Source organism: Hypanus sabinus, chromosome X2 (genome assembly GCF_030144855.1).
Source record: "Hypanus sabinus isolate sHypSab1 chromosome X2, sHypSab1.hap1, whole genome shotgun sequence".
NCBI lineage: Eukaryota > Metazoa > Chordata > Chondrichthyes > Myliobatiformes > Dasyatidae > Hypanus > Hypanus sabinus.
Genome location: NC_082739.1, coordinates 34994466 through 35066554, shown reverse-complemented (window position 1 = coordinate 35066554; position 72089 = coordinate 34994466). Strand labels below are relative to the sequence as shown.

General features: G+C 42.3%; 1 protein-coding gene across 1 annotated transcript; it reads right to left on the bottom strand.

Annotated features, from left to right (window-relative positions):
• Nucleotides 1–35482: 35482 nt before the first annotated feature.
• On the bottom strand, nt 35483–70262 carry LOC132385312 (protein ITPRID2-like). Its single transcript, XM_059957331.1, has 6 exons — nt 69958–70262; nt 59955–60098; nt 45782–45838; nt 40542–40581; nt 39187–39395; nt 35483–37449 (listed from the first exon to the last, which is right to left on the bottom strand). Exons 2-6 carry the CDS (start codon nt 60085–60087, stop codon nt 36770–36772), a joined length of 1119 nt encoding a protein of 372 aa, XP_059813314.1. The 5' UTR covers nt 60088–60098; nt 69958–70262; the 3' UTR covers nt 35483–36769.
• Between the last annotated feature and the right edge of the window lie 1827 nt (nt 70263–72089).

Below are 72089 nucleotides of genomic sequence, written 5' to 3'. Positions count from 1 at the left end.
TTGGTTATCTGTAAAAGTTCATAAATAGCAGACATCATCACGCCACCACGTGATATGGGCGCCCCTCACTTAAAGTACAAATGAAGTACATGCATTTATCTCCCGGCTCCTTGTTTTGCTTTCAATTAGTTTTAATGTTTTGGAGTCACAAAACATAACAGTGGTGATGAGGAAGTTTTAAACAAACCTGAGACAACAACCTACATGTTGAAGCATAGTGAGATGTTTGAGTTTAAAAAAACGCAGCAAGAAATGGTGAAGTAAAAAGAAAACAACACAGCACGGGCTTCTTCAGAAAAAGAGACAGACATGGTCAAGTTAGCAAAAAGCCAGAAAATGGACAAATTCATGCATTCATAAATAGTGAGTACTGGGTGATAATAATCATAAACTTTTTTAAAAAAGGAGAAATGGCTGGCTACATCAGAAAGATAGAGTCCATTTCAGCATGCATGGCTGAACTGAAGAGATTGTCTGAGCATTCTCAGTTTTGTAATGGTCTTAAGGATGCACTGAGAGATCATTTAGTTAGTGCAATCTCACAAGAAATTATTCAAAAATGGCTCCTAACTGAAGCAGTTGAAATAGCTGTATCAATGGAAACAGCAGACACACACAATTGAGTTACAGTCAGGAATTAAAGTGAACATGAACAAAATTGCAATGACTAAACAGAAACCGGCCAGGTCAAACAAACTGTGTTATCATTGTAACACACACAAAATGCTGGTGGAATGCAGCAGGCCAGGCAGCATCTATAGGAAGGAGCACTGTCGATGTTTTGGGCCAAAACCCTTCATCAGGACTAACTGGAAAGAAAGGACTAACTATCGTAAGAGATTTAAAGTAGGGGGGGGGGGAATGCGAAATGATAGGAGAAGACTGGAGAGGGTGGGGTGAAGCTGAGAGCCGGAAAGGTGATTGACAAAAGGGATACAGAGCTGGAAAAGTGAAAGGATCATGTTGTTATCATTGTGGCAAAGGCTGGCATACATCAGACCAATGCAGATGAAGGTGAAAGTGAAATTTGCAGAAAATGCAACAAAGCCAACACATACAAATGGCATGTTGCGTATACAAAATTAAATGGTCTGCACAAGGAGGAGAAAAAGAAAAAGAGTCAAGATGCAGTTTTAAAAAGAGCTCTAATCTGCATGCTGTTGATGAAAAATCTGACAATGATGAGGGTGACACAGGACTAGATAGCCTTAAGATTTACAATACGAAAACTAACAATAGACAAGCAATATGGCTTACACCAGAAGTGAATAGCAAATTAATAAAATGAAATTGGACACTGACTCAGCTGTTCCAGTCATTTGACAAAATGAGTTTGAATGGCATTTCAAAGATACTGAATTGAAGCCTGCAGATATCCAACTAAAAACTTATACTGGAGAAAAGATGACTCCTGTGGGAATGACATCTGTAACGGTGAAATACAACAACCAACAAGCCATACTGGACTTCTATGTGGTAAAAACAGGAGGGCTAGCATTGTGGGGACATGATTGGCTGAGACAATTACAATTTGATTGGAGATCCATCCATTATTTGCATGCCGATCACTTGTCAACTGAAAGCAAATTAAGAAAGGTACTGGATGATGTGTCCATGCTGTACACCATGAACTGTTGCCCAACAGAGAGCAAACAGGTGTTGGTGCCAATCTCTGTGCCTCTGGTTGGAAAGCATATTGGACCATGGGAGGACCGTGCTACTCAAAGAGATCATGACAGTGATGAAAGCAGTGGCCTAACTACAACAGTTGTTATAGGCAACATATCTGAAAAAGCTTCTGATATGTTAATCAGACAATTACATGTGAGATGTGGCATGGTTTTAATCTGGAAGAGAGTTCATGGAGCTTCAGGGAAGTTGCAAGCATTCAGCTTTATTGAGCATAAAGAACCAGACTCTACTCTGTGTGCATTAAGTTTTTGCATGAGCTTCAAGTGGAAGACAAAAAACTGCCTGTGGAAGTAGATGCAAAGACCAAAGACCCGCTGGATGAATGGAATCCCAAAAAGAAAGGAGTCAATGGGGATATGAAAACAGATGATTCATCAGATAATGTAGTGGATGAGGAGAGCAAGGGGAGAGATCAAATTGTAAAGGGATAATAAGAGAATACTCCAGTAAAGTTAAGGAACCTTCACAAGATCAAGATGCACAAACTAGAAGAAGAAAAAGAATGATAGAAGCTGGGCCTGGGTGAGAATTAAGATTCAGAGATCCAGAGAGAAAAACTGAAAAAGGGAGAAGAAAGGTGTCCGGATCTGTGGGAACCACTTCCTGCAGTACCAGAGTCAACTACCAATGGAGAAAGCCCCAGAATCTGAGATTGCTTCACATCCCCTTGTCAGAAAAGGCATTATCCCACAAGAGCAGGAAAGCCTCCTCAGTGATTAAATCTTTAGACCTGAATGAGCCCGCCGACCTCGATCATTAACCATGGGAATCACTGGTCTTCGTCCTCAGTGCCTGCCAACCCGACATCTGTCCACGGGGATCTCTGGCCTTCGAATAAGAATCAGAATAAGGTTTACTTTCACTGACATCATTCATGAAATTTGTTGTTTTGTGGTAGCAGCACAGTGCAAGACATAAAAAAGACTCTAAGTTACAATATATAAAAATATAAATATATAGTACAATAGAGAAATAGCGAAGTAGGGTTCATGGACCATTCAGATATCTGATGTCAGAGAGTAAAAGCTGTTCCTGAAACATCAAGTGTTGGTCTTCAGACTCCTATATCTCCTCCATCTAGGATCCTCATTAGTTTTATATACTATTAAGTCTCCTATAACCTCCATTTTTCCAAATAAACAGTCTCAACCTACCAAATCTCTCTCATTGCTTCAATTTTCCAGTCCTGGCAACATTTTCATACATCTTCCCTTTATTCTCTCCAAAGCAATTAAAGCTTTCCTGTTATGCAATGACATAAACTTCCAATAAATTGTCCAAATTAATTTAAGGTGGTGTAGCTGCTGCCTGACAGCTTCAAAGACCTGAGTTCAATGCTAAGCTTGGGTGCTGTCTGCATGGAGTTCGTGCTGACTGTGTAGGTTTTTTCCCAGTGCTCCAGTTTCCTCCCACATTTGAAGATGTGTGGGTTGCTAGGTTAATCTGCCACTGTAGATTGGAGAAGTGGTGGAAATATGGGGAGAATTAAACATGTAGGATTAGTGTCAGATTGTACTCGTTCCCTTCCCTTCCACCATCTTATTCTGGGGCCTGTCCCTTTCTTGTCCTAATGAAATATCTCAGACTGAAACTTTGATGATTTATGCCTCTCCATTGGTGCTGCCTAGTCTGTTGAGTTCCCTTGGCATTTTATGTGTGTTGGTCACAAAAAAGAATATCAAAGCAAATAAAGTCTTAGTACTCAACAAACTACCTATATCTTTCAGCAAGCAGCCATTTTGCCTTATAAATAGTGGAATCTATATCTGCTTCAATTCTTGCTGACTCATACGAGGCTTTATCCAGCTGACACCTCTGAACAACTGCATGATGTGAATCTGCCTTTGTGGAGCAGTGGGCACAATTAATTGCATTGAGCAAAATCGCAGCATTCAAAACCAAAGTCCCTATGGACCAGCAGTCATTAGACACTAAAAGATTGGAAAGATTACCATTGCTCAGAAGCACTGAAGAAAACAATCAATAATTGTGTAACAAAATTATACACAAAATTCTGTGATTACATTCCAAATGAGCAAATTAAGGGTGAGATGTAGACATGGGATCTATTTGGATTGTGTTGGAAAGTTGTCAAGTTAATTTAGAATCAGTCTACAGAAATATTAAGTTGCAATAAAACTTCCCTGGTTTGGTTCCAGTGCTGGTGAATATGCTGCCTTCATTCAAGTTATTCTGTTTGTCAGTAAAGTCTTCTGTGTAAGATTGGATTCCATGCTTCAGACTAAAAATAGGGACCAGGCTGGTTATTGGACAGTGCTGGCGACAATTACTCCAAACTTTAATAAGTTCATCAGCAAACGGAATTTACCCTGTTTGTAATTTTCGATTTTTACTATGCTATTTAACCCTCACATTACCAATTTAATTTGGAATTTGCAAAATGGATGCTGTTGCTTTCTGTCTTGCTTTACAAATATCAAGCTGATTTACTGTGCAGTGTCTATTAAGTATTTTTGAAGTCATGTTTTCTATTTAGACTACTTACCATGATGCATTTGGTGATTTATATTTCCATATGATTCTTTGAATGAGGAAGTGTGAGAATCCTTGTTCTCTGTTGATTGAGGCACAACAGGGAGTGTTGCAGGGTAGATCTGTATTTGTAGAAAATGGACAGGAATCTCAGATTGGGTCTATTTAGAAAAAAAGAAGCCCTGGGATATCCACAGAGTGACTGTATACTTTCAACATCCACAGAGACCCAGAGTAGTCGGTAACTATGGAGATGCCACAAAGGAGTTACCAATTGTCTCTGCAATTAAAGACTCCAAAGGAGTATTTATCTGAAGGTAATGTACAATCAGAGAATACACTGGAGGAGTTACAGAATTGGTCTCCATAACAGATTCTACCCAAGGGGATTCAGATGAGTCTAGAGTTACAGAAACTCTGTGGATGGAATCACAGACGAGCTCTGCGTTAGAGTATAATTCACAACTAGACTGGGTCTGCAGTGGTGGTGGCTGCATTATGGGAACAAAGAGAGGGTTTGTATTACAGTGGATTCCACTTAATTAGGCCATCGGTTAATCAGGGCAGCTGTTTATTTGGAACAACTCTTAAAGAACAAAAAATGAATCAAGAAAATAGCCAAGATCTCTTTTGTTTATTTGGGACATTATGCTGTTTAATTGGGACATGAGACTGTTGCTGAGCAGTTTCTAACTAGTGCCAGATATAGCTGTTAGACTCTACAGTACGCTTGGAGCAAATAGTTTTTAAATAGTGTCAGTTGTGTGCCCTTGTGTTCAAAAAGCAGTGATTTTTGTCAGTGGTAGTTGGAGAGAAATAAGCAGTAAGACAATCAAGAACTGTTTTGCCCACTGCGGTTTCAAGTATTCAGGCTTGGAGATGCCAGAAACAGCTGGGAGTGCAATTGGAACGATTTCACTGCTTCAGCAAGTTAGGTTCTATGAGGAATTTGAAGGTATCGAAGATCATCTTGAATGTTACGATGAAAATGAAGATTTGGAGGATGCAATCATCAATAACATTGTATGAAGGCAGTCCATTAATACTAATATGCAGTTTTATAGCACTGTAGTATTATTGATAATGTTCTGATTTATTCTGTTTTTCACTTAAATAGATAATTTTTACCCAGTTAAATGGTAGTTTATCTTTTTTATACTTTTTTTAAACTATTTCCATGAAACTTCAGCTAATCGGGGCAGCCACTTAATTGGGCCAAAGTGTACTGGTCCCAATGTGTAACTGAAATCCACTGCATATGGAAATACATGTATTATGCCATAGAATGCAGTTGTACTTAAAGGCTGCACAGTACTTGTTACAAACCCACTCTGCATTTAGAGGCCTGAGGGCAAGAAATCACTGAGATTCATGGATTGAGTTGGTTCTTCTGTGGAAGAACCATTGTGACGGGAGTGGGGACAGCTCTGAAAAACTGTCAGTGCCATTATCTGAGTGTTGAAGCAGCCTGACCTGTTCTGACTCTTTCAATCTCCAAAAGGGTTGTAGTAGCACACAGCGCTTTTGTAAAAGTGGAGTCAGTCTTCCTTATGTGACACCATGTGACAGTGGACACCATTGAAATACACTGACTAAACTTCGCACCCTTGCTGGAACAGAAGCACTGCTGTGACGTCAACCAGCCCTTAAAGGCACCTACAAAGAGAACCACCAGCACTCTTCCAGTTCCTTACTGTAAACTCACAACGGGCCACAACACGGATTTTTGAGGATAGGCCATGTTCAGTCAGAGAGACGTTGAGGGACTGGTAAAGTGTGTTGCCTACAAAGAGGTTGTATTATATGCAAAGAAGCCACAAAGAGACAGGCTTTGCCTTCATCCTCACCGTCATTCACAGTCTGACTCAGAGACGCACACAATTGCTTCTGCCTTCCTGCTCCCTTCTTTCCCTTTTACTTTCCCTCTTTTGCTTCTCATAATTTTGTTGCTCAGTCTGAGAATCAGAATCAGGATCAGGTTTATTATCACTGACATATGTTGTGAAATTTGTTGCATGCTCTCCTTTTCCCCACTCTCCTCCCCCCCCCCACTCTCTTTCCCCCTACTCTCCTTCTCCCCGCTATCCTCCCCACTGTTCTCTGTTGTTGTGAGAATGAAGTCACCAGAGGAAAATAGTGGTAGATATGAAAAAAACCTCTTTATTCAATATAACAAGATACAATAGGCATCACATTAAGACCCTTTCAGTCGAACGGTCTGACTGGTCCAACATGTGGCTCAATATTTTATGTGCTAAATATCAAAGGACAATTCCATATTTACAATGCATCCACAATGCTTTCTTTGAAACCACACACAATCTTTGCAGCCCCCGATTCGCACCTACACCACAGACATCGAAATGATGCATTGTCTGGTCTATGATTCAAGGCTATTAGGATTCTATTGTTTAGAGCTGCATTTTAAATTAAATTTACAATCTCTATTCAGATCTGAAGATTGGTGGCTGAAGTCATTTGCTAAATGTAAATGTGCTAAACCCAAAAAATAATTTAACATTCTCCACTTGCTTGTATCTATCCCTCCATTTTCTTTCTGCTCTGTAGTTGCTATTCTTTCCCTCTTGTCTGACTTCTCCTTATCAATCCCCTCCCTCTCCATGTTTCCCTGTCAGTTCAGCACCAATGCACCCGACAATTGATGGGGTAGTCATGAGGTCTCACAAACAGGGGGTTGAGCACCTGGAGCTAGAGTGGTGAGGATGGGCGAAGGGTGCCGGTGGGAATCAGTGGCTGATCGTACAGGGCTGAGATGGAACTGGGTTGTGAAGGGGTCAGGAGGAAGACCAGTTCTCACAAAAGCAGAGCTGCACTACAGAAGTGAAGATTCCACAGTGTCCTCAGTGACACAGTTACTCTCTCACTCACAATAACACATTTGTCCCACCCCCTACCCTGGTTCCTATCAAACAGCTTCAAACAGAGACATTTACAATGATTCCACCACTACAGCAACACACTCGCCCACCCACAGACTCAGCAGCACAGTTTGTCCCCCACCATTACCAATCCATCCAAGAAGCCATCAATTCCACATTGCTCAACCTCAAGGCAGATCAGTTCCAGTCTCTTGGTGAAGTAGGATGTGTCCAAGAATTAGCAGTGTACTATTTTTTTGCACTTTACCGCAATCTCACTTATCAACACAGGGAGTGCATCTATTCCTAATAGAGAGAATTTTCAAACGCTCTCAGTGAATGTAGTGAAGATCAGAATCAGATTTAATATCACCGGCATATGTTATGAAACTTGTTAACTTAGCAGCCAGTACAATGCAATACAAATGATAATATAGAAAATAAATAAGTTATAGTAAATATATATATTAAATAGTTAAATTAAAAATAGTACAAAAACAGAAATTTTAATAAAATGAGGTGGTGTTCATGGGTTCAATGTCCATTTAAAAATCAGATGGCAGACGGGAAGAAGCTGTTCCTGAATCGCTGAGTGTGTGCCTTCAGACTTCTGTATCTCCTTCTTGATGGTAACATTGAGAAGAGGGTGTGTCTTGGGTAATAGGGATCCTTAATAATAGAAGCCAACTTTCTGAGGCACCACTCCTTGGAGGTGTGTTGGAATCTACAGAGGCTAGTACCCAAGATGGAGCTGATTAATTTTACAACCTTCTGTAGCTTCTTTCAATCCTGTGCAGTAGCCCCCCCCCACCCCCCATACCAGACGGTGATGCAGCCTGTCAGAATACTCTCCACATCTGTAATAGTTTTTGAGTGTTTTCAGAAACAAACAAAATCTCCTCAAACTCCTAATGAAATATATCTGCTGTCTTGCCTTCTTTATAGCTGCATTGATCTGTTGGGACCAGGTTAGATCCTCAGAGATATTGATACCCAGGAACTTGAAATTGCTCACTCTCTCCATTTCTGGATACATCTTTGACACATCCTACTTCACCTAGAGAATGGAACTGACCTGTTTTAGCAGCCAGCACACCCTGTAAACTTTCCCTCAAAAGCATCAACCTGATCTCTTCAGAAGTGGACATTCACCAGTCTGCTGTGCAGACTGCCAGTCACTGACAATCTCTGCCTCCAACAAAGATTACCACTGATGTGTCTCCACAAAATCTACTAAATCCTATAGATTAACAAATAAATTGTCATCCTCCCCTCTCCTAGAATAATATCTGCAATACTATATTACAGAGGGGAGAAAGTATTCAAGGAATAAAGGTTTGAGAAAAGCCAACTGCAACCTCATAATGTATCAGTTACAGTTGTACCATACACTCAGTGGCCACTTTATTAGGTACCTCCTGTACCTAATTAAGTACCACTGAGTGTATGTCCATCGTCCTCTGCTACTGTAGCCCATTCACTTCAAGTTCAACATTGTTGTGTATTTAATATTTCAGTAATATTTGAGTAATCTTGCATATATATTGTTTGATTAAACATTCTTGTTTGTTTAAATAATTCATTACAGGTTATATGTAAAAGTAGGTGAATTGCATATGTCATCACCCTACCATGTGATACGTGCATGGCTCACTTGAAAATAACCCCAAAGTTAGATCTGCATTTTTGAACTGCTGTGTCTTCCTTTGAGTTCGTTTAGTGCTTTGACGTTAGAAAACATGACATTGACGACAAGGTATTTTTAAAATGAACCAGAGACCTGGCTACCAACCTGCTAAATTGCAGCAAGATGTTCAAAATTTTAAAAAGCGCAGTGAGAGCAGTTACCAGTAAAAAAAAATGCATTACAGTACATGCAAAGACAGTTGATTTTATTTTTATATAGCAATGCAGCTCATGTCCTTCAGAAGGGCAGAAACAATGAAGTTTAAAAAAAAAGTCAGAAAATGAAAGAAGTCACGGGATCGTACAGAGATAGCACCTGGTGATAATAATCATAAAAAAGAGCAGGAATGGTTGGCTACATCAGAAAGATTAGAAACTTTCAGATAACTAGATTTTATACACTGAACAGATAGAATAGTATTTTGAAGCAAGTGAAATAGCCAATTAGAGATAAGTACCAATTTTGCTTCATGCACTAGGTTTAAAAGCATATAGTTTACTTCGATGTTTGACTGCTCCAACCAAACCTGCTGAAATGAGCTTTGCTGGTATTGTCAGAGTAATGCAGGAACATTTAGAATCAAAGCCATTGTTGATTGCAGAATGCTTTAGGCTTCATAAGCAGAATCAATAAAAGTGGAGTCCATTTCAGCAAACATGACTGAATTGAAGCGATTGTCTCAGCATTGTCAGTTTGGTAATGGTCTTAATGATGCCCTGAGAGATGGTTTGGTTTGTGGAAACTTACAAGAAGGCATTCAAAAATGGCTCCTTACTGAAATGCAACTTGCATTCAAAAGAGCAGTTGAAATCACTGTTTCAATGGAAACCGCAGATAGAGATGCAATTGAGTTGCAGTCAGGAATGAAAGTGAGTGTGAAAAAAATTGCAGCGTCTAAACAGAAGCCAGCCTGCCCAAACAGATTGTGTTACCATTGTGGCAGCTCAGATACACTAGACTAATGCAGATTTAAAGGCAAAACTTGCAGAAAAATACAACAAATTAGGAAAAATACAAAGAGTATGTTGGGCAGATAAAAATAAATGGACTGCACAAAGAGGAGAAAAAGATAAAAAGGCAAGTTGCAGTTTCAATAAGAGCACTAATCTGTATGTTGATGTTGAAAATTCTGATACCGATGTGAGTAACATGAGACTGTGCAGCCTTGTGAAAATTAACAATAGACAAACAAAATGGCTTACACCAAAAGTGAACAGCAAATGAATTAAAATGAAATTGAACACTTGCTCGGCTGTTTCAGTCATTCCACAAAATGAATTTGAACAGTATTTCAAAGACACTAAACTGAAACCTGCAGATATGTATCTGGAGAAAAGTTAACTCCTGTGGGAATGACGTTCACAACAGTAAAAAACAACGACCAACAAACCAGTTTGAGCTTGCATGTGGTAAGCACTGAACAAACAGCATTTGGGAGTGTGATTGGCTGAGACAACTACAATTTGATTGGAGAGTCATCCACAATTTTCATGTTACTTCCCCTGCAATAACGTCAAATGAAAGCGAATTAAGAAAGATACTGGATGATGCCACAAATGTCTCCATGCCAAACACCATAAACTGTTGCCCAACAGAGGACAAACAGGCATTTATGCCAACCTCTGTCCCTTTGTTGGAAAGCATATTGGACCAGGGAAGGTCTAGGCTGCTCAGAGGAATCGTGAAAATGACAAAAGCAGTACAGCAGTTTTTATAGGCAACATATCTGAGAGAACTTCTGATATGTTAATCAGGCAGTTACTTGTGAAATGTGGCTCGGTTAATCTGGAAGAGAGTTCATGGAGCTTCAGGAAAGTTGCAGGCATTTGGTTTTTGTGAGTATAAAGAACCAGAATCTAATCTGTGTGCATTAAGGGTTGTTGAGTGAATTTCAAGTGGGAGACAAAAAGCTGCTTGTAAAAGTAGATACAAAGACCGAAATCCAGCTGGAGGAATGGAAGGTCAAAAAGAAAGGAGTCAATGGAGATACAAAAACAGAGGATTCATCAGATGATGCTGTGGATGAAGACACCAAGAGGAGAGATCAGATTTTAAAGGGAGCAATAGAAGGATTAATAAGAGAATACCCCAGTGAACTAAATGCACCTTCCCAAGACCAAGATGCAGAAACTGGAAGAAGAAAAAGGAGGGAAGAGATGGAGAGAAGGCATGTGAATGAGATAAAGAAAAGGAATGTGAGAAAGAAAAAGAAAGGGATCCAAGTAGTGGAAAAGGAGAAGAAAGTTGTCCAGAGCTGTCAGAACCACTTCCTGTAGTCTCAGAGTCAAATCCTAGAACTGCCATGGAATAATGGTCCCAGAACCAGAGATTGTTTTACAGCCACAAGTTTCACCTGTCAAGCAGAGTGATTCCCCTTGTCTGGAAAGACATTATCCCACAAGAGTAAGAAATCCTTCATGGCATTTAAATCTGTAGACATGAATGGAACAACTTAAAATTTACTATGTGGATGCCTATATAGCTGTTCCAATACATCTCTATTGTGTATATAGTTGAAATGCATTCTCTATTGAGTTTCAGTTAATAGCAAGAGGGTTGTGCATTTAATATTTCAGTAATCTCTTTTTTACCTTGTTTGCTTAAGTATCCTTGGTCATTTAAATCATTCACTATGGGTTATATGCATAAATACCATATGATACACTTAACAGTAAAACCCAAAATTCAACCTGCAATTACAGACTCCTGTGTCTTCCTTTGAATTAGTTTAATGTTTTTAAGTTACAAAACATAACAAATGTGTTGTGTGTTCAGAGATGCTCCTCTGCTCACTACTGTTGTAACACGTGGTTATTTGAGTTACTGTCGCCTTCCTATCAGCTTGAACCAGTCTGGCCGTTCTCCCCTGACCTCTCTCATCAACAAGGTGTTTTTGTCCACAGAACTGCCACTCACTGGATTTTTTTTTGTTTTTCACACCATTCTCTGTAAACACTGGAGACTGTTGTGTGTGAAAATCCCAGGAGATCAGCAGTTTCTGAGATACTCAAACCACTCCATCTGGCACCAGCAATCATTCCACAGTCAAGGTCACTTAATCACATTTCTTTGCCATTCTGATGCTTGGTCCCAGCAACAACTGAACCTCTTGACCGTGTCTGTATGTTTTTATGCATTGAGTTGCTGTCACATGATTGGCTGGTTAGATATTTGCATCAATGAGCAGGTGTACAGGTGTACCTAATAAAGTTTGAAGTTCAGAGTAAATTTATTATCAAATTATATATATATGTCACCATATACAACCCTGAGGTTCATTTTCTTGTGGGCACTCACAGTAAATACAAGAAACACAATAGAATCAATGAAAGACTACAGAATGGACAATAAACCAATGTGCAAAAGGGAGCAAACTGCGTTCATCTGTCATCCACCTACCCATTCCACTAACCTGTCTTCTTGTAGTTTATCACAGTCCTCTTCACAGTTTGCTACAAATCATCTGCAAATTTAGAAATTGACATTATAAACCTATGTCATTTAAGTAGAAAAACAGTGGACCTAGTATTGACTCCTAGGGATCATCACTTCAAACCTCCTTGAAGTCTGAAGAAACAACCTTTGATTGTGAACAAGGTGGGAGAGCGGAAACCTGACTGGATGAGGACTGGCCAATCAGGAGGGACGAACTATGAGGGTATAAATACCACCGGTCTAGGCATGCCCAGGCATCATCCCTGTAGGAGATGGCAGTTTGTCATTAAAATATCGGTTATAATTGATATGTGTACCCAGCTGGAAGCCGAGAAGAGCTTATACATAAACAACTTCCTGTTTCCAGTCACTTAACTGGTTATCTATCCATGTTGCTACCATCCTTTTTTAATTCCAAGAATAAGCCAGAAGAAGATGGCGCCAGCGAACAATGATACAACAGATGACATTCTCCCGATGATCCACAAAACTGATTCTTTCACTTGTTTTATGTCATCTTTTTCTTTGAAATGGGGTTCTGGTACTATTGGAGCCTGGGAGCTACAGTTTGATGGTGTGCTTTCCGGTTGACTGAGTGATCGGATGCTTTGTTGTTTCTGAGAAGGTTCCGGGAAGTGAGCAGCCTCGAGGCCCCGAAGCTTAGAGATGGGGCATGAACCCATTATCGATCCCATTTCTCACCGATCTTGCCGATTAAATCATCAAGGAGGATTGAAAAGATCGAGGTGAGGGCTGAAGGCGAGTGGGTGTTCAGTGCTGTCTACCAGCCTCTCACTTAGAAAGATGCCTGCGTGTGACGATCTCTCTCTCTCGCCCTCTCACTTGCTGCTCCCAAGGGAAGGCCCCTGCGTTCGAATGATCCTCTCTTTCCTCGATGCTGTTGGAGCGCGGATTTTTTCTTCTTGCCATCTGTGTGTGCGGGGGTGGGGGGGATTGATGGCTTTTCTTTGAACAGATTCCATGGTTTTTTGTTTCGTGACTGTCTGTGGGAAGACGTATCTCAAGGTTGTATACTGTATAGATACTTTGACAATAAATGTACTTTGAATCCTTCATCAAAAGTCCATCTGCATCACATTTACCCCTTTCCTTATCTGAAAACTCTATTTAGTAAGTTGGACACAATTTACCATAATGAATTCACACTGGTTTCTCTTACAGGCTATTAATCCAATCCCTTATTATCATTTATATCAAAAAATCCCCCAGCATTGAATTGAAGAGATCTTTAGTTGCTGGATTCATTCCTGAAATGCCATTTATGAAAAGGTATAACATTTGTAGTTTACCAATTCTTTGGAAAATCACAGCCAGAAACTCAACACTTCTTTCTCTTGTTTCCTTAGTAACCTGGTATATATCCCATCTGAACCAGATGGCTTATCCACTTTGTGGATATATTAGCCTATCTAGTATAGCTTTAATGTAAACCTTTAGCCTGTCCAGGATGTTATGGGTAAAAGTGAAGCCCATTGCTTCTGGTAGAGTTTATGTCCAAGTATCAAATTCAGATTTCTTTGCCAATTGGCTATGGGCCTGCACATTATCTTATTTGGAAGGAAAATGCAAATTGGTGGTCACATCTGTAACAGACAATATTTGTTGGTAATTAGATAATGTCATTTGATACATATTCACTGCCAGGCAAAACACCAGACATCCTCAGGTGAATCACACCTGGGCCCATTTCCCAATGAATGTAATTCAACTTGAGACTGATTGGGTGGGTGATCTAATGAACACAGAATGCTAATTGTCCATGAAGAATATGCCAAACTCATCCCAGTTCTTAGCCAGGTAGTACAATAGAAAAGCAGTAATCGAATGCAAAATATATTTATAGCTACAGAAAAAGTGCAGTGCAGGTAGACAATAAGATGCAAGGGCCATAAAGACATAGATTGAGGTCACATTCATTTTTACTGTACAAGAGGTCCATTCGTAATCTTATAGCAACAGGAAACATGTTCCCGATGTTGGGGGAGTCCAGAACCAGAGGCCACTGTTTAAGAATAAGGAGTAGGCCATTTGGAATGGAGTTGAGGAAAATCTTTTTCACCCAGAGAGTTGTGGATCTGTGGAATGTTCTGCCTCAGAAGGGAGTGGAAGCCAATTCTCTGGATGCTTTCAAGAAAGAGTTAGATAGAGCTCTTAAAGATAGCAGAGTCAAAGGATATGGGGAGAAGGCAGGAATGGGGTACTGATTGTGGATGATCAGCCATGATCACATTGAATGGCAGTGCTGGCTTCGAGGGCCGAATGGCCTATTCCTGCACCTATTGTCTATTGATATAAGCTGTCCTTGAGCCTGGTTGGTATGTGTTTTCAAGCTTTTGCATCTTCTGCCTGATGGGAGGGGGAAAACAGAGAGAGCCATAGGAGGGGTCTTTGATTGTGCTGCCTGATTTACTGAGACAGCAAGAAGTATAGACCATCTATGAAGAGCAGACTGGTTTTCATGTTGGACTGAGCTGTGTCTACAACTCTCTGCAATTTCTTGCAGCTTTGGACAGAGCAGTTGCCATACCAGGTTGTGGTGCATCCAGATAAGATACTGCTATGTTCCATCTATAAAAATTGGTGAAGGACAGTGGTGTCATGACAAATTTCTTCAGTGTTCTAAAGCAGAATAGATGCTGGTGTACTTTCTTGGCCATGGTATTTATGTGGTTGGACCAAGACAAGCTATTGGTGATGTTTGCACCTAGGAACTCATCTCAACCATCTCCAACTTAGGGCCATTGATATAGTCATGGATATGTACACCACACTACTTCCTGAAGTCAATAACCAGCTCTTTGGTTTTCTTGACATTGAGGGAAAGGTTGTTGTCATGGCACCATGTGACTAGGTTCTATATTTCCTTTCTGCCCTCTGCCTTATCATTATTTGAAATCTGGCCCATTATGACGGTGTCATCTGCGAAATTAGATAGAGCAGAATGCAGCTTCACATTCATGAGTAGAGTAGGGGGCTATGACACTGCCTTGTGGAGCACCTGTATTGAGGATAATTGTAGTAGAGGTGTTGCTTTCTAACCTTATTGATTGTGGCCTGTTATTCAGAAAGTCAAAGATCCAGTTGTCGAGGGAGGTCTGGGAGTTTCAAGATGAAAGTATGTGTAGCTATGGTACTGAAGGAGGAGCTGTAGTCAATAAACAAGAATCTGACAGTATCATTATTATACATAGAACATTACAGCAGAGTACAGATCCTTCAGCCCACAATTCTGTGCCAATCCTTAAACCTGTTCTAATATCAATGTGCTGTCTTTACGACAGTTATTTAGTTTATAGTATTTTCGCTTAGTAATTCATTCGATAGTGTTTTCTAGTTAGAATTAGAAGTGTTTAAAGTATATTCATTGCATGTAAAATATATCGGCATGTGATGACGTCACATCCGGTTTCGCCGCGTCTTGTGGGAAAGTACCGGTTTGAAATTAACGCGAGGGTGGGGGCTCACCACGAGGCACACCTGAGCAGAAGTTGTTTTGCAGGCATGAGAAATCACAGTGAGAGCAACGCTGTAAGTTAGTAGATAATCGATATATTGAACTAAGATGTTAATGCCGATCCTGTTAGAAGTAACGACGGTCGATAATGTTTATGCTTTCGTTAGTTAAAGAGTTGCGGATAGTTTGCATGGAAGTGTATTTAAAGTAGTCAATGGAGCAGGTAAACTCTGCCTGTATACTGCACCTTAGTGTAATGTAGTTATAGTCACCTTTGCAAGTATTTACAATTGAAATGTGATATTAAGGAAGGAACAAATACTGTATCAATCTTGTATTGTTTTATCAACAGTTTTCACCATATGTTAATGTGAAGAGTGAACAGTAAATGGTTATTCTTACTGCAATCTGGTCTCATTGACTGTGGTTTATCTCGACGTTGAATTCGGCGTTATTAGTACATGCGAAGGAGAACGTTACAGTGAAAAAGCGGCATTATCAGGTGTTTCAAGTGCTGCAATGTCAGCTCGATCCAGCATCAAGTCGACGCCGCCCAGCGACAAGGGCGGTAAACCGACATCAAGTAAGCCCACCCAGGCGTTATCAGGTGTTCCAAGTGCTGCAATGTCAGCTCGATCCAGCATCAAGTCGATGGCGCCCAGCGACAAGGGCAGTAGAGCGACATCAAGTAAGTCCACCCAGGCAAGAGCCAAGGCAGAAGCTGCCAAGGTGCGACTGCGTTACGCCAGACAAGAAGCAGTTTTGAAAATGGAACAGGCCACCAGAGAAGCCAAAATCCAGAAGGAAAGGGCCGCCAGACAAAGAGAAGAGGCCGCCAGAGAAGCCGAAACCCAGAAGGAACAGGCCGCCAGACAAGCCGAAATCCAGAAGGAAAGGGCCGCCAGACAAAGAGAAGCGGCCGCCCGAGAAGCCGAAACCCAGAAGGAACAGGCCGCCAGACAAGCCGAAATCCAGAAGGAAAGGGCCGCCAGACAAAGAGAAGCGGCCGCCCGAGAAGCCGAAACCCAGTTGGAAATGGCAAAAATATCGACAGAGTTGCAAGTGCTGCAGCTAGAAAGAGAAGAAGAAGCTGCCAAGGCGGAAGCAGAGTACATAGAAGAAGCTGAAGGGTCGCGTGATCTGACCGAAGTAAGATCTACTTTAGAAAGGACCAAACTGGAACGCACAAGCGACTATGTACAATCTCAAATAGACAGGCAGGCTCGTCTCTCCTCTCCATACGTATTCGATAACTTCCCCAGCTACGAGGAACCTCAGAGAGTCACGATTGCATCACATCCATACGAGGAAGAAAATTTACCCTCGCGACTCCGTGATGAAGTCAAGAATGAAAGAGCTGACAACCGATACTTCTCGACACCAAACTTACAAAGTTTGATGCGAAGAGATGCAGAGGTCGAATCCAGGACAGCAAATTCCATAAGAAATGTACGCTCTCAGTCATATAGGCACCAACGTACTTCTCCAGCCCGCATGCCGCTTGCAAGTGATCCCGTGATGCAGTATTTAGCACGACGGGATCTTGTCACTTCGGGACTGTACCAGTTTGACGATAAACCTGAAAATTACTGTGCATGGTACTCGACATTCACCAACGTGATCGACGGAGTCCAGCTTAGTGCAACCCAAAAGTTGGACCTTCTGGCGAAATGGCTGGGAAAAGAATCACGCGAGCAGGTGAGACGCATGCGTTCAGTGTACATCAACAAACCCGAGCTAGCTTTAAGCAAAGTGTGGGAGAGACTTCGGGAGGGCTATGGGTCCCCCGAAGTTATTGAAGCGGCGCTATATCGACGTCTGGAAAACTTTCCTAAGGTGTCAGCCAAAGATCACATTAAGTTAAGAGAATTCGGAGATTTACTCATGGAGATCCAAGGCGCCAAAGAAGATGGCTACTCAGTTGGTCTAGTATACCTAGATAGTCCATCCGGGATTAGACAAGTCGTGGACAAACTTCCTTTTGGGCTGCAGGACAGGTGGCTGTCTGTTGCTTTAGATTACAAGGAAGAGCACGATGATCGATTTCCTCCCTTTGAGCTCTTCACTAGGTTTGTGTGCAGGGAGGCGAAGAAGCGAAACGACCCTAGCCTCGTGGGTCCAGGAAGCAGTACGATTTACACCAAGCCAAGTAGATCCTCTTCGAATGTTTTCAACATTGATAAACCCGCCTCAGTGCTCAAGACTGAAGCCCTTACAACTAACAACGACCCTAGCAAGGATTGTCCACCGCAAACCGACAACGCTCCTTCACCCCCACAACAGGACGGCGGGGAGGGAGAGGCTCACTCCAGGACAACAATTGTCAACTCGAACTGTACAGAAGTTTGCGGTCAAGCTCAGTCAAGCCGTTCTTGTTCCAAGATCTGCCTCACTAAGGTGTACCCTAAAGGAGCCAAAGACAAGGCCATCAAAGCCTATGTGATTCTGGACGATCAGAGCAATCGCTCACTAGTCAGTCCAGAGTTCTTTAAATTGTTCAACATTGAGAGTGAGCAGTTCCCATACTACCTCAAAACTTGCTCAGGCAACATGGAAACCCAAGGAAGGAAGGCCGAAGGCATCCAGATCGAGTCCCTGGATGGTAAAGTCGTCATCTGTCTCCCTCCGCTCTTAGAATGCGATGGAATCATGAATAACCGCACTGAGATCCCGACACCAAGTGCGGCGCTACACCAGCCACATTTCCACCACATCGCCAAACACATCCCAGAACTGGATCCAAAAGCGGAAATACTCCTGCTATTAGGAAGAGATGTAATCCGGGTACACAAGGTTAGGCAGCAGGTCAATGGACCACACGACGCCCCCTTTGCGCAACGCTTGGATCTAGACTGGGTGGTGATAGGAGGGGTGTGCCCTGAAGACGTACACAAACCGATGGTTAACACACTCAAGACCAATGTGCTAGAGAGTGGCCGCCATTCAATCTTTCAACCCTGCCCGAGTGTCCCGTGCATTAAGGAAGCACAACAAGACGTTAACAAGCGTAAAGTAACTGACGAGACGCCAGGTCAGTCAGTTTTCGTTCAAACCAAGCACGGAAATAAACTTGCACAATCAGCTCAAGATGCCATTTCTTTAAAAACAAAGGACACCAAGGTCTTCAGAGACGAAGCAAATAATGGGGTTGCCCCATTGCCTTTCAGAGAACCACGCCAGCGCTCACCAGATAACAAAGAGCAGGCAGTCAAACGGTTCATGTCCTTACGGAAAACTCGGAAAAGGAAACCTGAGATGCAGCAACGCACCCGATTGACCCACGAGGTACTGTGCACCCTAATGGCAGAGGTCACAGCCATTATAAACGCACAACCACTCCTACCTGTGTCTTCTGACCCGGAAAACCCCTTCATACTTTCGCCATCAATGCTCCTTACGCAGAAGGCAGGAGCTCCCCCTCCACCAGGAGGCTTCTCAGACGAGGATTTGTACACAAAGCAATGGAGACAAGTCCAGGCTCTGGCAAATCAGCTCTGGTCTCGCTGGAGACAAAAATATCTACCCTTGTTGCAACAGAGACAAAAGTGGACAGAACCCCGCAGGAATCTTCAAGTTGGAGACTTAGTCCTGCTCAGGGACAAGCAAATCGCCCGTAACAGCTGGCCAATGGCCAGAATCACTGCTACATTCCCTAGTGGGGATGGACATGTCAGGAAGATCGAATTGAAGACTACCGACCAAGGCGATGTGAAAATTTACCAAAGGCCAGTTACAGAAGTTATTCTACTTCTACCTAATGACTGATTAAGAGACTAAGTTTTGTACTCTGTTCATTATGACCTTACGAAGGTCAAACGGGGAGTGTGCTGTCTTTACGACAGTTATTTAGTTTATAGTATTTTCGCTTAGTAATTCATTCGATAGTGTTTTCTAGTTAGAATTAGAAGTGTTTAAAGTATATTCATTGCATGTAAAATATATCGGCATGTGATGACGTCACATCCGGTTTCGCCGCGTCTTGTGGGAAAGTACCGGTTTGAAATTAACGCGAGGGTGGGGGCTCACCACGAGGTACACCTGAGCAGAAGTTGTTTTGCAGGCATGAGAAATCACAGTGAGAGCAACGCTGTAAGTTAGTAGATAATCGATATATTGAACTAAGATGTTAATGCCGATCCTGTTAGAAGTAACGACGGTCAATAATGTTTATGCTTTCGTTAGTTAAAGAGTTGCGGATAGTTTGCATGGAAGTGTATTTAAAGTAGTCAATGGAGCAGGTAAACTCTGCCTGTATACTGCACCTTAGTGTAATGTAGTTATAGTCACCTTTGCAAGTATTTACAATTGAAATGTGATATTAAGGAAGGAACAAATACTGTATCAATCTTGTATTGTTTTATCAACAGTTTTCACCATATGTTAATGTGAAGAGTGAACAGTAAATGGTTATTCTTACTGCGATCTGGTCTCATTGACTGTGGTTTATCTCGACGTTGAATTCGGCGTTATTAGTACACACAAAGGAGAACGTTACAATCAATCTAACCCTTCCATCCTGCATAACTCTCCATTTTTCTATTATCCATGTGCTTATCTAAGAGTTTCTTATCTGCCTCTACCATCACCTTTGGAAGGATCCACGCACCCACCACTCTCAGTATAAAGAACTTACCTCTGACATCCCCCCCCCCATACTTTCCTCCAGTCGTAGTAAGATTATGCCCTTTTGTGTTCTGCTCTGGGAATTCTTTGGCTGTCCACTCTATCTATGCATCTTATCCTCTTGTACACTTCTATCTAGTCACCTCTCATCCCCCTTCACTCCAAAGAGAACAGCCCTAGTTTTTTCAACCTATTTTCATAAAACGTGTCTTCATGTCTAGGTAACATCATGGTAAATCTCCTCTGCACCCTCTCTAAAGTTTCCACCTCTTTCCTACGATGATGCGACTAGAACTGAACACAATATTCCACATGTGGTCTAACCAGGGTTTTATAGAGCTGAAACATTACCTCCGATTAATGAAGGCTAACACACCATACATCTTCTTAACAACTCTATCAATTTGCATGGCAACTTTGAAGGATTTATGGACAAGGACCCTATGATTCCTTTGTTCCTCCACACCACTAAGAATCCCGACATTAACCCTGTATTCTGCTTTCAAATTCAAGATACCAAAATGAATTGCTTTACACTTTTCCAGACTGATCTCCATCTGTCTTTTCTCATCCCAGTTCTGCATTCGGTCAATGTCCATTGCAGCCGACAATAACCCTCCATGCTATCCACAATCCACCAACTGTCATGTCATCTGCAAACTTACACCCTTCCAGTTCCGCATCCAAGTCATTTATAGAAATCACAAAAAGCAGGGGTCCCAGAACAGAGCTCTGCAGATCACCACTGGTCACAGCAGGTTTCTCTGGATCCCATGTCTCCTGACTTTCTGAATGAGCTTACCATTGGGAACCTTATCAAACATCATACTAAAATCCCATTACACCACATCTACTGCTCTACCTTCATCAATGTGCTTTGTGACATGCTCAAAGAATTCATTCAGGCTCATGAGGCACAACCTGCCCCTCACAGGTGCTTCAGAGATGAGTGGAGGGCCAGGGGAGTAGAGTCTGCTGTGGACCTGCTTCAGTGGTAGTCAAATTGCAGTGTTGTCACAGTTTGGCTCTTTGATCACTGAACCACAGAGTTTGCTGCAAAGTTGCACTGAGTGTATGGACTACAGTAGTTCTGTATTACGTAGTATTTATAAAGAAAGCCAGCTAGGTTGTTGCCGTCAGAATGTCCACACACGCAGAATTAGTGTGCACTTAAAAGACTTTACAGACAGTTGGCCTGTACTCGCAGAGGCTCCATTGGAATGACGGAGTGGACGGAATGTGTTTATGAATATGAAAACGTAAGATCAACATTGGGATTCACACTGCACATAAAGCCTCCATTAGGAATCATAGTTATCTTGGGAGGTCACACAAATTGTATCACTTTGCCTCTGTACTATATGTTTGTGGGAGTCTGTGCGGGAATGAGAAATTATGATATCATAAGATTGGTGGAACATGGAGGATTCATCACAAACTCCCACAGCCCCTGATGACCCTGTGATTTCGGTCTCTGAGGCCGAGGTTAGAGCATCTTTCAGGAGGGTGAGCCTACAAAAAGCATCTGGCCCAGATGGAGTCCCTGGCCAAGTACTAAAGACCTGTGCTAATCAGTGGGCTGCTGTAATCACCAATATCTTTAATCCCTCGCTTCAGCAGTCAAAGGTATTCACCTGCTTCAAGCAGGCTACAATTATACCGGTGCTCAAGAAGACCGTGATAACCTGCCTCAATAACTATCGTTGAGTGCCACTGATATCCACTGTGATGAAGTGATTTGAGAGGTTGGTGATGAAACATATCAACTCCCGACTGAGAAGCGACTTGTATCCATTCCAATATGCCTACTGTCACAAAGGTCAAAAGAAGATGCTCTTCACTCAACCCTGGACAGTGAAGATGCATACATCAGGATGCTCTTCGTTGGCTACAGCTCTGCATCCAACACTATCATCCCCTCAAAACTAATCAATAAGCTCCAAGTCTTGGGCCTCAAAACCCCCTTGTGCAATTGGATCCTCACTTTCCTCACTTGCAGACCCCAGATAGCAACAACATCTCCTCCACGACATCCTTCAGCCCAGGTGCACCACAAGGCTGTGTGCTTAGCCCCCTGCTCTACTCACTTTGTACTTCTGACTGAGGCTAAGCACAGCTCCAATGCCAGATTTAAGTTTGCTGATGACACCACTGTCATAGGCCTGTTGGCCAGAGGAAACTACAGTCTGATCAAGGACAGGGGAAGCAGACAAACCATGTGTCTTTATTCACCCCCCCCCCCCCCACTTTGTGGACTCTGAGCTGACTCTTGCTCTTGGATAATCTAATCGGAGCAACTGAATGTGGACACAGGAGGCTTCAGGTAATGATCTGCTAAACCTGAGACCATTCTCAGAGGAGTAGCTACTTGTTACGTAAAATGCCAGACCTGCAATCGGTAATCTCGTTAGACTCCGTCTAGGTTGCCTCATTTAACTGGTTTGGACCATTCAGAGTGTAAAGGCACAAGTTCACGAGGGGTGAGCAGGACCATAAAATAATGGTGGTTGTATCCCTGTACAATGACCAGTAGGAAGGTGACCCAGGTAGGTCTGGTGACCTTGAGCCAATGGGACGGAGATCCAATGGTTCATTGATGAGGAACAGTACAAGACTCAGGAACTCCAAATATGCAGGAGTGATAACTCTCCAGCAGCGAGTTGTCACTGTTCCAGGCTCTGTGACGATCACTCTGTTACGTATTGACCTGTTACAGTCTGTGGGTCTGTTATAATTTGAATCTTTTTCTTACTAGTTTATTCTCATTTTACTTTATCAATTCTTTTGTTTTTTTGGTTGTAATCTAAAATTCTCCTACATACACAAAATGCTGGTGGAGCACAGTAGGCCAGGCAGCATCTATAGGGAGAAGCACAGTCGACGTTTCGGGCCAAGACCCTTCGTCAGGACTAACTGAAAGAAGAGATAGTAAGAGATTTGAAAGTGGGAGGGGAAGGGTGAGACCTGAAATGATAGGAGAAGACAGGAGAGGGAGGGATGAAGCTAAGAGCTAGTAAGTTGATTGACAAAAAGGATACAGAGTTGGAGAAGGGAGAGGATCATGAGATGGGAGGCCGAGGGAGAAAGGGGGAGGGGAGCACCAGAGGGAGGTGGAGAGCAGGTAAGGAGTGATTGTGACAGGGACAGAGAGAGAAAAAAAGGGGAAAAATAATAAATAAATACACACACACATACATACTTACATAAATAAATAAGGGATGGGGTAAGAAGGGGAGGAGGGGCATTAACGGAAGTTAGAAAAATCAATGTTCATGCCATCAGGTTGGAGGCTACCCAGCCGGTATATAAGGTGTTGTTCCTCCAACCTGAGTGTGGCTTCATCTTGACAGTAGAGGAGGCCATGGATAGACATATCAGAATGGGAATGGGACATGGAATTAAAATGTGTGGCCACTGGGAGATCCTGCTTTCTCAGAGCGTCAGCGAAATAGTCTCCCAGTCTGCGTCGGGTCTCACTAATATATAGAAGACAGCACCGGGAGCACCGGACACAGTATACCACACTAGCCAACTCACAGGTGAAGTGTCACCTCACCTGGAAGGACTGTCTGGGGCTCTGAATGGTGGTGAGGGAGGAAGTGTAAGGGCAGGTGTAGCACTTGTTCCGTTTACAAGGATAAGTGCCAGGAGGGAGATCGGTGGGAAGAGATGAGGGGGACAAGTAGACAAGGGAGTCGCGTAGGGAGTGATCCCTGTGAAAAGCAGAAAGGTGGGGAGGGAAAAATGTGTTTGGTAGTGGGATCCCGTTGGAGGTGGCAGAAGTTACGGAGAATTATACGCTGGACCTGGAGGCTGGTGGGGTGGTTTGCAACATACACTTTTTCTTTAAATCAAATATCATCACTAACCTCTTTAGTTAGATGTGTATAGACCCATAGGCTCAATGTCATGTCAGTTGTAAATCTAAAATCATTTATTTTAATCAAATTTCTCAACTCATGTTAGTCAACCCTCTCTTCATACCTGTGTAATTAACTTTAAGTTTAAGGCCTAAACAGTGAACCTAAATTTCTTAATTTCAAACCAAATATGAAATGTTGGCTTTGCTGTCCCAAAGGTGTCTTTTTGATGAGATCATTAATTAATCTTGTCTCATTACAGATGTCTGGAACTAAAATAGCTTGGTTCCATGATCCACTGTGATGAAGTGCTTTGAGAGGTTGGTGATGAAACATATGAACTCCTGCCTGAGAAACAACTTGGATCCACTCCAGTTTGCCTACTGGAGCAACAAGTCCAGAGCAGATGCTATCTCATTGGCTCTTCACTCAATCCTGGAACATCTGGACAGTAAAGATGCATGCATCAGGATGCTCTTCATTGACTACATCTCAGCATTCAACACTATCATCTCTCAAAACTAATCAATAAGCTCCATTACCGAGGCTTCAATACCTCCTTGTGCAACTGGATCCTCGAATTTCTCACTTGCAGACCCCAGTCAGTTTGTATTGGCAACAACATCTCCTCCACAATCTGCATCAGTACTGGTGCACCACAAGGCTGTGTGCTTAGCCCTTGTGTTACAGTTAATGTTGTGAGGCTAAGTATAACTCCAATGCAATATTTAAGTTTCCTGACGTCTCACTGTTATTGGCCGAATCAAAGGTGGTGATGAATTAGCATAAAAGAGGGAGATTAAAAATCTTACTGAATGGTGCCACAACAACCACAACCTCTCACTCAATGTCAGCAAAGCCAAAGAGCTGATTATTGACCACAGAGGTCCATGAACCAGTGCTCATCAGAGGATCAGCAAAATTAAATTCCTCAGTATTATCATTTCGGAAGATCTGTCCTGGGTCCAGCACTTAAGTGCCATTAAAATGAAAGTACGCTTTGTTGCCCAGAAGAAATTACAGTCTACAATTAGTGGATTTGATAAATCAAAGACAGGGAAGCAGACAAGCCAATTGTCTTTGTCCCCCCCCCCCACCCCACCCACCTCACCAATTGTGAACTCTGACCTGATTCTTGCTCTGGGATAATCTAATCAGAGCAATTGATTAGACGCAAGGAGCTTCAGGTAATAGATGGCCTGTTAAACTTGAGACCATTCTCAGATGAGTAGCTACTTATTATGTAAAATGCCAGACCTGCCAAAGAATTATCTCATTAGACTCTGAGTCACCTCATTCAACTGGTTTGCACCAGTCAGAGTTGTAAGACACAAGTACAGAAGGCTGAGGTGGGCAGAACCATGAAGCAATGGTGGTTGGAGCCCTGGACTAGAACCAGTAAGAAGGTGACCCAGGCAGGTCAGGTGACCTTGAGCCAATGGGATAGAGATCCACCGATGAGGAACACTGTATGAGTCAGGAGCTCCAAATACATGGAAGCAATAACTCTCCAGCAACCAGAGACCAACTATTGTGGTTAAGGAGGACCCCACGGACACATAGCAATCCGGACCATGAGGAATGCCTGGCCAGTGTAGATACTTTTCTCAGGTAATATATTTTCTCGTCATTGTCTGTTCATGGAGGGTCGGGGATTCTAGTAGGGTGCACGCAGGTAGTTAGTTTATGAACCCACGTGCTTTTTAGTTGAGACAATTAAAAATACTAGTTGATAAATACAGATTCGCTAAGCCTCACTGATCATTATGACAAAGGGTAATTTTTTTAGCAGTCTACTTTTTTAGAAGTTTGCAAAGATTTGGCATGTCATCTAAAACTTCTATAGATGTGTGGTGAAGAGTATACTGACTGGTTGCATCATGGCCTGGTATGAAAACACCAATGCCCTTGAATGGAAAACCTACAGTAAGTAGTGGATACAGCCCAGTCCATCACAGGAAAAGTCCTCCCCACCATTGCGCACCTACAAGGTTCTTTGTTGCAGGAAAGAGCATCCATCATCAAGGATGTCCACCATCCAGGTCATGCTCCCTTCTCACTGCTGCCATCTGGAAGGAGGTACAGAAGCCTCAGGACTCACACCACCAGATTCAGGAACAGTTACTGCCCCTCAACCATCAGGCTCTTGAACCAGCAGTGATAACTTCATTCAACTTCACACTGAGCTGTTCCCACAACCTATGGATTCACTTTCATGGTCTCTTCATCTCCTGTTCTCAATATATATTGCTTTTTTATTTATTATTATTATTTAGCTTGTTTTCTCTCTTATTTGCATTTGCACAGTTTGTTGTCTTTTACACATCATTTTTATTTTGTCCATCAGTGTTACCTCAATCCTTTTCCTCTCTTTTTGCACTACCTGATTGGAGTACTGCACAGATGCAACAGAAGCATTCCCACGTAGGTCCGGCGAAGAGCTTTAAAAAGCAGGAAGTTTTTCGACAAGAGTTGTTGATTGGAGTACAGTGCAGGTCCACCATAGAGCCTTAAAAACCCAGTCTCTATAAAAGAGAGGTACTGCCTAGCAGAGCAGTCATCATGGGAGCGGTTGTCATCAGAGTAGTCTGAGGCATAGTAGTAAGGCTTTGCCTTAACAGGGCTTCAGCGGGAACAGGTGGAGGCAAGGTAAGAAGGTAAGTTAATTCCTTATTTCTTATTCCTTTTTTCTGAATTAACTCTTGAGGGAGTAGGGGATATGTCTGCAGAGCCAGTGTTCTGTTCTAGGTGTCAGATGTGGGATTTCCAGGAGGCTCCCGGCCTCCCTGATGGCCACATCTGCACCAGGTGCATCGAGATGCAGCTCCTTAGAAACCGAGTTAGGGAACTGGAGCTGTGACTTGTTAGGGAAAGTGAAGAAGTGATAGACAGGAGCTATAGGGCAGTAGTCACCCCAAAGCTACAGGAGACAGATAAGTGTGTGACTATCAGGAGAGGGAAGGGAGAATGTCAGATAGTGGGGAGCACCCCTGTGGCTGTCCCCCTCAACAATAAATACTCCATTTTCAGTACTATTGGGGGACTGGGACCTACCTGAGGGAACCAACATTGGCCATGCCTCTGACACTGAGTCTGGCCCTGTGGCTCAGAAGGGTAGGGAACTGAAGTGGATGGCAACAGAATTGTCAGGTAGGTGATTCTGTGGACATGAAGAGCAAACACAGATGGTAGTTTGTCTCCCAGGTGCCAGGGTCTGCAATGTTTCTGAATGTGTCCACAATATCCTGAAAAGGAAGAGTGACAAGCTAAAGGTCATGGTACATATGGTTACCAGCAACATGGGTAGAAAAAGGGTGGAGGTCCTGAAAAAAGAATACAGGGAGGTAGGAAGGAAACTGAAAAGCAGGACCTCAAGGGTAGTAATCTCAGGATTTCTGCCTGTGCAGTGTGACAGTGAGAATAGGAATAGAATGAGGTGGTTGAAGAATTGGAGTAGGGGGCAGGGATTTCTGGATAATTGGGACCCCTTCAGGGGCAGGTGTGACCTGTACAAAAGGGATGGGTTTCACTTGAATCCGAGGGGACAAATTTTTTTGTGGGCAGGTTTACTAGAGCTGTTGGGAGTGGTTTAAACTAATATGGCAGGGGGGTGGGAACCAGAATGATAGAGCTGAGGAGAGCCAGCAGGTTTACAAGTAGATGATGGGTGTAACGTGAATGTAAGGAAGGACATGCCAATGATTGGGTACAAATGCAGACAGAGCAAAGAGTTAAATTGTACCACAGAGGCAAAATTCAACAGGGTAAAGAACACAAGACCGAAGGTGCTGTGTTTAAATGCACATAGCATTTAGAAGAAGGTGGATGAACTCATAGTGCAATTACAGTTTGATGGTATGACATTGTGGGTGTCACTGAATCATGGCTGAAAGAAGGCCATATTTGGGAGCTTAACATCAAAGGATATAACTTGTATCAAAAGACAGGCAGGAAGTCATGGGCGGTGGTGAGACTCTGTTGGTAAGAGATCGAATTACATCTTTATAAAGAGGTGACAGAGGGTCAAAGAATGTTGAACCGTTGTTGGTGGAGTTAAGGAACTCCAAAAGTTAAAAAAAACATTATGGAAATCATATATAGGACTCCAAATAGTAGCCAAGATGTGGGGTTGAGATTGCAAAGGGAGCTGGAAAAGGCATGTAATAAGGGTAATGATACAATTGTAATGTGCGACTTCAATATGCTAGGGGATTGGGAAAATTAGGTTGGTGTTGGATCACAAGAGAGGGAGTTTGTTGATTACCTATGAGATGACTTTTTAGAGCAGCTTGTGCTTGAGTCTACTTGGGGTAAGGTTATCTTAGACTGGGTGTAGTGTACTAATCCAGATCTTCTGAGGGAGCTTAATGTAAAGGCACCCTTAGCCCAATGAAACAGTGGAGGCTACCTCAGTAAATATATTTAAGACAAGGTTGGATAAATTTTTGCATAGTAAGGGAATTAAAGGTTGTGGGGAAAAGGCAGATCAGGCATGATCTTATTGAATGGCAGAGCAGACTCAATGGGCCAGACGGCCTGCTCTTACTCCTATTTCTTATGTTCTTAGGTTAGGAGACAGTGACCATAATATGTCTGAATTCATACCACAATTTGAGAGGGAGAAGCACAAGTCACATGTATCAGTATCACAATGGAATGAAGGGAACTACAGAGGCATGAGAAAGGAGTTTGCCCCGGTGGATCAGAGGACAATACTGGCAGGGATACTGGCAGAACAGAGATGGTAGAAGTTTCTGAGAATAGTTCACAAGGCACAGGATAGATATGTCCCACAGAAGGAGAAGTTCTCAAATGACAGGAGTCAACCATGGCTGACAAGGAAAGTTAAAGTCTGCATAACAGCCAAGGAAAGGGCATATAAGGTAGCACACGTGAGTGGGAATTTGGATGATTGGGAAGTTTTTAAAATCCAACAAAAGGCAACTAAAAAAGGTATAAGACTGGAAAAGATGAAATATGACAGCAAACTAGCCAATAATATAAAGCAGAATACTAAAAGTTTTTCAGTTATATTAAGACTAAAAGGGAGGTGGAAGTTGATACTGGGAAATTATGCTGGTGAGGTATTAATGGGGGACAAATAAATGGTAGATGAACTTAATAAGTACTTTGCATCAGTCTTCACTGTGGAAGAAACTAGGAATGTGCCAGAGGTCCAATATTGTCAGGGAGCAGGGTGAGTGCCATTGCTATTACAAAGGAAAAAGTGCTCGGCAAGCTCAAAGGTCTTAAGGTGGATAAGTCACCTGGACCAGATGGAGTCATCCCAGAGTCCTGAGAGAGGTTGCTAAAGAGATAACGGATGCATTAGTCATGATCTTTCAAGAATCACTTGATTCTGGCATGGTCCTGGAGGAATGGAAGATTGCAAATGCCACTCCACGCTTTAAGAAAGGAGGAAGGCAAAAGAAAGGCAATTGTAGGCTAGATAGTCTAATCTCAGTGTTTGAGTAAATGTTGGAGTCTATTAACGATTAGATCTCAGGGTGCTTGGAGTCTAATAATAAAATAAATCACAGTCAGCGTGGTTTCTGTAAAGGGAAATTTTGCCTGACAAATCTGTTAGAGTCCTTTGAGGAAGTAACAAGCAGGGTGGACAAAGGAGAGGCAGTAGATGTCACTTACTTGGATTTTCTGAAGGCATTTGATAAGGTGTCACACATGAGGCTGCTTAACAAGATTAAATCCTATGGCATTACAAGAAATAATACTGGCATGGATAGAGGAATGGCTGATAGGCAAGAGGCAGTGAGTGGAAATTAAGGGGGCCTTTTCTGGTTGGCTGCCAGTAACTAGTGATGTTCCTCAGCAGTCTGTATTGGGACTACTGCTTTTCACATTGTTTGTCAATGGTTTGGGTAATGGAATTGGTGGCTTTGTGGCAAAGTTTGCAGATAATATGAAAGTAGGTGGAGGGGTAGGTAGTGCTGAAGGTAGAATACAGTGTTGGGAAATGTATGATAATGTGTTTTGGTAAAGGGAACAATAGTGCAGACTATTATCTAAAAGGGTAGAAGGTTCAAACATCAGAGATGCAGAGGGACTTAGGAGTCCATGTGCAAGACTCCCAGAATGTTAATTTACAGTTTGAGTCTGTGACAAAGAAGTCAAATGCAATGTTGGCATTTATTTCAAGGGGAATAGAATATACCATGGGAGTTCTCTAGGGTCATTTTGGTAGCCGTTTACTTTCCACCTCAGGCCAATGTCAAGCAGGCTTTAGATTATCTGAACAATGGGATTAACATGCACAAAACAGCGCACCCTAATGTCTTCACCATTGTTTTGGGAGATTTTAAACCAGGCCAGTCTGAAAACATCATTCAGCAATTACTATCAACAGATCACTTGCAATACCAGGGGAAACAACACACTGGACCATTGCTAAACTATCATCAAGAATGACTACCATGCCTTTCCACACCTTCACTTTGGGAAGTCTGATCACCTGGCTGTACTTCTACTCCCTGAGTATAGGCAGAGACTGAAGACTGCAGCACCAGCAGTGAGGACCAAGAAGGTATGGACAAGGAAAGTACAGGAGCGCCTACAGGACTGCTTTGAATCGGTGGACTGGACTGTATTCAGGGATTCATCTTCGAACCTGGAAGAGTATGCTGCAGTTGTTACCGACTTCATTAAAACCTGTGTGGATGACTGTGTGCCCACAAAGACTTACTGTACATTCCCAAACCAAATGCCATGAATGAACCAGGAGATACGTTGTCTGCTGAAGGCTAGATCTGTGGCATTAAAGTCTGGTGATCCAGGCCTGTATCAGTGTTACATACTCGTGACACATGACAGTGGTACCCTTGTCACGTGACTGGGGTTGAAGCTATTCTGGACTTGAGGTAATGGTCTTGTGATGGTGGAGTGATGTAATTTTCCTGCCAGTAGAGATCATATGACAGGTTTTTTTTACAGGTTATAAAAGGAAGACCCCTCCCTGTGAGGAGGGGCAGTTCGTGGCTGGATTTGCCAAGTTGACTTCATGCCACTGCGTGATTTAATGTGATGATGCAGTTTAGTTGAAAGGTGAAGTTTTATCTAATGCCTAAAGTTTAAAAGGTCATCGCTAGCAGGTTCTTTACAATACTGCTAGTTTGAGAATCAGTGGAGAGTGACGATCGGAGTTCGGGAGTTAAAGATCAAGGAGAATCGATCTTCGACGGTGAAACGGGTTCGACCTTATTTAATCCTTATTTGGAAGGAATTTGTTGACTGTTCTCATGTTAATCTCTGCGGGATAGCAGAAGATTGAGGACAGTGTGATAAAGGAAAGGTCAGTGCCTTTAAGCCATTTCATTTCGTAAATTCTTTGTGGGAAGTTCAACGTCGTGGATCGAAGCAAAACAACGTGAAAGAGAATTTAAATCGTCTTATAAAGTCTCTCCTTTTAAATGGACTGTGAGCATTTTTGAACTTTTGGCAATACTACTTTAAAGAACTGTTTTTGCAACATCACTTTAAGAACTGTTTGAGCTGCATCGCTTTAAGAACTGTTTAAGCTGCCACACAGCAGCTGTTTCCGGTTGTGTTAGTGTTTGTTTACTTTTGGGGGGGGGTTTGTTTCAGTGTTAAATAAAAAAGTGTTATTTGTTGTATGAACCCTTGCCTAACTCACATATTTATTGTTGCCTGAATACGTAACACCAGAAAACCAGGTATGATATGCGAAGGGCTATTTCAAGGGTGAAGAGACAATTTCAAATGAGGTTGGAGGCAACATTTGATGCACAGCAACTCTGGCAGGGTCTGCAAGACATTACTTCCTTTGAAGCGAAAGCCAATAACATGAATGACAGCGATGCTTCACTACCAGCTGAATTCAATGCCTTCTCTGCCTGCTTTGAAAGTGAGAACACAACTACAGCTGTGAAGATCCCTGCTGTAACTGATGACCCTGTGATCTCTGTCTCAGAGGCCGATGTTAGATTGTCTTTAAAGAGAGTGAACCCTCGCAAGGCAGGAAGTCCCGATGGAGTACCTGGTAAGGCTCTGAAAACCTGTGCCAACCAACTAGCAGGAGTACTCAAGGACATTTTCAACCTCTCACTGCTACAGGCAGAAGTTCCCACTTGCTTCAAAAAGGCAACAATTACCAGTATACCAGTGCCTAAGAATAATAATGTGGGCTACATTAATGACTATCTCCCAGTAGCACTCACATCGACAGTGATGAAACGCTTTGAGAGGTTGGTTATGACTAGTCAGAACTCCTGCCTCAGCAAGGACCTGGACCCATTGCAATTTGCCTATCACCACAATAGGTCAATGACAGATGAAATCTCAATGGCTCTCCACACAGCTTTAAACCACCTGAACAACACAAACACCAACGTCAGGATGCTGTTCATCGACTATAGCTCAGCATTTAATACCATCATTCCTACAATCCTGATTGAGAAGTTGCAGAACCTGGGCCTCTGTACCTCCCTCTGCAATTGGATCCTTGACTTCCTAACCAGAAGATCACAATCTGTGCGGATTGGTGATAACACATCCTCCTTGCTGGTGATCAACACTGGCACACCTCAGGGGTATGGGCTTTGCCCATTGCTCTACTCTCTGTATACATATGACTGTGTGGCTCGGCATAGCTCAAATACCATCTATAAATTTGCTGACAATACATCCATTGTTGGTAGAATCTCAGGTGGTGACAAGAGGGCATACAGGAGTGAGATATGCCAACTAGTGGAGCATTGTCGCAGCAACAACCTGGCACTCAATGTCAGTAAGACGAAAGAGCTGATTGTGGACTTCAGGAAGGGTAAGATGAAGGAACACATACCAATCCCCATAGAGGGATCAGAAGTGGAGAGAGTGAGCAGCTTCAAGTTCCTGCGTGTCAAGATCTCTGAAGATCTAACTGGTACCAACATATCGGTTTAGTTATAAAGAAGGTAAGAGAGCAGCTATACTTTATTAGGAGTTTGAAGAGATTTGGCATGTCAACAAATACATTCAAAAACTTCTGTAGATGTACCAAGGAGAGCATTCTGACAGGCTGCATCACCGTCTGGTAAGGAGAGTAGTAAATCTGTGGAATGCTCTGCCACAGATTGCAGTGGAGGCCAAATCAGTGGGTATACTTAAGGCAGAAGTTGATAGTTTCTTGATCAGTCAGGGCATCAAATGATATGGTGAGAAGGTAGGTGTATGGGGTTGAGTGGGATCCAGGGTGAGCCATGATGGGCTTAATTCTGCTCCTATGTCTTATGGTCTGCTTATTTAATTTAATTTTCTTTTTTATAAATACTTAATGTAACTTGTAGTTTTTGTTATTATATATTGCAATGTACTGCTGACCAAAGGTTGTGTTGGCGCATGGCCTACTGGGCAAGGCATCAGACTAGTAACCTGAAGATCACTGGTTCGAGCCTCAGCTGAGGCAGCGTGTTTGTGTCCATGAGCAAGGCACTTAACCACACGTTGCTCTGCAATGTCACCGGTGCCAAGCTGCATGGGTCCTAGTGCCCTTCCCTTGGACAACATCGGTGGCGTGGAGAGGAGAAAGCCTGTAGCTTGGGCAACTGCCGGTCTCCCATACAACCCTGCCCAGGCCCGCACCCTGGAAACTCCAGGCACAGATCCATGGTCCCTCAAGACCGATGGATGCCACCACCACTGGTGGCACAAAACAACAGATTTCACAACAAATGCCAGTGATATGAAACCTGATTCAGATTCTTTGGGTTGTGGAAGGCAGAGAGAGTGGACAGACAGTACCTTTTTCTCAAGGTGGTGATAATTAATACAAGAGGACATAATATTTAAAGAGAGTGGAAGAACATTTAGGGGAAATGTCAGAGTAAACTTTTCTTTTTACACTGAGAGTGGAGGGTGCCTGGAATACACTGCCCGGGCAGCTGGTAGAGGCTGATACTTCGAGGGACAGTTAAGAAACTCATATGATGACAGAAAACTAGAGGGCTATGGGCTGTGTATGGATGGAATAGATTGATCGTGGAGTAGTTTAGAAGGTCGGCCAATATTATGGGCCAAAGGTTCTGTACCATGCTATTTTTTATGAAAGGGGTGCCCTAGGATGAAACCCATGTGCGAAGGTGCAAAACTCAGGATTAAAGGCGGCAGCTCTGAGCTGCATCACTTAACTACTGTATATTTGCTGCTGTAAATGACAAAACAGCCAGAGATTATTGAAAGAGGTGATGACTAGAAAAGTGCAGCAGAAACTTTACTTTTATCCTCTAGCAAGGTGTTAATAAAGATAAAGATTAGCTTTATTCGTCACGTGTACAGTTTATCAAAACATTGAACTATACACTCAGCAGGCACATTATTAGGTACGCCATGCTCATTAATGTAAATATCTAATCAGCCAATCATGTGACAGCAGCTCAATGCACAAAAGCATGCAGACATGGTCAAGTGGTTCAGTTGTTGTTCAGACCAACCATCAGAATGGGGAAGAAATATGATCTCAGTAACTTTTACTGTGGAATGATTGCTGGTGACAGATGGGGTGGTTTGAGTATCTCAGAAACTACTGAACTCCTGGGATCTTCATGCATAACAGTCTTTAGAGTTTACAGAGAGTGGTGTGAAAAACAAAAAAAAATCCAGTGAGTGACAGTTCTGTGAGCAAAAATACCTTGTTAATGAGAGAGGCCAGAAGAGAATGGCCAGACTGGTTCAGGCTGACAGGAAGATGACAGTAACTCAAATAACCACACGTTACACCAGTGATGTGCAGAAGAGCATCTCTGAATGCACAACATGTCGAATCTTGAAGTGGATGGGCTACAGCAGAAGAAAACCATGAACGTACACTCAGTGGACACTTTATTAGGTACAGGAGGTATCTAATAAAGTGACCACTGAGAGTACAGTCAAATGTATTGTTTGTGTCAATGACCAACACCACCCAAGGATGTCCTATGGGTAGTCCATAAGTGTTGCCATGCTCCAGTGCCAACAGAACATGTCTACAACTTACTTACCCTTACTAACCCATACGTGCTTGAAATGTGGGAGGAAACCCAACATGGTCACGGGGAGAACATGCAAACTCCTCCCAGACAGCGGCAGAAATTAACTCGGGATTCTGGCGCCGTAAACCGTAACACTAACCATTATGCTACTGTGCTGATCCAGAGAAGTAGAATAATGAGAACCAGAGGAAATGTGAGGATAAAAAAAAGTCATTTTTGCAAAGTGTGTTAGGATGTGTGATGTGATCTGGTTTTGGATATGGATCCAGCACTTCAAAATAATGAAAATTCACAGGAGTATTGGGGAAGAGCGGGGATGTGGGAAGTACCTGGCACAGAATTGTTATCAAGTTCAAGTTTAATTATCATTCAACCATACATGAATATAGCCAAATGAAACAGCATTTCTCCGGGGCCACAGTGCAAAACATAGTACCAACAGTCATATACAGCACAAGGCATATGTAAGTAAACATACAGTGCCTTGAAAAAGTATTCAGCTCCCAGAACTATTTTCATATCTTACTCTTTCATTTTCTAAATTTAAAATATATTGAAGTTGGATTTCTTGAGCTAATTTACAAAAAAACATTGTGCATCATGTCAAACCAAAAGAAAAATTCCAAAACCAATCAACAATTTACTAAAGATTAAAAACCCATAGCTTTATAAATCTTTTAGTACTGCTCATATGGAACATGTTGAATTGTCAGACATGGCCACTGTTCTGCCAGTGACCTCAAGAAACTACAGGGAGTTGTGGGCACAGCTCAGCACATCATGGGCAGCAGCCCCCTCTCCATAGACTGGCGGTACTTCTCACTGCCTCAGTGGAGCAGCCTACATAGTCAAAGACCCCACCCACCCCAAGCATTCTCTCTTCTCCCCTTTCTACCAGGCAAAAGATGAAAAAAACATGAAAGCTCATATCACCAGGCTCCAGGACAACTTCTACCTCCTATTATAAGACTTGAATGGTTCCTTAGCACAATACAATTGACTCTCAACCTCACAATCTACCTCATTTTAACCTTGCACTTTACTGTTCACCTGCATTGCATTTTCACTGCACCTGTTGCATCTTATTCTGGATTTTTTCTGCATCTTTTGCAATCTCTGTGCAATGTGTAATAATTTGATCTGCATGTACAGTGTGGAGGACAAGATTTTTACTTTACCTCACTATACATGTCAAGAAATAGACCAATAATAAACCAATTCCAATCAATTGTACTTCCTTTGCTGCTGGGAAACTGGTTTATTAACAATCAAGATTCAAGAGACGGCAGATGCTGGAATCTGGAGCAACAAACAATTTGCTGGAGGAACTCAACAGGTCGGGCAGCATCTGTGGGAGAAAAAGAATAGTCATTGTCTCAGGCCGTTAGCCTGCTTCAGGACTAATCCTAAATCTCATGCAGGGTTCTGTCTCCTTTTTATATAAACACATAATCATTTGCACTGGAAGGGGAAGTTTTTTTTTGCCCAGAATGGCAAGGAATGGGATGCAGCATTGTATCCGACTCCCTGTTGGTGGGAAGTAGGTTAGCTTCTTATCAAGTGTATCCACATGAAGCTCATTGCTGACTGGTCAAAAGATTACTGATCAACTTTCATACTTCGTATAATGTTCGTACAACACATCAATTGGCAAAATATTCTGGACTTTCAGGTGACGCTTTGAGCTGCTGTGGTTGCTCTTGTGCATCAATGTGCTGATCGTCTGACCCACCAGAGTAGGAAACAACCTCTCTTCCCAGCAGTGATGGCACAGGATTGGAACACTCCGACTGTTCACTAGGAGACTCCATTAGTGGAGTACTCCTTGTGCTGACAGTGTAAACCTTAGACCTCCCAATGTCCACATTCCACACCTCCTTGGTCGTGGCACTGCTGGCTTGCTGATTTTCTTCCTCCTTTGGGCAAGAAGACTCTGATCTTTCACTGTCTCTTGAACTGATGGCCTTTTCACAAACTTCTCCTGAGCCGTTAGGCTCAGTCCTCACCCAGTCTGTCTTCATAGTGCACTCTTGAGATTGATCTAGTCCTGAGCTCGTTTTGCTTGCTGATTCTTCCTTTTGTTTTGGATATTCCGACACCTTGGGTGGTCCGTACAAGCACAACTTAGTAATTGTTTTCCTCAGTTTCTGAACTGCTTTGCCACCTGGGAACTTCCCTTCTGGACTTCTGTTGAATTTATCAGAACTGAAGGAAAACTCGTGGACAGGTCCAATCTTCGTCACGGGTGTTTTGGAAACACGGGAATACAGGGAGGTTAAGGCATTCGCCATGGTTGTGAGAACCTCAATTTGCCTGAAGCGACCTGGAAGACAAGCACAAACAAGTAGGAGTTAGGTTACTGCAGCTTTGTTGATGGAGTCAGAGCTTCGGTGCACTAATAGACAATCCAGAGCACAAGCGATGGAAAGAAGACACTGAGCAAAGGTAGCATGGTGCGCTGGGGCAGTGACAGAAGACTGAACGTACTAGAGAAACAATGGCAGTGTTAGAGTGCTGGAGCACCGCCATTTCTGTTAGAATATCAAAGCACCAAGGAAGCAATCGTGGAGAGAGAGCACTACAAGTCACTGTTGGTGCTAGAACCTTCAAGTGTCTATGGGTTGCATTAAAACACTGGAGTTTCAATGGAGTTTAAATGGCTTGGACAGATCACCAGATGGTGGAGATGAAACACCTGGGAAATTAGAGCGGTGAAAGGGCCGATGATGGACACAAGAGAAAGTGCAGATGCTAATGATCTAGAGCAACAGTTGCAAAATGCTGGAGGAACTCAGCAGTTCAGATAGCATCTATGGTGGGAAATAAACAGTCCATGTTTAGAGCCAAGATGCTTAATCGGGGGAAGATGGATTAGTATGATCACCAGAGCTTTGAGAATGGATGTGAAGCATTTGTGCTGCAGAGGGAGTGAACATGGAGCGGGAGGGCATTAATGAATAAATTTGCGCACTTGCGGGTGGAATCAAGGCACTAAAACATCAGCAGTGGGGTTAGACGTCCCAAGGGTCAATGATAGCATGAAAGTAAGTGTGAGAAGAGAGTTAGAAAGGTCAAGCAGAAAATTAGTGTACAAATTATGGCAGCAGACAGTCAAATGCAGAGGAAAAGCACTATGTCAGTGATGAAATTAGAACATGAAAGAACTGATGGTTTATTTAGTGCACTGGTAGTGCGGTGATGGAGATACAGCATTTGAGCATGTACCAGACTACTGTGGCAAGAATGTTCAAAATAAACACTCGAGTATTAATTGTACAGTTTGTGCATTAGTACTTCATTCGAGCAATTAAGAGTGCAAGAACTTCAATCAGCGATGCTCAGCGCTGTCTCTTGGCTTCTCGCTCACTGCTGCCAGAGGAAGGTGTCTGTGCGTGGCGGTCTTTCTCTCTCTCTTTCTCTCCCTCTTGCTCACTGCTCCTGAGGAAAGGCCCCTGCATTCGAATGAGCTTTCTCTCTCCCTCGATGCTGTTGTAGGATGGTGCCAAAGTTCTGGGTCAGTGGTTTATGGATTGGACTGTAGTTCGATTGGACTCTTTCGATTTTATGTTTTTATATTTTGTGTTCTTGCTAGTTCTTTCTTGTTACTGCTTGTGCGATTTGTTTGTTTTTTAGCGCATGGGGGGAGTTGATGTTCTTGTCGCAGTTTGCGCAATTTGTTTTTTTGCGCACGTGGGGGTTGATGTTCTTGTCGCAGTTTGCGCTGTGTTTTTTTGCGTGTGGGGTGGGGGGACCTGATATTTTTCCTTGAATGGTTTCCATGGTTTTCTTTGTTTTGTGGCTGTCTGGAGAAGACGAATCTCAGAGTTGTGTACTGCATACTTTGATAATAAATGTACTTTGAACTTTAAACACTAGAACTTCAATAGTGGAGCTTCCCTAGTGCTTTAACTTGACCTTTGATGCCCTCATGCTCTGCTCTACACTGAAATTCATGACTGCCTCTTCATCATTGAATCAACATGGTTAGACACTCTAGCCGATGTAAGAGGACAGATAAGTTTTGATGTACTTTTATCTCTAAAATGGGTTTGCAACTCACTTGCCAGTGTGTAGCTGGGATTTTCTTCCCCCAATCTCTTCACCTGAGCTTCTAAAAAGACCCTGAAGTTAATTCCATTGGCATGGGAGGTATAACTGAAGAAGCGGGATGGGATTTTTGCTGTAATATTCGGCTCTTCCATTCCAAAGCCAAGATTATACAGTATATCTTCAGGATCCTCTTTGTAAAATTCCAGTATTTGAGAGATACTAAAAAAAATAATAATCATACCGTGAATATCAAGAGTTCAAGATCCTCAAAATTCAACTTTATTTCTCACGTGTACATTGAAACATACAGAGGAATGCAGTGTTTGTGTTAACAATCAACATACCCGAGAGAATGCTGGGAGAAGCCCACAAGAATCGTCATACATTCTGGCACTAATATAGCATGCCCACATTGTTTGGCACAGAACCACAGAACAAGCAATGAAACAACAGCAAAAACAAGGCCCATTCCTCCCTCCCATCCACACACATACACAGCCCTTTAACCCCAGGACAGGCTTTCGGCCTCCAGCAGACACAGACCCCGGACTACGAGCACCACCAGACTTGCCAAGATATATGCCATGATGAATATCTATACTTAACATCCAGCAAGCATTGTGACTCACATAACCTGTTCTTCCTGTGAAACATTCACCAGAGATGCCCGTAACCAATTCTCCAGGGAACTATTGGTTGTAAATTCAAACCCCTGTTCTCAATGGAGGTATTTAAGCTAAATATAAGGCCCTGATATCTTAGAATCAATGTTCCATGAATGCCAGCATCATGCTCTTCGAAGGAATTATCAACCACCAGCCTCAACAACTTTGTTGTGAAATTTATGTCAACGCCACCTTCGCCTTAGAGAACTGCACACTGTAAATACCATAACTTTCTGGTGAAGTAATCTCCCGGAATCAGAGCAGCAATAGACCTAAGTGGGCTGAGGGGCAATGGACATGATCAAAATTAACAGAAGAAACCAGGCAATGAAGTCCTAGGAAGCAGGTAAGTGATAAGCTGCTAAGAGTTAATATTTACATTCTCCAGATACATTACCACACACTCGGGACAGTGATCAATTTCCATACCTGTCCATTCATCTTTTGGGATGTAGGAGGCAAATAAAGTATCTGGAGGAAACCCACATGCTCACAAGGCAAACATGCAGACTATACAGATGGGAGAGATGTCAGTATTAAACCTCATCACTGGTCCTACTAAGTGAGCCACTTTACTACCCTTATCTGTGGGTTCCCTGTGATTCAATGAAAATGGTGCCACATAATAACCCTTCCAAGCATACAAATGGCACAACATCTGTCACCTGCAGGCTACAGAGTAATCTCAGACTCCACTTACCATGATAACGTTGGTTGACTTGGTTTCCGTGACACATTGCCTGAGGGAGAAAGTTAAAAAAATATTCAGTTGACGCTAGGTTCCTGTTTGGATTCGACATTTCCTGGTTTGCCCTCTTTTGGGGGAACTAAGGAGGTTTCACATCATTGAAGCACGGCAGTTCCTCCCAAATCTGCAACTCCATGAAACCTTTGCTCCTCTCGCTTCCCTTGTTTACAGAATGGCTCAATTGCAGTCCCCTGGCATGAGCCATATTTTGAGGAATGGTATCAAAGTTCAAAGTTCAATGTAAATTTATTATCAAAGTACCACCAAAATTTATTATCAAAGTACCACCATATACTACCCTGAGATTCATTTTCTTGCAGGCTTTCACAGTAGATGCAAAGAAACACAATGAAAAGCCACACACACAAAGATGGACAAGCAACTAATGTGCAAAAGTAGTCAAATTATGGAAATACAATGAAACTAATAATAATGACTAAATATGTAATAAATAATATTGAGATCATGAGTTGTAGAGTCCTTATAGGCTTTTCCATTCAGGGGTATTAGTGTTTCCATACCATACCATATCAGTATTCGGAGTCATTAATTATTAAGATAAACAGTTAACCTTTCAGATTGAGGACCCTTCAATAAAATTAGGAAAGAGAGAAACAACTCAGTTAGAATCACAATTCTAACCACAAGGGTATTTCAGAGGTATGGAGGGATCTGAGCTGCCTTGCAAAAGGGTAGTGTGGAGGTACAGCATGTAGTTGGTAAAGGTGACTGAACATTAGCTATTTGCCAGGGGACCTAACACAATCTAGCAAGAAGGCTGTGTTTCAGATATACAGTACACCAGTGAGACCACATCTAGAATATTATATAGAGGGCTGGTCTTACTAAAGGAAGAATTTTAATACATTTAAAGCAGTACAGAGAAAATCCTTTATACTTATAATGAAACAGAATAAGGATACTTGGCCCATCAAATTCAGACTATCTCCAAGGAGTGTAATTCCACCAGTCCCTTTGCTTATTCTGCTGTGCCAGTGCAACTTATTCTCTCATTCACTTGCCCAACAACCTCCATTTGATCCTTTTTGCCATTCATCAGATTAAAGCTCCAGAGATCAAACTGATGCCACCAAAACTTTCTGCACCCAAGTTCCTCAGGAAGACACCTTCAAAGCAACACTTCCCACATAAGCAATGTCAGTGCAGCGTGCCATCTCATGATGTACTTCTCAGCGGCATCTTCCATGTCTGATCATACAAACACCAGTCAGGCTCACAGTCACTCTCATTCTGAGATCCTTGCTGCTGACACATCTTACTCCTGGCCTTTACTGCAATGCAGAAGTTAATAAAGAAGCTTAAAGAGTGTGGTGAACTATGTGCCTGTCTGGACACTCCCCCTGCTGACTGCTCCTGTGGCTCCTCCCACAGGCCCCTGTATAAAGGCGATCTGAGGCCTGATCCTCGGCCTCAGTCTCCAGGATGTAATACGGTGGTCACTCATTGCTTGTTCCTTCTTCCAGTCAATAAAAGCCGATATCTCGCCTTATGTCTCAGAGTGAGTTATTGATGGTGCATCAAAGAGCAAAGTGGGGAAGTTTTGATTTTTGATCTATATGATTTTCGCTTTCATATCTGGAACGTGGATTAAGTCCATGAACTTCCCCAAAGTGCAAGTATTCACAGAGGGCACCTACAGACACCCTTCCAACAACTTCCTGCCCTGTGGTAGCGATTTCTGGTTAGACCACAGTTAGAATTCTCACTGCCATATTACATCATATAGATATGATTGATCCAGACTGGAGGTGTAGGAGATGTGCTGTAATTGGAAATGTGCTGTAGTTATGAAGAAAGAAAGATTATTTTTGATAGGTCATTTTCCTTGGAATATAGAAAGCTGACAGAAGACATTTGACATGTATAAAATCACTAAGGACCTATTTAGAGTAAACAGGAAGGGATTTTTTGGCATAACAGGGATCAAAAACCATTGATTTAAAATAATTGGTCTAAGAATTAGAGGGAAGACCTTCAGACCATCAGACATAGAAAAAGAATTAGGCCCTTTAGCCTATTGAGTGTGCTCCACTATTCTAAGATGGCGGACTTATTTTCGGTCTCAACCCCATTCTCTTGCCTTCTCCCCATAACCTTGACACCCTAACTCATCAGGAACCTATAATCTCATCTTTAAATATACCTAATGACTTGGCCTCAACAGCCACATGTGGCAACAGATTCCACTTATTCACCACCCTCTGGCAAAAGTAACTTTTCCTCATCTCTATTCTAAAGGGAAGGCCCTCTAATCTGAGGCTGTGTCCTAGGCTCCCCCACCATAAGAAATATCCTCTCCACATCCACTTTATATCTTGGCCTTTCACTATTCGATAGGTTTCAATGAGATCCCCATCATTCTTCTAAACTCCAGTGAGTACAGGCTCAGAGCCATCAAACTCTCCTCCTACGTTAACTCATTCTCAAGAAACTCCTCTGGACCTCTCCAATGGCAGCATATCCTTTCTTAGATAAGGGGCCGATTGCATTTGCTTCCCTTACCACCAACTCAACCTGAAATTTAACCTTTAGGAAATTCTGCATGAGGACTCCCAAGTCCCTTTGCACCTCGGACTTTTGAATTCTCTCCCCATTTAGAAAATAGTCTATGCCTTTACTACTTCTACCAAAATACATGACAAAAACACTTTGCTACACTATATTTCATTTTGGATCTCCCCTGCCCCCTCCAACTTTCAAATCTCTTACTATCTCTTCTTACAGTTAGTCCTGACAAAGGGTCTCGGCCCAAAACTTCGACTGTGCTTCTTCCTATGCTGCCTGGCCTACTGTGTTCCATCAGAATTTTGTGTGTGTTGCTACACTATATAGCAGCCACTTCTTTGTCCGTTTTCCAAATCTATCTCGGTTCTGCTGCAGATTTCTTGTTTCCTCAGCACTACCTGGCCCTCCACCTATCTTTGTATTGTCCACAAACTTGGCCACAAAGCCATCAATTCTGTCATCAATATCATTGATGTAGAATGTGAAAAGAAGTGGTCCCAACACTGACCCCTGTGGAACACCAAGCAGAAAAAGGCCCTTTTATTCCGATTCTTTGCCACCTGCCAGTCAGCAAATCTTCTATCCATGCTAGTATCTTTCCCGTAATACCATGGGCTTTTATTTTGTTTATCAGATTCATGTGTGGCATCTTGTCAAAGGCCTGTCGAGAATCCAGACAAACAACATCTACTGACTCCTTCTTTATCTATCCTGCCATTTTTTTCCTCAATGAATTCCAACAAGAACATAAAATACATTTTTCACCCAGAGGTTGATGGTAGTCCAGAAGCTTGTTAGATGTGTCAATAATGAGAGGATAAGGATTTAAAAACATTGGCGAAACACATGGAAGAGAGATGAAAATTAGATTCCACTAATTATGAGAGGAATATATGGGTAAAATAGAGACATTTTCCTTGGGTGGAAACGTCAAGTGCTAGAAGACATAGCTTTAAGGTGGGGGTGGATTTAAAAAATATTTACGAGGCAGGCTTGACACACAGAGGTGCACAGTAGGTGCCTGGAATGCACTGCCTGTGGAAGTGGTGACATCATTTATGATAGCAATAATTAAGAGGCATTTATACAGGCATATGAATTATTACTGGCCAATTATCACCAGCATATAACCTGTAGCACCAGAGGTCCCAACATACTAGACCACTGCAACACTAGGATAAAGAATGCCTATCGTTCCTTACCTAGACTGCATTTTGGAAAAATGGACCACCTGGGTGTCCTCCTACTACCTGCATACAGACAGAACCTAAAAAGCAAGGCTCCAGAGATCAAGACAACTAAGAGGTGGTCGCAGGAGGCAGAGGAACAGTTACAGGATTACTTCAAGTCAATGGACTGGGCTGTGTTTCAACCACCCATCTGTAGATCTGAATGACTACACCAGGGTTGTAACAGCCTTTTTTTTAAAAAACAACTGTAGATGACTGTGTCCCCACAAAATTATTCAGGGTCTTCCCCAGTCAGAAGTGCCCTGGATGAACCATGAGATCCAAAATCTGTGGAGGGCCAGGTCAAAGGAATTCAAGTCTGGAGACCAGGAGTTGTACAAGAGGTACAGGCATGATCTACAGAAAACCATCTCGAGATTCCAAACCAGGCTGGAATCAATGAGGGATGCTTAACAGCTGTGGCAGGGCTTGAATGCTATGACCTTCTACAAAGTTAAATCAAGCAACACGGGAGACAGCAGAGCTTCACTTCCAGATGAGCTCAACGCCTTCTATGTTCACTTTGACAGTCAAAATATGGAGGAACCATCGGAAACCCCCACATCTCCTGATGATCCTTTGTTCTCAGTACTTGAAGATGACATATGGGCTGCTTTCAAGGAAAGCAGCCAGTCCAGATGGGGTAGCCGGCCGAGGTACTAAAGACCATGCTGGCCAATTGGCTGGTGCATTCATGGATATCTTCAAGCTCTCGCTTTGGCATTGTGTGATAGCCACCTGCATCATGGAGGCTTCAATCATACCAGTGATGAAGAATGCTCAATGACTATTGCCCAGTTGCATTTACATCCACTGTGATGAAGAGTATTGAGAGGATGGTAATGAAGCATATCAGCTCCTGTCTGAGTGGCGACTTGGATCCGCTCCAGTTTGCCTACCAAGGCAACTGGTCCACACCAGATGCCACCTCATTGGCTCTTTACACAACCCTGGAACATCTGGACAGCAAAGATATCTCTTCATCAATTACAGCTCAGCATTTAGTAAGTGCAGTTCCAACACCATAATCAAGTTTGCTGATGACTCCACTGTTGTGGGCCATATCTCAGCAGATTGGAAAGCATTACTACAGAGCAACATCTTGTGGTGGAAGAAAGTTCAAATTCATAGAATACAGGTTTAAGGTGACTGGTAAAAAAAAAATGAGCAGAAGTAGTTTGCATGCAGTAAGTTGATCCAGTCAGAAATAAAATGTATTATTGGTTTTATAAATAAATGCATTCTGAGTTTTTTTTTAAAAAGGAATTGGATAAATACTAGAAGTGGGAGAACATAGAGCATTGTGGAAAAAGAATAAAGTGTAGAAAACTGTATTTCCCAAGAAATAATAAAGACATGAAACAACTCCTGTAGCGATTTTCCCACCTCTGGTTCTATAGGACAGTTGTTTCAGCAAAGAGGAAAATGGAAACTTACCCTTGGCTCCAGTGCTCGGGTTACCTTCAGCTCTGTTCACACCACTCAAGCCGGCATCTGCAGCAAGAACAGGAGATGTTTACCGTAGAGATACTGTGAGTGCTCCAGCAGTTAACCACCTGTGAACCAATCAGGTTGACAACCTCTCCTGATCTTCATCCTAGCACAGACCTTCCCTGGTCTATCTCTGTTCCCCTTTCTCCACACCAACCAGCTTCACCCTCAGTCCCACTCCCAGTTTCACTGCAACATGAATGAATTGTGAGCAACATTAACTCTTCTGCGCTGCAAATGCTGCCTGACCTATCAAGTATTTCCAGCATTTTCTACCTCACTATTCACTACCACACTATTTTAGCTCTCTTTTTTGCATGTACATATATACATGTGTGTGTGTGTGCGCACGCGTGCACGTGTGCATCTTATTGTCATTTATAGTGTTTTATGTATAGCACTGTACTGTTCCATCTCCAACGTTTCCTCATGATGACTTTTCACAAAACGACAACTTTCCCAATATATGCCAATAATATTAAGCCTCATTCTAATTTTGATTTAGTGCTTATTTAGGTCAAAACTGTCTAAAACTCTGAACAGAACACACCGTGCAGAGGTCCCCCTAAGAGTGCAGAGAAAATGAGGGATTTCAGCCTTAAGTTTAGAATAGAGAAATTGGGTAAGTTCCCCTTGAAATAAAGAAGATGGAGGCATTCAAGACCATGCCCATTGCCAGTGGTCTGTCCACATTCTTGTACGGGTCAGAAAGCTGGCATACGCCCTACTCCTTCAGTGTCATCAAAAAGATATGGCCACAGTCGTCATGAGGAAACGTTGGAGGTGGATTGGGCATGTGATGAGAAGAGGCCAACTCCATCACCAAGACAGTATTCACTTGACCCCTGAAGGGCAGAACAAACGCAGGAGACCAAAGACAACTTGGCGCCATACCGTAGAGGCAGAAATGAGGACCCTGAACCACACCTGGGGCTCCAAGGACAGACAGAGATGGAGGACCTTCATTGCTGCCCTAAATGGCAGCAACATAACGGGCAGTAAGTAACTAAGTGCCAGTTATTTAAGAACTAAACACATACAGTGCCTATGAAAATATTCACCCCCTGGAAGTTTTCATGTTTTATTGATTTACAACATTGAATCACAGTGGATTTAATTTGGCTTTTTTTGACACTGATCAACAGAAAAAGACTTTCATGTCGAAGTGAAAACAGATCTCTACAAAGTGATCTAAACTAATTACAAATATAAAACACAAAATAATTGATTGCTGAAGTATTCACCCCCTTTAATATAACACACCAAATCATCGTTGGTGCAGCCAATTGATTTTAGAAGTCACATAATTAGTTAAATGGAGATTGCTTTTCTAGACCTGTGTGCAGTCAAGGTGCTTCAATTGATTGTCATAAAAATACACCTGTATCTAGAAGGTCCAACTGCTGGTGAGTCAGTATCCTGGCAAAAACTACGCCATGAAGACAGAAGAACAGTCCAAGCAACTCTGCGAAAAGGTTATTGAAAAGCACAAGGCAGGAGATGTATACAAGAAAATTTCCAAGTCACTGAATATCCCTTGGAGTACAGTTAAGTCAATTATCAAGGAATGGAAAGAATATAGCACAGTTGTAAATCTGCCCAGAGCAGGCCGTCCTCAAAAACTGAGTGACTGTGTAAGAAGGGGACTAGTGAGGGAGGCCAACAAGAGACCTGTGACAACTCTGGAGGAGTTACAAGCTTCAGTGGCTGAGATGGGAGAGATTGCACATACAAAAACTGTTGCCTGTGTGCTTCACCAGTCATAGCTTTATGAGAGAATGGTAAAGAGAAAGCCACTGTTGGAAAAAACATACACGAAATCTTGGCTAGATTTTGCCAGAAGGCATGGGTGAGACTCTGAAGTCAGCTGGAAGGTTCTATGGTCTAATGAAACCAAAATTGAGCTTTCTGGCCATCAGACTAAATGCTATGTTTGGCAAAAGCCAAACACTGTACATCACCAAAAACACACCATCCCTACCATGAAGCATGGTGGTGGCTGCATCAGGCTGTGGGGATGTTTCACTGCAGCAGACCCTGGAAGGCTTGTGAAGTTTGAGGGTAAAATGAATGCAGCAAAATACAGGGAAATCCTGGAGGAAAACCTGATGCAGTCTGCAAGAGAACTGCGACTCGGGAGAAGATTTGTTTTCAAAGTTGAACCTGAGAGAACAGCGGGGCTTGACATCATAACTAGAGTGAACGGACCTATTGACTGGTGTGTGGGCTTTGTTCCTGTTCCCAAGACAGATGGCACAGTGAAGATCTCTGTTAATCAAACAAAATTGAATAATGCAGTGAGCCGGGAGAAGTTTATTTTGCCCTCTGTTGAGCACACATTGGGTATGCTGGGAAGAACAGAGTTCTTCACCAAACTAGATGCAAACTCAGTTCTGTCAGATCCATTTAGCTCCTGAGTCACAGAAGTTAACAACCTTTATCACACCATATGGACTCTATGCCTTCAAGAGACTCCCTTTTGGTATTTCCTCTGCCCCTGAACTCTTTCAGATGAGGATGAACCAAATTTTGGAGGGGCTGGAAGGAGTAGTCTGCCACATGGATGACGTACTCATCTTCGGAGGCTTAAGCGAGGAACATGACTAAAGAGTGGAAGCTGCCTTGGAGAAACTGAAATGGCCTCAAATCACCCTAAACAAAAAGAAATGTGAATTTGCAAAGCCTCAGAGGGAGTGCAACCAGATTAAGACAAAGTTGCAGGAGCTCAGAAGATGGAGGGACCTATGAATGTATCAGAGATTTGGCATGGTAAACCAGCTGGGAAAGTTTGGCCTTCTTTTGGCCCAGGGGGAATGCTCATGCAATACCCCAGTGGTGTGTGGAAACTGGTGGCATATGCATCAAGAACACTGACTCTCACTGAATGGCAGTATGCCCAAATCGAAAAGGAGATGCTAGTTCTCATGTGGGCTTGTGAAAGCTTTAGTTGCTACTTGCTAGGCACTAAATTCCTACTTGAAACAGCCTACTTGACAGCCTCCTCAGCTCGAAACACTTGAATGACTTGCCTCCACATCTGCAAAGATTCAGAATGAGGCTTATGCAATACTGTTATGACATTGAAGATGTCCCCAGAAAATCTTCCATAACACCAGAAACTCTGTTGGGGTTGCCACGCAACAGTAAGTGCAGGGAAGCTGACTCCACCCTCATGGAAGATAGCAACAGCTACTTAGCTCAGGTACATGAAAGCTTTCCTGCATCACAGAGTAAACTGGATGAAATTCACACTGAGTTGAAAAAGGACCAAATCTGCAGCAAGGTCATGCAATACCGTGAGCATGGATGCCCAGCTGTTCCAAAAGGAGTTCACCAACTCAGACCCTACTGGCTTGAAAGAGACACACTCACCATTGCTGATGGTTTGATGGTAAAGGGCTCCAAACTTGTCATTCTTGCTTCTATGCATGCAAAAATTATCAGTCAAATCCACCAAGGACTTTAAGGCATGGAAAAAAGTCATCTAAGAGCAAGGTAAGGCCTGGTCTGAGCACACAGCTGGGAGATTATGTGAAGCAATGTGATGCATGCACAAAAATCACGTTGAACACTTCCGTCCCACAGAATTCCCAGACTTTCAATGGCAAATTGCAGACACAGACATTTAAGCTGAAAAGAGAGAAATACATTCTCACTGTGGATTACTACTCATGTAATGTTGAGGTGTCCAAGCTGTCCTCTACATCCTCAGCAGCAGTTCTAGAGCACCTGAAAGCTGTACTCACTCACCATGGAATATCAGAGACACTTGTGTCAGACAATGGTCCACAATTCAGCTGCTCAGTATTCAAAGCCCTTGTTAACAACTATGCGTTCAAACACCAGACAAGCAGTACACAGTACTCACAGGCAAATGGAGAAGTGGAAAGATCAGTGCAAGCTGTTGAGAGTCTCCCTCTGAAGGCAAAAGACTCCGACAAAACTCTTCTGGCTTACCGCTTCACATCTCTTGCAAATGGCTACAGTCCATCAGAGCTGTCAATGGGCCGGAGACAGAGAACAAGCCTGCCCTTTATTCCTTCCCTTCTCCAACCTCCCTTACCAGACTTAGACAAAGTGAGAAATCTTGAGACAACACAGTGTGTGAAAATAAAGAGCATGCATGATCTCACAGAGCAAAATCGTTGTCGCTGCTCAGGGGTGGTGAAGCTGTTTGGGTTTCGGACCAATTTACCAAAGGAACAACAGTCCAACAGCATGCACCATGATCGTTTGTAATCAGAACATCACCAGGTGAAATCAGGCGGAAAAGTCTTGCGCTCGTGCACCTTCAAAGTCCACAAAAGGTAGAGAAGGAAATAGAGTGGCCTGATCCTTATGACTAGGACCACTTACCCGAGGTGGACACACCTATTCAAGAATCTCCATCCGCTCTAAGACTTCCAGGAACCTGTACCAGATATGGCTGTTTGTCTGTCCCACCACAGAAGTCTAATAGCTTAGAGCAGGTGACTAAGGAAGCAGAATAATCCTCGCACATTGTCACAGTGTTCAGGTAGCTTACCCTGACCTCCATTAGATTTAGTGTGTTTTAAAAAGAGTTCTAATTTTGAAAACATTTCACAAAATGAGACTGCTCTTTAAAAAAAAGAATTTCTGGAAGATGGCGCTGGTGTATATTGGTAACACTCTGCCGGCTGCAGGGAATTGTACCAGTTTTCCTCTTAAATATACTCCTTTTGAATTACTTTTGTTGCAATCTGCAGCATGTAAATTTCCTCTTAGCAACAGCAATGAAATTACATCAATGATCTCCTCACTAAAGCCTCAATGAACCAAAGGCTGACTCACATAATGGCTGCTCTGCTTAAACCTAACCTTTCATTGAATTTGCCAAGTGCCTAGTAAATACAATCCAACGTCTCCTTTGGGCTATGCCGACTGCCCCGCTTGCCGCCTCTTAAACTTTTTCCCTCCAAGCAATCTGCTGTCTCTCGGGACTGGGGTGCAAAATGTGCCAACTGCCCCTGCTCACTTCTTTTAAACACTCTCTCCTTCCAAGCAATCCGATACCTCCTCAGGATTGTGGCGCACAAAAAAATTCCTCTGATGTAACAAAACACATTGATGAAGGTAGAGCAGAAGATGTAGTGTATATGCATTTCAGTAAGGCATTTGATAAGGTTCTCCATGCAAGGCTCATTTAGAAAGTAGTGGGGCATGGAATCCAAGGAGACCTTACTTTGTGGATCCAGAATTGGCTTGCCCACAGAAGGCAAAGGGTGGTTGTGGATGGTTTCTATTCTGCATGGAGGTTGGTAACTAGTGGTGTTCCACAGGGATCTGTTCTGGGACCCCTACTCTTCGTCATTTTTATAAAGGATCTAGATGAGGAAGTTGAAGGGTGGGTTAGTAAGTTTGCTGATGACACAAAGGTTGGGGGTGTTGTGGATAATGTGGAGGGCTGTCAGAGGTTACAGTGGGACATCGATAGGATGCAGAACTGGGCTGAGAAATGGCAGATGGAGTTCAACCCAGATAAGTGTGAAGTGGTTCATTTTGGTAGGTCAAATTTGAAAATAGAATATAATATTAATGATAAGACTCTTGGCGGTGTGGAAGATCAGTGAGATCTTGGGGTCAGTGTCAATAGGACAATCAAAGCTGCAGCACAGGTTGAGTGTTGTTAAGTATGACGTGTTTGCCTTCATCAACTATAGGATTGAGTTCAAGAGCCATGAGGTAATGTTGCAGCTATATAAGACTTTGGTTAGACCCCACTTGGAGTACTGTGTTCAGTTCTGGTCACCTCATTACAGGAAGGATGTGGAAACCATAGAAAGAGTGCAGAGGAGATTTATAAGGATGTTGCCTGGATTGGGGAGCATGCCTTATGAGAATAGGTTGTGAACTTGGCCTTTTCTCTTTGGAGCGACGGAGGATGAGAGGTAACCTGATAGAGGTGTATAAGATGATGAGGGGCATTGATCATGTGGATAACCAGAGGCTTTTACCCAGGGCTGAAATGGCTACACGAGGGGACGTAGTTTTAAGGTGTTTGGAAGTAGGTACAAGGGGAATGTCAAAGGTAAGTTTTTCACACAGGGATTGGTGGGTGCATGGAATACATTGCCAGCTAAGGTGGTAGAGTCAGAGACAATAGGGTCTTTTAAGAGACTCTTAGATAGGTACGTGGAGCATAGAAAAATAGAGGGCTATGCAGTAGGGTAATTCTAGGCAACTACTAGAGTAGGTTACACAGTTGGCACAACATTGTGAGCAGAAGGGCCTGTAGTGTGTTGTAAATTTCTATGTCTATGTTCTATCTTCAGATCTCATGTTCAACGGTGAAGTGCAGAGAGTTAAATGTGGTGCCTTTAAGGGTCAATGGCAAGGTCAAGGCTGAAAACCAGGCTGAAGCGCAGAGGATGAGGCCTCCTCTGCCTACCATCTTGTTGGCGAATGTTCAGTCACTTGACAATAAGATTGATGATCTCAGGGCAAGGCTGCTGTATCAGAGGCAGATGAGGCAGATCTCAATTGACTGCCGCATTGAGACATGGTTAACAGCGAACACATCGGACACAGCTATCCAACCAGAATTTTTTATGATTTTCAGAATGAATTGAACCTCAAAGGAAAGGGGTGGCAGTGTATGCTTTTTAGTCAATTCTCGTTGGTGCATGGGCATTGGTGTTATGGTACTTCCTGTTCTCCTAACTTAGAACAACTAACGATTAAATGTAGATCATTCTATTTGCCTCAGGAATTCTCATCCATAATACTGACCACATTTACATACCACCAGCAGCTGATTATAAGCAAGCACTCGTAAAATTGCACAATGCTGTCTGTAAACAAGAAATGGCCCATACCACGCATTTCAAATTATAGTCAGTGACTTTAACCAGGCCTGTCAGAAGAAAACCTGGTCCAATTATCACCAGCACGCATCCTGTTGCGCCAGAGGTCCCAACATACTAGACCACTGCTACACTACGATAAGAAATGCTTCCTTCCCGAGACCATATTTTGCAAGTTGGATCATTTGGCTGTATTCCAACTACCTGCATACAGACAGAGCCCAAAGAGCAAGGCTCCAGAGATCAAGACAACCAAGAGGTGGTAGCAGGAGGTTGAGAAATGGTTACATGATTGTCTTGAGTTAGTAAGGACATCAAAGGTTACGGGGAGAAGCTAGGAGAATGGGTTTGGGCAGGATTATAATTCAGCCATGACTGAATGGCAGAGCAGATTTGATGCACTGAATGGCCTAATTTTGCTCCTATGTCTTATGCTTTTTTTTTGGTCTTATGGTCTTCTCTTGTGGCTCTTTATTCCTCCTTATTAATTTCCTTGACTTAGCTCCCAAGGAATCAAAGTTAACTCTTTCTATTCCTTCTTACATGTGGAATCTATTGTAATTATTTTTATACCCACTGCTAATTTCATATTGCCTGTTCTTTCTTCTCATCAATTAACTGGGTCATCTTTTGCTGCTTTTTGAAATTCTTCCAATTCTCAGCTTTATTTTCTATTACATTGTCTTTAACTTTGTTAAAGGACAGGTCATGTTCTTGAAAACCTCCAACATCTCCTCATCTTTGTTTCAAGGAGAAAAGCCCCAACTTCAATCCAAACTTATAGGTGATATCTCGCATCTTTTTTTAAATTTAATATAGCATAGAACAAGCCCTTCTGGCCCAACAAGCCGCACTGCCTAACAACCCAGCTATTTGACACTAGCCTAATTATAGAACAATTTACAATAACCAATTAACCGGCTAACCAATAGCCTTTGAACTATGGGAGAAAACTGGAGCAGCCAGAGGAAACCCACATAATCAAAGGGAGAATTTGCGAACTCCTCACAGACCGAGTCAGAATTGAACCTTGAACTCTGGAACGCCCCAACCTGTAACAGTGTTGTGGTAACTGCTACACTACTCTGCACCCACTGGAGGATTTCCACATGCTTCTTTAAGTGTGGTTGGATTCAGTTTCCTATGGATGGTTTTGTCTAGAGATTTATCAGCTCCATTACTGGAATATTAAAACATGGCCACATGCTGCCCCTGCCAACTTTGGCTTCATAAACTTAGATTGTGATGATTACGTGGAGCCACAAGCATGAAAGGACTTCCACGCTTGGAAAGTTCTGAGATTCCTGACAGTTCCTCTGAATTTCAAGCAGCTATTGGTAATTCTCTGCAATCTAATCACAGCACTTAAAAGCACACACTCTGCTTCAGCTCTTAAAGGTATATTCTCTTTGGCGGCCAGAATACTGTCAGAGATACCAATGGTGCCACGCATAAAGGAGAGACTGCAGATGAAGGAGCAAAGGCACAGGGTTTACAGAAAAGGAACACAACTATTGGTTGACAATATCGATGCTCAGAGAGAGACGCTGTTCACCATGGGTCTGGGAGTCCATCAAGGACTAGCATGACTGGCAATAGGTAGCAGGTATCCAGGTGTCAAGGTGTGGCTTCAAGGGGTAAAGAGGAAGGTAGAAAAAAATCATCTGATGAGATATGCAGAGGTGAGAGCCATAACAATGAAAAGCACTTCCATACACACAACCAAACACCTGGATCGCCACACACACACACATACACACCCCCTACAAACATGTACAATATACAGTACATACAGAGACACACACACTTTCTGACTCTATGACTCTATAAGTTAATCATGCACTGTGCCATGTGTGTCCCTGTGTTTACATGTGTATCTATTCATGTGTTGTATGTCTCTATGTGTGTATCCATCTGTCTGCTTTGTGCATGTGGCCATGTATCTATATCTGTATGTATTTAAAACTTTGACAAACTTCTATAGATGTGTGGTGGAGAATATATCGACCGGTTGCGTCACAGCCTGGTATGGAAACACCAATGCCCTTGAATGAAAAATCCTACAAGAAGTAGTGGATACAGCCCAGTCTATCACTGGTAAAGCCTTCCCCACAACTGAGCACATCAACATGAAAAGCTGTCACAGGAAAAAAGTGTCCATCATTAGGACATCCACTTCCAGGACATGTCCTCTTCTCACTGCTGTCATCAGGAAGAAGGTACAGAAGCCTCAGGACTCACACCACCAGGTTCAGGAACAGCTATCACCCCTCAACCATCAGGCTCTTGAACCAGAGGGGATAACTTCACTCAACTTCACTTGCTCCATCATTGAAATGTTCCCACAACCTATGGACTCACTTTCAAGGACTCTTCATCTCATGTTCACAATATTATTGTTTATTTATTTATTTTTTATTATTATTTCTTTATCTTTGTACTTTCACAGTTTGTTGTCTCCTGCACTCTGGCTGATTGCCCAAGTTGAGCAGTCTTTCATTGATTCTGTAATAGTTATTACTCTATAGATTTATTGAGTACGCCAACAAGAAAATGAATCGCATGGTTGTATATGGTGAAATACATATACTTTGGTATAAAGTTATGTTGAACTTTGAACTTTGTTCACATGTTTATGTGCATACTTATGCGTGTATGTGTGGATGGGCGGGTGTTTGTGTGTCTGTCTGTCATCTGTGTATGCGTGTATTTGTGTATGTCTGTGCATGTCTGATGCCATTGGGAAGGAGGTACAGGAGCCTCTGGTCACATACGCCAGGCTCAGGAACAATTATTACCCCTCAACCATCAGGTTCCTGAACCAAAGGGGATAATTTCACTCATCCTAACACAGAACTAATTCGCCAATTTATACAAGGGGTGATTGATGGGTTCGTGGCCTAAGGTAGAAGGAGTCAATTTTAGAAAACCTAGCACATTTATTTTTCCTACATTTACACACTTAATCCAGTGGTTGTGGAGCATATGGATCCCTTCTTTGTAGAATTGGCATCTTGGACCTCCAGAAGTGGTCCACAGCATGAGGTGATTGATATGTCTGTGGCCTAAGGTAGAAGGAGATGAGTTATTAACTTCAGACTTTCTGCATTTTCACAAAAAGAGTTGAACTGCACGTGCATATAACGAGAGCTGTATAACTCATCTCCTTCTACCTTAGGCCACAAACTTATCAATTACTCCTGCTGTGGACCACTTTACAAAGAAGGGATCCATATGCTCCATGACTGCTGGACCAAGTGTGTAAATGTAGGAGGGGACTATGTTGAAAAATAAGTGTGCTAGATTTTCTAAAATTGACTCCTTCTACCTTAGGTCACGAACTTATCAATCACCTCCGTAGACTCACTTTAATAAACTCTACAACTCATGCCCTCAGTCTTATTATGTTTTTCATTTTGTATTTGCACAATTTGTCATCTTTTGCACTTAGTGTAGTTTTTCATTGATTCTATTGTGTTTATGTATCTACTGTAAATGCCCACAAGAAAATGGATCTCAGGTTAGTATATGGTGATGTATATGGACTTCAACAATAAATTTACTTTAAACTTTTTCTACTTCCTATTTCCATCACCTGTAGGTTATTCCTCCATGTAAGAGTGGAAACAGAGAGAAGGTCTCTCTGTGAGAAAGAGCAAAACCAGTAACAGTCAAAAAAGAAAATCACCAAGGAATCCTACCAGGAAGTGCTTTTATGCACAGACCATTTGGTTGAGGCAAATAATATAAAGGCATTTTATGGGGAGGTTGGATGACTATATGAGGGAGAAGGGAATAGAGTATCATACTTATAGGTTTAAATGAAGGAAGATGGCTCAGGTTGAGTGTAAATGTTGGCATGGAGAAATTAGGCCAAATAGTCAGTTTATGGGTTTAAATCAAAACTGAACACTTCCTCATCGTGAGTTCAAGCCCCAGCCAAGGCAGCATGCTGTGTCCTTGAGCAAGGCACTTAACCATACATTGCTCCAGTCCACCCAGCTGAAAATGGGTACTGGCAAAATGCTGGAGTTAACCTCACGATAGACTGGCATCCTACTGGGGGGGAGGGGGGAAGTCTCATACTCCCAGTCACTTCAAGCCACAGAAACCACCATAAGCACTGGCCTGATGAGCCTATAAGGCTTGGGACAGACTTTAACTTTAACTTCCTCTGGCAGCTCATTCCATTTTTAAACATTCCTCTTCCCCCAGCCCCTGATTCCTTCCTACTCCTTGGGATCGATGCAGCTATTCTCCAAACTCATCCTTACTTTCTCCTTGGCTCCTCATGGGCCTCCCCAGACTCCAGTGAACTCCCTTGTAACCCTTTCCACGTTCTTCTAGTAGTTAGGCCCTCTCTCTCTGGAACTGGCCGTTGTTCAGATCTCTTGGTGGGTAAGGATCTTTAAAGAGATTAAGGTTACTGTAGCAGGGAGCTGGAAAGAAGTTAGTGTACAGTGGCAGCAAAAGGGGGAAGAAATTATTAAATTGAACAGCTAATTGAAGATAGAAATAGGAGGGCAGGTATAGGAGTTGATAGAATCCATTAGACTGAGTTGGTGCTCACTAGGGATATCAGCAGCAATAGGTATGGGACGAATCCATCTGTGCATCATCTGTTGTGGTGGTACTTGGTTCTCTGTCCGCAAAGCCCTAAACTCTAAAGATTTTACAGTATAGATGTCTATGAGTACCCTCACTACAGGGAGGTTATATGGTATCAAGACCTATCTAGTCTATGTGGTGAGTTTAGCTGCCAATACCCACTGTTTGAGTCGTGGGCCCCCTTGCTACCAAGGAGGAGATACTTCCGGCTAACAGAGTGGTTTAGACATAGTTTATTTTTAATGATACACATTTAAATTCAGACAATAATTCTTAACACACTTACAAAGGATTTCTAATTTATAAAATATTTACAAATTACAAGAGATTCACAAACTACAAAGGATTTCCAAATGCAGGTACAATTCTTATGAACTAGAAGAACATACTAATGAGTTGCAGCCAAACTAATTGTCCATCACAGAAACTGATGGCTGAGAAATGAATTCAAGTTTTTCTTTCAGTAACCTTGTCTTTCTATCATTCTCCTTGTCATTCCTTCTTGTTTGACCAATGCAGACAAGAGGCTTCCTGGTCACTTCACTTTGCCTCCAACTACATTCTAATCATTGCTTTCAATTTACATTAAGAACTGAAGACTGGTTCTTGTTTACAACAAAAAGCTGAGCAAAGAATATTTGTTTAAAGTTTAACTTTGTCACAATCAACTTTGGGAAGGTCATGGCACACTGCTCAAAAGCTGAGGTTAGCAATAAGCCTCTTGGACCCTGGAAAGTGAATATCCAGCACATCCTCTTTTGTCTGGTTCCACCTCACCTACCAGTCCCTCTCTTCCCTTCCCATCTGGCTCCATCTTCCTCCACCTCACCTGGATTCACCTATTACCAAACAGCACCTGTCTCACCCCTCCCTCTCACCTCTTCATACCGCCTATCTTCCCTCTGCACTCTCAGTCCTGTTGCAGAGTCCTGACCCAAAACACAGACCACTTCTTTGCCCCAACAGATGCTGCTTGGACCTCCGAGTAAGAGAGTAGGTGGAGGCTGAGAATTCTAAATAGAGGAATCACAGCCCTGCTTCCCCAATCCTTTCTCTCATCTTCAAAGCACAAGGTAGGAGACTGAGAAAACACATTCCATTTGGATGAATGAGCACAGTTGTCAACAACAGCCAAGTGGCTCAGCACCCCTCCAAAGGAAAGCAGTGCATTTGCTTGGCACTCAGTCCGTGACAGAACATCTTCACTACCACTAGTGTCCTGCAGACTTGAACATAGAACAGTATAATACAGTAGGGGCCTTTCAACCCATGATGTTGTCCTGACCTTTTGACCTACTCTAGGATTTATCTAACCCTTAATCCTCCATTTTTCATTCATCTATGTGCTTCTCCAAGAGTGTCTTAAGTGTTCCTAATATACCTGCCTCTGCCACTCCCAACAGTGTATTCCAGCAACTTAGCACTACCTGTGTGAGAAAAAATTATCTTTGACATCTCCCCTAAATCTTCCTCTACTCACTCTAAATGGATGTCCTCTGGTACTAGCCATTGCCCCCTGGGAAAAATACTCAGGATGTTGACTCTGTCTATGTCTCTCATAATATATATCTCTCAAGTAGCCTCTCATCCTCCTTTGCTCCAAAGAGAAAAGCCATAACTTGCTCAACCCTTCCTCATAAGACATGATCTCTAATCTAGGCAGCATCCTATTAAATTTCCTCTGCACCCTCTCTAAAGCTTCCACATCCAGCTTCCAATGAGCTGACCAGAATTGAACACAATATTCCAAGTGTGGTCTAACCAGGGTTTTATAGAGCTGCACTGTTGTGTACTATCTACGAAATTCACTGAATTAATTCAAGGAGTTCTTTCTATCTCCAAATCTGTCATCTCTGCCACTTAAAAGAACAAAGACATTATGGAATTGCAAATGGCACCACTTACAAGTTACCTATTAAGTCACATGACATCTTTATCAAACCAAGGTCAAAGTTGCCAAATCTTCTGTATGCAGTACCTTTAGCAGAAGGACCACAGTGGTTTAAGGAGGCTCACGACAGTGATCTCAAAGGTACCTACAGTACTGTGCAAAAATCTTAAGCACATATATAGTATATAGCTAGGGTGCCTAAGACTTTTGAATACTACTGTAGTAATTTTATGTATTGCACTGTCCAGTTGCCACAAAAATAAAACAAATTTCATGGCATATGATAAGCCTCATTCTGATATGGGTCTCTATTGTGGATTGAGAATGGAAAGGGAGCAGGGAGAGGGAAATCATGGTTGGGAAAAGGGGAAGGGAGGGGGGGGGGAGTGGGAAGCACCAGAGAGACATTCTGTAATGATCAATAAACCAATTGTTTGGAATCAAATGACCTTGCCTGGTGTCTCAGGGCTCAGTGTATCTGCACCTGCACCACACTCACCCTGCCGCTGGCACTCCTTCTCTGCCACCTGACCCACACCTCTCCCGCGGTACTCCACCCTCACCATTTCCAACATCTTTGTTTTCCTGCCAGATTTACAAACACACTCTCTGCTCAGTGTTGTTAAATACAGTACTGTGCAAAAGTCTTAGGCATCCTAACTACGTGTATGTGCCCAAGACCAATATCATAATATAATAAAATAAAAATGTCATCTAAGTGATCACCTGTTAGTGTGCTGTGCTGCGTAATGAGCAAGGGATCAAGCAAGGGACTAGTTGCCACTTGTGTTCTTACCTGCTCTGCAGCCTGTTCCTTTGAGGTTTTCTTCCACGTTCTGCCGCTGCCCTCTGCTCTGAGCCCAGGCTCTGCGTTTCCTGGAGATATTTTTGTCCCAAGAAGATTGGAGTTGAGGGGTTGAGCCCTCCATCGGGTTACCTTCTGCAAAGTCAACCAAGTAACAGCTCAAGATTCTGAGGTGCCGTTAATAATGTCAGAATGCCAAGATTATTTCCACCCAGTAACCTCCGCTAACCCTTTCTCTCAGCACTTTCCCTCTTTTTGCTGCTCGTCACCTCTCCCTGAGCTGCTTGTCCTTTTCTATCTGCTGCTTAGGCTCCACTTCTTGCATTTAATTCAGTCCAGTGCCACGGTCTCATATTTAAGGGCAGCAAATTATGAAGAATGAATCTGCTTTGCTAATTTGGGAAACTATATTAAAAACTGTGAGCAAAACAAGCAATGAGTAATGCTTAAAGAATTAGTACACACTTTATAACAGATACTGAATATATCCCTTTAAAGGACACATTTCCAACAGGAAAAGTGGTCCAGCTGTGACTAACCAGATATTAAATTCAATGAAAAGGCTTATATGGTTGTTAAAAATACTACTGTACATTACTGTGCGAAAGTCTTAGGCAAATATATACCTTATAGCTAGGGTGCCTAAGACTTTTGCACAGTACTGAGGTAATTTTACGTATTGCACTGTACTACTGAAAAAAACAAATTTCATGACACACATGAGTGATAATAAACCTGATTCTGATATGGGTCTCTATTGTGGACTGAGAGTGGGAAGGAGCCAGGGAGAGGGGAATCATGGTTGGGAAAAAGGGAAGGTTGAGGGGAGGGAGCGGGAAGCACCAGAGGGACATTCTGTAATGATCAGTAAACCAAGTGTTTGGAATCAAATGACCTTGCCTGGTGTCTCAGGGCTGAGTGTGGCTGTGCCTGCACCACCCCCCAGCCCTGGCACCCCTTCTCTGCCACCTGTCCCACACCCCTCCTATTGACGTTCCACCCTGGCCATTCCCAACATCCTTTCCTCCCACCAGATTTACAAACTTGCTCTCTGCTCCACATTGACAGATACAGTACTGTGAAAAAGTCTTAGGCACTTGAACTTTTAGACAGTACTGTAAATAAGCTAAACATTTCAAAATTCTGCAAAAGGGAATCAATATATTAACAAGAAAAGGGTAAGTAAAAAGGTAGTAATTTAGTGGAAAACATCTTGTGGCCTGCAGAAGTTTCTTTCAGATGTAAAATGGAAGAAAATACCAAGTGAACCTGAGTTCCTTATAGACTGAGGCATGGGAAACTACATTGGCAAAGAAATTAGACAAACACTTTGTATCTGAGTTCATGGAAGACTCAAAAAATCCTTGAAATATTTTCATGAACAATGCTATTGTTTAGAGGTCCTTGTATATAAATCAGTGAAAGTTCCTATACAGAATCAGCAAACAAGTAGATAGGCAAACAACATGGTAGCTCTTATTGCAAGTGGATTGAATGCGACAAAGGTTTATCAGATTGATTCATTGGATTTGTTCTCTAGGAAGAAATCAAACAGGGAAGTCTACAGTCTGTAGAATTTGGAAGAATAAGAGGTAATCTCACTGAAACCGAAGTGAGACAAGATAGATCGGCTCGTTGAGTGGTGTCACAACAACAACCTGGCACGATCTCAGTTAGACCAACGAACAGATTATGGACTTCAGGAAGGAGAAGCTGGAAGGTCATTAAGAGGTCATCGGAAAAGAGTGAGCAACTTCAAGTTCCTTGGCATGAACACCTTGGAGGATCAGTGCTGGACCTGTTACATCAACGCAATCAGGAAAAGTGCATGCCAGAAGCTATACTTTGTTAGAAGCTTAAGAAGATTTGGTATGTCACGACAGATTCTGAAAATATCTATCAATGGATAGTGGAGAGAATTCTGACTGGTTGCATCACAGCCTGGTATGGAGCCTCCAATACATAGGATTGCAGGTTGCTGTTGTGCCTCCTGCTGGAGGTTGTAGGCTCTGCCAGCTCCATCACAGATACAGCTCTCCCTGCCATTAAGGGCATCTTCATGATGCATTGCCTCAAGAAGGCAGCATCCATCATTAAGGACCCTCGCTATCTGGGACACACCCTCTTCTCATCACTACCATCAGGGAGGAGGTACTGGAGCCTGAAGATCCACACTCAGCTACTTAGGAGCAGTGTCTTCCACTCCGCCATCAAATTTCTGAATGGTCCATGAATCCACTAACACTACCTTGTAATTCCGTTTTATTTGCACTATTTATGTATTTTTATATAAATTGTTATGCCTTTGCACTATACTGCTGCCAAAATGCAACAAATTTCATGTCTTGTTGCAACACCAACAAATTACATTCAATTACATTTTGACTGTTTAACCCAGCCACCCCCAACCCCCACCCTCCTCCACCCCTCTCTCCCCCCAACCCCACTCCCCTCCACTAACCAACTGAATAGTAGTGCATACACAGACAGAGCATTCCTATTTTAACAGAAGATCTTTTAAGTTAGGTATTGAATGTGTCCACATTAGGATTGCGTTTGTCATGCATCATTTACTCTTGCTGATGATAATTCCAGGTAAGAAATGTCCAAAAAGCTCCAAAGCCAGTGAGTACTTGAAATATCATGAGGAGGCTTCCAATGCTGGACTACAATCTTCTTAGCTGCAGTCAGGCCTGCCAGCTAGACTTTGCGTGTTTTTTTCCGTAAGGGAAAGGTGGGAGTCATCATTTAGAAGATGTACAGTGGGGTCCATTGGTAATTGTACCCCCGTTACTTCTGTAAGAGTACTGATAACCTTCCCCCACAAACCAAAAACCCCTGGACATTCCCATACAACATGTATAAAAGAGCCAACGGTTCCGTGGGGGCAAAATGAGCAATATGGGTCAGGAACCAGTTCCATTTGATGTCTAATTCTCGGTGTTAGATATGCTCTATGACAAAATTTCAAGTGTATATACCAATGATTTGGGTTTTTCAAAGCACCGGCAGCATTATCCCAAATCGCATCCCAGTCTTAGTCTTGTCCCAATTCAGATATGTCCCTATCCCAGGCTTTCATTCCTGATGTGGGCATATATTTCTAGGAGTTTAATTTGTCATAGATATATGATACTAACTGTCTTGGAGCACTCTGTATCCAACTTAAAATGGGATGTCATTTAAATCTGACCCCCAGGGAACCTTGTAGGCTTTACAAGCTGATTTTACTCTAAAGTAGAAGAAAAGAGAGTGTTTATCAATATTATATCGAGATACCAGTTCTTGAAAGCTAAGGATAGCACTTGCCCCATTAATATCTTGAAGAGTGAAAATACCTTTATCCTCCCAAGTTCTGTTAGTGAATGGTTTCCCCCCAGATAAAAAATGATTATTGTTCCATAATGGAGATGATTTGCACCATATGCTTTTAAATTTTAGGAATTTTTCTGCTGCTCTTGTAGCATATGGGTTAAAATTGGACCATAATACAAATTACATTTTTGGTAGACATACCTATAAGGAGAAAGTCCTTTAAGCTTATTGGTGCTATTAGCTCTCGTTCTATATTTTTCCATGGTGAATCTTTATCCTCCTCCATCCAATAGCTAAGACTTTTTAATACAAATGCCCAGTGATACAGTTTAAAATTTGGACATGCCAATCCCCCATCCGACTTTTTGAATTGTAGAGTTGACCACTTTATATTGGGTCATTTACTGTTCCAAACATAGCATCGTAGTAAGGAGTCCAATTTTTGCCAATGTCCTGCTGGACGTGCAAGTGGGATCATTGAGCTGATAAAATTAATGCGGGGTAAGGTGTTCATTTTAATGACCGATATATGGGTTGGGACTGATGCTGGCAGATGTCTCCATTTATTAATATTTTCTTCTATTTTTCAAACTTAAAGAGTAATTTGTTTTAGCCACAGACAATAGGGAAGTATTAACTTTAATACCCAGGTAGAGGACCTCATTTGTAACCTTAATCTGGGGAGGGACAGACACCTTACTTTTATCTGTATTAATCAGCATCAGTGCTGATTTTAACAGATTAACTTTGTATTCTGAAAGAAATCCAAATTGCTCCAGTGTTTTTAAAACATAGGGGAGAGTTTGTTGAACATTTGCCATATGAGCTAGTGTGTCATCTGCATAAAGTGATATCGAGTGTGATGTTGTACCTATTGTAATAGGGGAGATCTGAGGAGGGTTTCTAATTAACTGTGCAAGCGGTTCAATAGATACAGTAAAAATTAAAGGGGACAAAGGGTCCCCTTGTCGTGTACCCCGTCCTATGTCAAATAACTCTGAGAAACCTCCTCCCACACATACCAGGGCTGAAGGATTAGCATACAGTGTTTGAATCATATTGATAAATTTATTGCCAAACTTAAATTCTTTTACAACTCTCCAAAGATATGGCTATTCAAGGTGATTGCACACTTTTTCAGCATCTAGAAGTAGCAGGCCACAGGCAGGCGGGATTTTATGTGTTGCACTCAGTATGTGTAAGAGCCGGCGAATATTATCGGTTGTGAGACATCCCCTGATAAAGCCTGTTTGTTCTGGGCTAATTATTTTCCCAACTATTGTCTCGAGTCTACTGGCTAAGACTTTGGAAAATATCTTGAGGTCAGCATTTATCAAGGAGATTGGACGGTGATTGGCACACTCCAAGGGGTCCTTACCGGGCTTAGGTATAACTGTGATCAGGGCTGTGTTTAGATCTCTATGGAAAGTGCCATTTCCAATAGCATAATTTAATGTTTCTAATTGTACTGGTCCAAGAATATCCCAAAGTGCTAGGTAAAGTTCCACAGGTATGCCATCTATACCTAGCGTACCGCCTCTGTTTGTAGCTTTGACTGCTTTAAGTAACTCATCCAGTTTAATAGAGCTAGGGTTTTGGTGTCCTCTAATGACAACATAGGGGGGTCCAATCCACTAAAAAAAAAATCAACTAAGTCATTCTCAGAAGGAACTGAGCAACTTATATACAGTTCTTTAAAGTAATTCTTGAATGTCTTGTTTATTTCCTGTTGAAGATATTTAGCACATCTAATCACTGGTACTGTATAGACCTTTTAGCTTCCTGTTGTTTGAGTATTAGTGCCAGAAGATGGCTCGGTCTGCTGCCTTCTGCATCATACTTATGTTTGGTTATATGGATCATATATTCTGCCCTGCTTCTTAATAAATCATTTAATCCTACTTGTTTTGAGCTCATTTTCTTTTGTTACGGTGTATCTCCTTTTGAGATCATTCCCCAAAACCTTACATTGTTCTTCTAGGGTGGAAATCTTTTGAAGCCGGCTTTTATGTAGGTGGGAACTGAACTATATGGCATTATTTCGTTTAAAAAAAAACCCTTGATGGAGGCCTAAACCACTGTCATATCCGAGACACTATTTTTAACTTAAATTTATAAATTCCATCAGTTTTGTTCTCAGTTGTGTCAGAAATTAGTCTTTTTTTTTTAAGAAGGGTGGAGTTAAATGACCTAGTAGCCTTATCTTTGATTTTGCCATAATTAAAAGTAGATATGACTGGGTTGTGATCAGGTAAATGTCTGGGCAAATATTCTATTGAATGTACCAAAGGCAACAAACCAGAGGATATAAGATTGTAATCTATCTGAGAGAAAGTTCTATGTCTTGTGGAGAAGGTGGTATAGTCTTTAGCAGATGGATTATGCACCCTCCACACATCAGTTAAATTTAAATCCAGTAGAAAAAGGTTAAGTGCTTTGGAAGCAGATTCTTGAGAGCTTGATACAGTTGAGGAAGATTTATCGGGTTATTGTTTACCAAAGCATTCATGTCCGAACCAAAATATAGTTGGTAATCACTTAACTTCAGTAATTGTGAGGTAATTGAGGGAAAAAAGTTCAACCTTGAATATAGTTGGGGCATATAGGCTGAATGGATGTACAGCAAAAAGCTAGACGTCCTTCATTGTCGGCGCCAGTCCTTTCAATTGATACATTAATACGTCTCATTAACACCATAACTCCTTTCATACAAGTACCATCAGTTGATGCCACAACAGGTTTATAAAAGCAGTTTTGAACCCTGGGAATATCATGTGTTTCCTGTAACAGCGCGATATCCATTTTCTTTCTGAGTAAGAAATCCAAAACCTTTGAACGGTTGCACGTTGAATTTAATCTTCTAACATTAAATGATACAGTAGTAAGATTTTCTAATTTATCCGTACTCATCTTCCCCTGGATCTGTTGTTGTAAGTTGGTGGTGGAGCCCTGAGTTACCCCCTTCCCATCAGCCCTCACATTCAACCCTTTACTTTGTAACATCTGAGTGTCAGGCTCTGAACATTAACCTCCCCCTCTAGCACCAACACATTAGAAAGGTAAAGTAATTCTCATAGACAATCATATTGAAGAGAAGGAAAAAAAACCTGGTCAAACCCATTAACTTATAAAATTAAAACTATTCCCGTCTCAAATATAGTAGAACACAATCAAGATACTGACAGCAGTTTTGCAGGAGACTGCCGTTTTAAAAGACCGTCGCTTAGCGACGACACCAGTAACGTCTCATCTCGCGCCCAAGAATATACTGGAAACATAACCCGAAATGAATATGTACAACTAAAGTTATTTCTTAAATCTTTTTATTAATTTTAAACATAAATGAAACATGAATAAAGTGTTTGAGAGTACATAAGTTTAAATAGACATTCAGATATAATAAAAATATAACCTCCCAAACTCGTAACATTGATGAATAAAGAAATAAAAAGAAAAGGACCCCAGAAAAAAACACTAGCCAACAAATATTAAGTACATATACAGTAGTGCCAATAACTCCAACCTCCAATTAATTAAGGATAATATAAGTAAGGTTTAGGAAGAGACAATTCAACTCATATGAAAATGTTCAATAAATGGTCTCTAAGTTTCTTCAAATTTAAACTAAAGTTATTTAGAACAAACTGCTGTTTTTCAGCTTCATTCTTGATGACATTTGAATATCACCTTAAAATGTAAAAGATAAAAAGTATATTCTAGGCAAAGTTATATCACCATGTTATCCTTGTACTAACAAGTTAACTGAGCCATTGCCTTAAAACTGACCTGCCACTCAGAAACAAAATGACCCCTTAATTAACGGAATACAAGAGTGCATCAAATGACTTTCCAATAAAATAACCAGAAAACTTCACACCTAGGACGTTAACTTGCCCATGCCTTTTAAATTGTGCATACAGGCTGGTCCAAGCTCTTAATCTTAATCTCCTCCTGAGGGGCGTGTGGACCAGAGCACATCTCATCTCAGAGCACCGATGACTTCAGAGCTTCTTTGGCTTCATCCGTCGAGTTAAATGACATCTCATGCCCTTGATATTCACTCTCAAAATCACCGGGTATATGGGGAACGGTTCAATCCCCTTCTGTTAAAGCTTAGCAGGGATCTCCCTGTATCCCTGCGTCGTACCGGGGCGAAGAACTGCAGCTGGGTGCCATCGGGGAGAGTAGGTTTGGCTTTCTTCGCGCCCTCCGGTCGGTGTGCCGTTGAAGCCTAAAAACAATCGTCCGCTGTCTAGAGGTGTTGTTGGAAAGTATTCTACGTGCTCTGTCCATCTCTGTGGGAATTCTTGAGCGCTGGAATACAATTAGGCAGCATCTCCTGAAGGTAGTCTCTCGGATCGTCGTCCACGGTGCCTGTCGGTAGGTTGACTAACCGTACATTGTTTCTCCTGGATCCGAGTTGTTTAATTTCTTCGGTATCTTAGTCACCTCCGCGGCAGGAGCTAGTATCTTGCTCATTCTTTCGTCAGCTAACCTAAATGTTGCCTATTTTGTTGAAGACTGTGCTAATATTTTTTTTAGCATGAATGCTCCTTTAACGACCGGGGAACGTTACGGTTCTCCGCCGAGAATATATGGCGTCGAGAGCCTTTTCCAGCAACTTCTTTAGCACGTGGGCTACCGTTTCTTGCAGAGATTCCATTTCCGTTACCATTTAATTAGCATAAATAGCTTAATTAGCATAGCCATTTCCTCAGATCAATCGCTAGCTTGGTGTCGCCTGCTGGTATCTTGTTTCTTTGTTGAATTTGGGTCTTTTTTTTTGAGGTCATGTCTTTAGTTAGATCTTTCTCCAACCCAAACTTGTAGTAAGACCATCTATAAGCCCTACAGAACGTGAAAAAGGAGGGTAATACGTCAGCGCTCCGTGCAGTGCTGCCATCTCACCTTGTGCCTCACCGGAAGTCCCAATAAATACAATTCTGATTTTGATTCTGAGATTTATTTAACAGCTTGAAAGAATAGGTACAGGCATGATGTTTCCCCAGTCTCAGCTGTTTCAAACTTGGGGCCATTGCCTTAAAAGAAGGGGTCAGTCATTCATGGCAAAGTTAAGAAAAAAAAAAATTCTTCACCCAGAGAATCTTTGAAATTCTTGACAGTCAAGGTCAATGGAGGCTCAGTCATCAGGTCCTTTAAAAACAGTCATTGCACCTCTCAATATACTGCAAATCAATTGAAGTAATGTAGAGATATAACCTCAGCCATGGTCTTCTTGAATGGAGAAGCAGGCTCAAGGGGCCAAATGATCTTCTGTTTCCTCTGTTTATTTGCTGATCTGCCTCCTTAGCTGCAATCTTCCTTTCCCAGGTGACTTCCTTTTCTCCCTGTTGATCTGCTATCAAACTGTCTCTATGCTATTCTCTACCTCTCTCTCTCTCTCTCCCCCCCCCCACTGCTCTTTTGTGATATACATAGAAAGGATTCTATTCTAAGGGGGTGCAGGAGCAGAGGGACTTGGTGGAATGGATGTAGAGGCTGTCCCTGGGTAATGAATTGGTTCCATTTTTATAGATGTCCATAAATCGATTCTGTCCATGTCGGAAACTACACAAAAAAAATCACTCACTGTAATAACCACATCTCCACAGTATTGTAATGAATAGCATCAACAGCTCACAAGACAGAACAGCTACTGGAAAAAGAAGATAGTTCTGCTGTTCATAGGAATGGACATATGTATTTGTATCAGGCATCTGAATTTAATATAATGTGAGATTTTTATAAGTAGAAGTGTCCATAATTCAGTCATTTGTGATCAGGGAATGGCCTGTACCAGTCATTGAAAGTGACAGGACAGAGGCAGCAGGTATGTTGGAACACCACCGCACGCAGCTTCTTCTCTAAGTCGCACACCATTCTGATTTGAAATTATATCATCGTCCTGGAACCCTCTACTCAACAGTACTGTGAGAGAACTTATGCCAAAAGCATTGCAGTGGTTCTAGAAAGCTGCTCACCATCACATTCTCAGAAGCAATAAGTGCTGGCCTTGCCAGTAATATATTCTTTATTTGGTAACAAGCCCTTCCGGCCCAACAAGCCTGTGTCACCCAAACACAACCAAAGTGACCAATTAAGCAGTACATTGTTGGAATGTGGGAGGAAACCAGATCACCCAGAGGGAAGCCACACAGTCAGACACTCCTTACAATATATTCCTTTCCAAAGATGCTGCCTGACCTGCTGAGTTCCTCCAGCATTTTGTGTGTGAAGCTCCCACATCCTTTATTCTCAGGCCTAGATCTTTTCTTTCTCCATTTTGCCTTCTCATTCTAAAAGTTTGGTATTCCAGAACACTTAATTTCCAACCTTCACTCATTTTGCTACAAAACCTTTATCATAGATATTCGATTGCACCTATCTACTCCAGCTGTGCCATCAGTTCATGCAGGTTATTATCAAAGCTGCATCTTTGAACAAAGACAAGGTCACCTTCATCCAGTTATGCAGGTTGGAGCCTATCTGTCCTGTTTAGTTTGATTAAAGTAGCATCTGTCTTTCTCTCATCAATAAAGCAGTTGCAGGCTTCCTATGTTTTGAGTAATGATATCTTTTACATAATTTAACCTTGTGGATCTTTTTTACCTTCTAATAACTAGGTGATAGCTTGAGCAAAACAGGCCTCTTTGTAATTCACTCAACATAATTCACTTACCTATATTTTACCCTCAGACTTGCACCGTCTTGAGAACATGTGGTTTCCTATCGTAGTCGGTTACCTCAGTTCGGAGGGACACAGGCTGGGCATCACAGCACCCACTGACAGTTTCCTCAAATTTCAACTAACTTTAAGCCTGGATTCTAAACAGGAAGAAGGAAGCTGAACAAGTTAGAAACCCTAACCGCTGCTGGTTAAACCATTTCCTGTGTGTGCCTCAACACAGACTCAAAACATCCGTACATGTAATTGAGCACGTTGGTTTTACTATCTGCTAAGTATCGCCTGCAAGCTGTAACGGAAGTCAATTGCAAACTATACAGCAAGAAATTGTGAGCCATGGAAAGATGGCCTAAAATTTTATTCTTTGCCGTTTACTTGAGAGCAACACGAATAAAAATTCTACTTACCTGAAACAGAGCAAAGCAACAACCCTTTCCAGTTGCTTTTGCAACAGAATGGACTGAGTCCTTACCTGACATGAATAGCTCTGGTGGAGTTGGAGCACTTCAGATGCAGGAAGTCCACCTAAACACACCCTTCATTATGTAATGACTTGTTATGCATGTGGTTAAGTAAAATTCAGGTTTTTTCTCAAACCTCACCTACCATTAGCTACTTACAAAACAAGCTGCCTTTCATAATGTTGCAGAGAGGAACAATTTAAAGGGCCAGTCATGTTCCAGGGACTTCTGGAATTTGCTGGACAACGGCTTGGAATCTCATCCTGAAACACTACCAAGTCCTTGGATGCTCCACTGCCTGTTTGGGACTTCACTTGGCAACCCTGCTTGGAATTTGAGCCCTATGTTTGGACTGGGTGCTTCCATTCTTAGAAATCTGGAGGGCCACTTCAGACTTTCTATGGCACATCCTTCAGATTCTTGCTCGCTGTGGTCATCAACACTCTGTGCTGAAGCCGACAGGACTTAAAGATGAAAGGTAGATAAGACTGACAGGGGACTTGTATTGACAAGCATCTTAGAACCTGAACCTCTTTACAAACCACGAGATACACAGTCTGCTGAGGGCCAGATCAGAGGCCTTCAAGAAAGTCACAAGAAGTCCAGGTGTGACCTCTGGAAAGCCATCTCAGGGGCAAAGTGGCAATTCCAGACTCAACTTAGATCAATGAAGGATGCTTGACTGTTCTGGCAGGGCTTGAATACTATCACCTCTTATAAAGTTAAATCAAGGGAGAGGGCTTCACTTCCAGATTAACTAAATGATTTCTATGCTCACTTTGCCTGTTGAAACATGGAGGAACCATCACAAACTTTCACAGCCCCCAAAGACTCTGTGATTACAGTCTCTGAGGCCGATGTGAGAACATCTTTCAGGAGGATGAACCCACGACAAGCATCCAGCCTAGATGTAGTCCCTGGCCAGGTACTAAAACCTGGGCTGATCAACTGGTTGGAGTGTTTGCTGAAATCTTTAACCTGTTGCTTTGGCAGTCTGAGGTACCCACCAGCTTCAGTTTGCATGTTTCAGTTATACCAGTGCCTAAGAAGAACATAGTAGCTTGCCTCAATGACTATCATCCAGTAGCATTTGTATCAACAGTGATGAAGTATTTCGAGAGGTTGGTGATGAAACATATTGACTCCTGCCTGAGAAGCAACTTGATCCACTCCAATTTGCCTACTGGAGCAACAGGTCCACAGAAAATGGCATCTCATTGGATCTCAGGATTCAATACCATCATCCCCTCAAAACTAATCAATAATCTTCAAGACCTGGGCCTCAATACCTCCTTAAGCAATTGGATCCTCAATTTTCTCACTTGCAGATCCTAGTCAGTTCAGATTGGTAAAGATATCTTCTCCATGATTTCCATCAACACAGGTGCACAACAGGGCTGTGTGCTTTGCCCCCTGCTCTACTCACTTTACTTTTATGACTGTGGCTAAGCACAGTTCCAGTGCCATTTTCAGGTTTGCTGATGATACCACTGTTGTAGGCCGAATCAAAGGTGGTGATGAATCAGCATATAGGAGGGAGATTGAAAATCTGGCTGTGTGGTGCCACAACCACAACCTCTTACTGAATGAAAGCAAGACTAAGGAGTTGATTGTTGACTGCAGGAGAAGAAAACCAGGGATCCATGAGCCAGTCCTCATCAGAGG

Coding starts and splice junctions, on each gene's coding strand:
- LOC132385312 (XM_059957331.1), bottom strand. CDS start 60,087: ATGGAGGGCTCAACCCCTCAACTCCAATCTTCTTGGGACAAAAATATC. Junction 45,839..59,954: donor AGGAACAGGCTGCAGAGCAG/GTAAGAACACAA, acceptor TTCTTGCTGCAG/ATGCCGGCTTGAGTGGTGTG. Junction 37,450..39,186: donor TCCCAGCTACACACTGGCAA/GTGAGTTGCAAA, acceptor CTTGTCTTCCAG/GTCGCTTCAGGCAAATTGAG.